General features: G+C 39.0%; 1 protein-coding gene across 1 annotated transcript; it reads left to right on the top strand.

Moving 5' to 3' along the window:
- The first annotated feature begins 29707 nt into the window (after positions 1–29707).
- On the top strand, positions 29708–70037 carry MROH9 (maestro heat like repeat family member 9). The gene is made up of 19 exons (XM_006097863.3): positions 29708–29838; positions 34551–34686; positions 35489–35575; positions 37746–37850; positions 41833–41968; positions 45372–45496; positions 46332–46481; positions 47211–47365; positions 48205–48370; positions 51576–51718; positions 52698–52835; positions 54326–54446; positions 57000–57137; positions 59427–59603; positions 63215–63367; positions 63454–63567; positions 64165–64267; positions 68568–68630; positions 69799–70037. Exons 1-19 carry the CDS (start codon positions 29708–29710, stop codon positions 70035–70037), a joined length of 2580 nt encoding a protein of 859 aa, XP_006097925.1.
- Positions 70038–72089: the final 2052 nt, after the last annotated feature.

Here is a 72089-nt window from a genome sequence, read left to right as displayed (position 1 = left end):
ACTTTAATCATTATAGAAATGTTTATTTCCCATCTTAGTCTCTCTTCACATGTAAATTCCTTCAGGGGAAAAGATCTCTTTTTGTGACTGTTTGAATAGTTCCAATTTGGATTAATCAGAACCTGCTGGCCTGTTTATGTTCCAATTGTGAATGCTGGCAGCTTCCTTGATGCAGGAAGCACACAGCCCACGAGGAGAGGAGACCTCGCAGGGCAGCACACCACACACCTACTGGGCAGAGCAAGTTGGCTTAACCTCCCGGGTCCCACGCTGGCTCCTGTGCTGTCTTCTAGGGTGGGAAGTGATGAAGCCATTTGATGGGTGGGGGACTAAGATTCCTAAGCCACGTCACTATGAAACCCATCTCCTCTAAGGAGCCAGACATTCTTTTGGACCGCAAGCTCCCATGTCACTCTCATAAAAGCTATAAAAAGGCTTGGTGACCTTGCAAAATGCAGTATCTGTGGTGGTGGCTTACAGCAATATCACACCACCTATGGAAGAGGTAGTTCTAAATTTCCTCTGTTCTTCAGGGAAATTTTCTATCCACAAGTTTTTTTTAAAAATGTGGTTTTTTGCAAATTTTTAGTTATTAAGTACCTTCACGCCTCCAAAATGTAAGTTCCTCCAGGGCAGAGATTTTTGGCTGATTTGTACACTGATACATCCCAAAGACCTAGAACAGTACCTGGTCCAAATAGACCCACAGTGAATATTTGTTGCACTTATTCATTCTTCTAGACATTGGGGATATGTTAACATAAGACAGAGTCTCTGCTCTTATGGTAGCTTGGAAATGAAAACAAAATGGTCAAAAGACAAGACGTACCGACCATAAGCATTATGAGGGTATAAAAACAAGTTTGTCTCTGTACCTAGACAATGTCTGATGCAAAGTACCCGGGTCAGAGTTGGTGTTTAATAAACATTTGATTAATTCAGCTCAGCAAGCAGATGTGTCTTGGCCACCACCTAAGAAAGCTACCATTTACTGAGCCTTTAATAAGTTCCATTCACACACATGAGCTTCTCTAATTCTTAAAACAAACAAACAAACACCCCGTGGAGTAAATTTTAAGTATCTCTCATGTGTAGATACCGAACTGGAGTGTATGTAAGGAAATAACTTACTGGGGATAATCAGTTAATGAACGCCAACACGGGATGAGGAATTCAGGTCTGTCTTTGTTGAAAGTTGATAGTCACACATGCTATCTCCTGTCTCTTCTGCACCATTCAAAGTGTCCTTCAGGGCTTGCCTCTGACACACCAACGCTCAGGGATTTCATGCTCTTGTATTTACAATCTGAAACCACATTGTCATCATCTGGGAAACAACAGTTTCATTCCCATTTCTCCCTTGAAGTTCCTGGTGTTACACCGACTGGGACTCCTATTACCAACACCATCCTTCAACTCTGGCTTCCTGAACTACAGTATCTGTATTGAATCTCACGGGTTCGGTCCAAAAAGCAGATATTCTCCTGTTTCCCAAGAATCATGAGGGTGAGTGATATATTTTTTCCCTTTGCAGTCGGACTGTTATTTTGTCAGGATGGATGGACTTGGCAGGCTTGAAATAAAGAAAACCACCCATCTATCCCATGTTCTCTTCCTCTGATGATTTAAATACAAGTGTAACAAAATCCCTTACACCTTCATAATCGAGTTCCACCCCCAACTTTCCAGAAGTCAGACAGGAATTCACTTGGGAATGTCAAGTGAGAGATGGTACAGGGTGTCGCAACAATGGAGAAACATGGAAGGAAATGATGGAAAGTTGGGAAAGAGAACCGAGACATGGTGATTATGCAGTGGCGAGCATCTTACAAATGAGTGGCTTCTGAAATTATGTGGTCAAGGAGGAAGCTGGTCTCCATGTCCTTGAGCCCGGCATTCAGGGACTATGACTCACATGCTGGGTCTGGAACAGACTAGTGAGTTATGAACAAACTACAGGCACTAATTCTGCATTACAGTGTCTATGATTTATTTGTCAACTGTTCATTTATTACTTCATAATATCAGTCACCACTTCTCAGTCTTCATGCACAATGTACTCAGTGCTATCTTAGCAGCAAGAGAGATGGATCTCTACCCAGAGAACATTCCATTTAAATTCATTAAACGCATAGATGCACAAATGTGAGATAAAGGTAAGAGCACCCTCAAGAAAATAGGAATGTCAGGGTGGGGAAAAGTCAGTATGTTAAAGTGAAAGACACTAATAACAATAACAACAGAAATAGTAAGACCATTTATTTCGTTCCTTCTATGTGCCAGGCACAGTGCAAGGAGCGCCATAGTGGTTTTATAAGGACCCTTGGCAATGAATGTTCTTATCCCTACTTTACAGATTAAAAAATTGAGGCTCAAAGAGATGAACATTTTTAAGTGCCAGAGCTAGTAAATGAAAGAAGCAAATTTAAATCCAGCTCTTTCTGCCTCCAAAACCTCTGATCTTTCTATATTAATGCAGAATATGCTAAGGATATTAGTAGAAAATGTGGTGCAGAGAACTCTGGTCGTTGAAGGAAGATTAAGAAAATAGAGAAGTGCCTGGCCGGTGTGGCTCAGTGTTTGAACATCGACCTATGAACCAGGAGGTCACGGTTCGATTCCCAGTCAGGGCATATGCCTAGGTTGTAGGCTCAATGCCCAGTGTGGGGTGTGCAGGAAGCAGCCAATCAATGATTCTCATCATTGATGTTTTCTATCTCTCCCTCCATCTCCCTTCCTCTCTGAAATCAATATATATATATTAAAACTTTCTACAAAAAGAAAATAGAGAAGTTAAAAACATAATATAGGATCCTGGAAATATTCCTGAGCTATAAATTAGATTTAAGTTCTATTTTTTGCTACTTCACTAACTACTTTATACCTTGGGTAAGTTACTATACCTCTCTGGGCTTAAGTTGTATCATCTCTTCTATCAAATTAAGGAGATGAATTTAATGCTATTAAGGATTTCAGTAGGGCGTTTTAGTGTCCAAATTCCACAATACCCCTAACTCAGAGTTCTCTGTTAAAAAAAGAGATATGAGTAAGGCTAAATAGCCAAATGGGAAACCATACACCAGTATTTCAGGCGGAGAGCTCCTTTGCTAAGTCAAACTAAAGCATCGTGGGCTCTGAGGCTAGACAGGGCCTTCCTTTCCCTACTTGCGTAAGCAGGGGATAGAGAAGAAGCAGAAGAAAATATTAATTTCTCTCCTCCACAAATGACCTCTAAGGTCATTCCTAGTATTCACAGACCATGATTGATGAAGCCACTGCCCATCAGCATCCAGGGCTAACATTTGATGACTATCATTCAAACTGAGGTGTGTAGTGAAATTGGGATTGCCTATGGAGACATGGCTATGAGATTAAAAGCAGACTTAAACAGAACAATAGATATCAGAAGGCAGTGACATAATATATTCAGTGCGAAGGGAAAATCATCATCAACCTGGAATTTTATACTCAGCTAAACTACTGCTTAAGAGGGAAAGGAAAACACATAGTTTATAATGCACAATTTCTCACTGAAAAAATTATCAGAGGATAATGTGCTTCATGACATTCTCACTACGAGAACCAGGAGTGCTCCTGAGCCTCACTCGACAGCTTTCTTCTCTCCCCTGTTTTTTAAGGTGCCTCTACCCATAAGGTAGAATATGCAGGGCTAAGGGGATGTACCTACCTGGAAACTGCCTCTCCTTCTAGACCCTGGCTCTGATACCCAGAACCCCAGAACTTGCCGCCCACACACCCCAGATCCTACTTACAGATCCTATATGGATCTCTTTCCCCAATCAGTTGTCCTAAGAGTGTGATGGTCATACCCCTAGACAGAAGAGGTGACCAGGAAGTAGCTATTTGCAAGGATTCTGAATATGGCTTGGATGTATGGGAGCGGGGCACTATAAACACGTATCCAAGGCCTTTAAATGTGTGACCTGAAGCCAGAGTGAGACAGGATGGTGCAAGCTGAAGAGTAAAGGCCAGGGGCTCACTCTTCCCAAGCCACGAGTTTCTGGCTTGGAAGTCCAAGAAATCTAAATGTGAACCTGGCCTTCTAGCTTTTTAGGAAAATATATTTGTCAAGAAGGAGGCTAGAACATCATTTATTTAATAATGTGTAGGCATTCTTTACAACTGTTCAATACTGAGGCATAGGTAAGTAGGCCTCCTTTTACTAGTATGTTCTTGCTCTAAGTCCTGCAAATATTAGAGGAAGCTGAGAAGAAAAGGGAGCCTATGGGAAAGGTATGGAATAGAAGAAACAATAGTAGATATGGAAATTAATAACCCATGCCAACAAGTCAATAAATCGGTGACCATAAGAAAACTAATGACTAATTTTTGTAGGTTAAAAGGCCAAAAAATAAATCAATAATTTTATATCAGCCCAGCTGGTGTGGCTCAGTAGTTGAGCATTGACCTATGATCCAGGAGGTCATGGTTCAATTCCCAGTCAGGGCATATGCCCAAGTTGCAAGCTCCATCCCCAGTAGGGATGTGCAGGAGGCAGCTGATCAATGATTCTCTCTCATCATTGATGTTTCTATCTTTCTCTCCCTCTCTCTTCCTCTCTAAAATCAATTTTAAAAATTTAAATAAAAAATAATTTTATATCATATGAACAAGGATTATTATTGCAACATAGCATATAATATTGAAATATTGGAACAACCTAAATGTCCATCAGCAGACTAACTGTTATATAAATTATGGGATATGTGTTTATGCAATGCATTCTTGAATACATGATGATGCAAAAAAAATATATATATATATATATTGACCATAGGGGGGAAAAAGAAGGTTAGCATCTTATAATTCAAGAGGAGACGCAAGTAATGATTAATTCTATATTCGACGCAAGTAATGATTAATTCTATATTCCATTAATAGTCTTGGAGCTAATTATACATGATAAAACAATAGAAAGTTTAGGGTAAGTACTAAAGGGATAGAACTACTACTTAGTTTCTGAACTTAAAGAAGAAAAGAAAAGGGAAACACATTAAACTCTATTAATCCAACAGAGAAAAAGATAAAGGAAAAATGGAACAAAGAATGAGAGATACAGAAAAACTCAAAATAAGACTGGAGGAATAAATCCATATCTTAATCCACATTTTAATAGTTAAAATAAATGTGAATGAAATGAAAGCAACTATTAAAAGACAGAAATTAGCAGTTTGGATAACATAAAGGAATAACATTCTACTACATGCTACTTACAAGACACCCAACTGAAATAAAATCACACAGGTTGAAAATGAAGTTATGAAAAAAAGATAGAGCATATAAGTTCTAACCAAAAGAAGGCTTATTTTGTAATGGTAATACCTGATAACAAAATTTAGAACAAGAGAATTAAGCACAGCCCAGCCATTATTGCTCAGGGGTTGAGCATTGACCCATGAACCAAGAGGTCACAGTTCAATTCCTGGTCAGGACACATGCCCAGGTTGTGGGCTTGATCCACAGTAGGAGGTGTGCAGGAGGGAGATGATGGATGCTTCTCTCTCATCGATGTTTCTATCTCTCTATCTTTCTCCCTTACTCTCTCTTTAAAATCAATAAAAACATATTTTTAAAAGTAAAAAAATAGAATTAATGTACATAAAATGTGATATAACATAACAATATAAGGAGAAATCAACCAGAGAAGTAATGCAAATAAAATGTGATGCAACAAAATATAAGGAGAAATCAACCAAAAAGAAATAGCAATCGCAAATGTGTATGCACCTAAAAAACATAATTTCTAATACATAAGTAAAAACCCAAATGATCATCTTCACCAAAGAAAACCAAAAAGAAGCAAGTATATAGGATATTTGGACCAAACATTATCAAGGTTAGTTCAATATCGATATTTCTATCTTTATACCTATAGAGATGATCCTTTTCCCTCTATTTAGAAAATGTACATTTTTTTCAAGAATATAAAATGTATCCAATCACATAGTAGTATAAATTAAAATATCAATAACAAAAAGATAACTAAAATATGCCAGGTATATAAAATGTTTTTAAAGTTTGAAAAAAACTATGGTTTACAGGAGAAATGATAAATAAAACAAATATGGTGATATATATATATATATATATATATATATATATATATATACACACACTAGATAATAATGAAAATACTAAATTTTGTATTTGTGAGATTTGGCTAATGTCATACTTATGTGGAAGTACAAGAAAAAATTAACTCTAAAATAGAACAGAAATTAATAAGACTTAGAAAACAAGACAACAGAAAGTATCAGACTGGAGGATAGATGAAATTAATTTTTTAAAGAAATTGAGATGATACTTTTTTTTGCTATTTTAAAGAAAATGCCCAACATTTTACTTGAAGAAGAAAAATAAATTGCTGAATGTGAGATGAAGATTTCTTATGTATCAGTGTTACTACTTTTTAAAAATCCCTCTAACTTTAAAAGAAATATATGAAGAAAATTATTTTGTGTCGTCATTAAAAAAACACCATATTTCTAATTTTAGTACAGTTTTTTCTCTTTGCCACCAACATTGAAGCAATTGGCACTGCTATACTTCCTTAGTCCTCCCACCTTCCTATTTGTGTTGCTTATATTATATTTACTTGTTTTAGGGTTATAACACATATTGTATTTTGCAATCATAATTCCTGCAACTGTTAAATGTTGCTCTATTTTTAAATGGATTCAACACTCACCAGTGCTTGTTTTTAATTTTACCACAACTTTGTAATCTGGTGGTTTCTAACTTCTTTTAAACTCGCTTAGTTGACTGGTTTTTATTATTGAATATTTTAGTCAAGATATCTTCACTGAGTCCTTTACTTTTTTTCCCCCCCACATATGAGGTGTCTGCCTTTTCTCCTATTTTTATGAATGGCAGTTTGGCTGGGTTAACTATTCCAGGGTTGACATTTGTTCCTATAGAACTTCGTAGACATTGCTTCCTTACCTCCTGGAAGTCCCCCCCATCCTTTGGTGACTCACTTTTTCTGCCTAAATATCTAAAGCAATTCCTTAAAACAGTGACGGCGAACCTTTTGAGCTCGGCGTGTCAGCATTTTGAAAAACCCTAACTTAACTCTGGTGCCGTGTCACATATAGAAATTTTTTGATATTTGCAACCATAGTAAAACAAAGACTTATATTTTTGATATTTATTTTATCTATTTAAATGCCATTTAACAAAGAAAAATCAACCAAAGAAATGAGTTCGCGTGTCACCTCTGACAAGCGTGTCATAGGTTCGCCATCACTGCCTTAAAAGTAATTTTTTTAATTCAGTCATTTAAGCAGGATTCTAGACAACACTAATTTTGTATCACTGTTTCTCATGTATGCAAAGTGCCATCAAGTTGTAAATCATTCTTCATTTCAGAATTTTTTTTTTTTTACTGTAGTGGATCTTTGGAGGAGGTCTTTATTTCAGGGATGCCAACTGCCTTCGATGCCAGATTATATTTGTCTGTCGTGACTATCAGCTCTGCTGTAATTGCTCAAATCTCTTGTCTGTGATTATTTCAATGTCTTCCCCCGCCCCCTGCCATGCCATTATCCAGTTTTTTTGCCATGCCTATTCCTTCCCTTGGCCTTTCTAATTTATTTATGAATTCTGCCATGCTGTTATTTTAGTTTACGATCTGTTTCATTATTTCTACCACTTCCCTTTCCATCTCCTCCTTTTGCCTCATCCCATCTTTGGGTTCATATTTTTACAAAGTTGTTTTCTATTATGAAGCACTATGCAGCATTATACCAGGTCAAGATGGTAGAAAGACGCAGACGTGCAGATCCCCAATGACACCTAAAACTGAACAAAAGTAATTTTTTTAAAAATGAAAACTCTACATAAAGCGTGTGGAGATGAATTGTTACATCACTGAGATGGTTTACCTGTGGTCCTAGAGGTGAAGGAAAGGCTTAAAAATTTTTAATGTCCATTCTAAGCAGGAGTACTTAAAAATAAATTTAGACAAAGCATTGTATTATCTGAATTTTATAGTTGCATGTATGTGTCTATATATCAAATTATCTGTTTCTAGAGGGGGAATTAGGCAATCCAATATAACTCCTTTTAATCCAGTTTATTTGGGTTATAGCAATTTAGTTCAGGTCAGATCAGCTCAGTTCAATTTAACTGAATAGTACCACTTGCTCTAATCTTGGTCCATTTTCATATTAGTATGCAAAAGTGAAGTCCAGGCCCAGATAACAGGTAATAGTTCTGTTGCCAATACTGGCTCCAGGCATCCCCCTCTCCCACTTCCCCACTTACTCACTTGACCAGCTTTGTCCAGCCCTCATCTCCTGAATCTTTGATCTTTTGGCTTGGTGGTCCAGCTCCTATTACCTACCTCCTTTAGATTCCTTTTTGTTTTTGACAAATTATTTGGACCAATTTCTGTGTCCTTCCAATTTCAGTCTATTTCACTAATCTGTTGACTTCTTATAATCCATTCAATTTTGATGACTGCAACTCAAAATGAGAAACACTTTGGCTAAAGACTAGTTCTAAAAAAGTCACCAGCCTAGAAGACTATACCTTGACCTCCCTACCAGTGTAGATGTGCACTATGTTGCAGTGAGGCATAAAATGGCAGAGAAAGACCATGTATACTGTCGACTGAAAAATGCCTCCTTGTGAGGCCTCTTTGTCCTTCATTGCTTACACCCTAATTGGATAGAGCCAGAAAGGCTGGCCCAACCTAGAACTCCTTTTATGTGTGCTAATGCAATTCCTACAGAATGCATCGGGAGAGGCAAGCACATAACTGAGCATCAGCATCAGTCCAAAGTTCTCAGAATAAATTACTTTCCAAATAGTTCAAAGAGAATTAAAAAAAAAAGGCAGACAGACTCTGTATGGCTGGCAAAAGTTGGCATCAAAGGCAGATGATGGATTTGAATAGCAGTTTGCTGTATTTTTATGCTGTGAGTGACAGCATAAGTGTCTTCCTGTTATTCTTGGCAACGCAAAAAACTCAAAATTTGCCTTTGGGTTTTTTTTTCTTTGTTATTTTTTAAAACTCTAGTAATGCAGTGTTTTCCAAAACTGAGAAAAAGCATGAAGTCACCTTCTCTATTGCTTTGTCCAAAGAAGTATTCCCTATGATGAGTATTCTAGGACTTCTATGAACGGAGTTAACCTTTAATTACAGTAATGCTCTTACTACTCTCTCTGAGACACGTCTCCCAAATCTAGTGATTCTTATTATCAGATATTTCTTTCTGTTCCGATTTTCCTTTCTGAATTTCTAAAATTTTTACCCATATTTCTCTGAACTACATATGTCTATATCACGCTATCATCCTGATGTGGGGTTGTGCCCCTCTTATGAAGAAAGGCATTTAAGCATTTCCCTCAGTTAATGGACTAGGAGTGGGGATAATTGTATAGAAGAGTGTAGGATGTTATAGAGTGTGAGAGAGGACTTCCTAACCCCCAAGGTGTAACATCTGATTAAAGTAACATTAGATGGCACCTTGAAAGGAAAATAAAGCGTCAAAAGGCACCATGGTGGACGAGTATATGAGGACAGTTCCAACTGTTCCTTGTGGTCAGGAGAGCAGGTCACCAACTAATTAGCTTAGCATTTATTGGGTCTTTATTTGATTCTCATTCTGTTCTAGAGGCCTTTCCATTGCTTTTTGTCAAATCTTATATGTTTTCCGCCCTGTGTGAGTTATGGGAGTTATTTAGCTCATAGCTTCTCAGTAGTTGTTCTTCCCCCACTAGCTGCCCTGTGCCCAACCTTATAGAATCTTGCCCTTAGCATGTGCTGCTTATGATTTGGCCAAAACTTCAATACAGATTTCTGGAGCTGACAAGGAAAGATATCCACTTTACCACTCATCTTAACATTTTACTGAAGATCCCGCCCAGTTGAATAAGGCAAGAAAAATAAATAAAGACAAACATATTCAACAGGAAGATATAAGACAGTGTTTTTTCACAGATGACATAATCACATGCATAGAAAATTTTGAGAAATCGTCAATCTATTATAACATACGTAAATTTAGTAAGGTCACAGAATATAAGAATAATTATAATTTAACTTTAATTCTAGATAGTAACAATTAAATTTGAAAAATAAAATTAAGAAAACAGTAACATTTACAATAGCTTTCCAAGCATTGGAAACTATTGACCTATACATCTAAAACTATAAACATTGCTAAATCTGAAGCGCTAAATAAATGGGGACATATGCCATATTCATAGGTATACAAATTTAATATTGTTATGATGTCAATCCTCTTGAAATTAATCTATGAATTCAAAGCAATATCAATAAAAATCGCCAAGCTTTTTAAATAAGATTGACAAGATGTTTATAAAATCATTTCAGAACCTCAAGTTGGCAGCTCTAACTTGAACAGCCAGTGAACTTACACAGTTCACTGTGTAAGCCCAATGTTGTCTAATTCCTTCTCCTTTCCTTGCACAGAATGCTGAAAAGACATATTAATCTATGAGATTGAATCATTTATATTTTTCACTCTTTCCTACAAAATCTCAATAAAAATCAAGTAACATTTCATCAGGGGAAACCATCAAAAAACAAAAGACAACCTACTGAATGGGAGAAGATTTTTACCAATGATACATCTGGTAAGGGGTTAATATCCAAAATATGTAAGGAAATCATACAACGTGTCTCTCTCTCTCTCTCTCTCTCTCTCTCTCTCTCTCTCTCTCTCACACACACACACACACACACACAAACAACAACAACAACCCAAATAAAAAATGAGCAGAGGACCTGAATAGACATTTCTTAAAGATAGCTAACAAACAAATGAAAAGATGCTGAACATTACTAATCATCAGGGAAATGCAAATTTTAAAAAACATAATGAGAACTTGAAGCTAATATAATCTTAATAACCAATGTCACCCCCAATAAATTTAATAACATTTTTAAAAATGTTGGTGAGGATGTGGGGAAAAGGGAACCCTTGTGCACTATTGGTTGGATTGCAAATTGGCGGAGCCACTATGGAAAACAGTATGTAGGTTCCTCAAAGCATTAAAAATAGAACTACCATATGACCCAGCAATTCAAAAACACTATTTTTAAAAGGCATATGCAGCCTGGCCAGTGTGGTTCAATTGGTTGAACATCATCCCATGCACCAGGAGGTTGCCAGTTTGATTCCCATTCAGAGTACATACCCTGGTTGCGGTCTTGATCCCCAGTAAGGGAATGCAGGAGGCAGCCAATCACAATGTGTCTCATTGATGCTTCTATCGTTCTTGCACTCTCCCTTCCTCTCTCTAAAATCAATAAAAAGCATTTTAAAAACAATTTTAAAAATGTATTTCACCCCGATGTTCATTGCAGAATTATTTACAATAGCTAAGATATGGACATAACCTAAGTGTGCATTGATAGATGAATGGATAAAGAAAAAGTAGTACATATTACAGTGGAATATTACCCAGTTATAAAAATAAATGAAATCTTGTCATTTTTGACAACATGGATGGACCAAGAGGGTATTATGCTAAGTGAAATAAGTCATGCAGAGAAAGACAAATGCCATATGATTTCACTTATGTGTGGAATCTACAAAACAAAATAAACTAATAGATACAGAAAGAAAAATTATGGTTGCCAGATGGGAGGGGAGTTGGGAAGATGAGTGAAAAAGGTGAAGGGATTAGGAAGTACAAATTGCCAGTAATAAAAACAGTCACACAGTTGTCACAGCATAGGGAACATAATCAATAATATTATAATAACTTATTAACTATTATAACCAAATGTGGCACAGCAAAAGATAACTGAGCTTAGGTATCAAGGGTAGGGAAAGTGGAAGTGTGTGGAGATGTTTATCAACTTTCTTTTATGAAGCCCAAGAACCAATGATGAGACAGTTTTCATAAAATCACAAAACTTTGGAACTAGAATAACCTGCCTTTACTCCTTTCTTTCACTGAAGAGAGAAAACTTGGGCAGTCACACAGGTAGCAATCAAACAGTCCCTAGAATCTAGATATAAAGATTCCAATAAGACAATCTGTGTGTTTCTTATGTCTCAGAGTTGTATATATGTGGAAAGTTCATTCATCCATGAAACCAAATATGACTAGGTATCTTATTTTGAGATTTTCCAAAAAATTGGGAAGCAAAGAAAAGAATCGGCGCAGTGGGGCTGAGGAGTCTAGAGCAGACTACCAGAACATCACTCCCTGGCTAGCAGGAAACTGAATCATTCCCCACCACTCATCTCTTTGTTTTGCAGGGTCAAGTTTCCAACCTTAGGCAGTAGAACCTATACTCCTTCTGGTCTCTGTTCTCCTTCCTTATTTGAAACTTCATGGCTAAGGAGATCATCCCAAGATGATGAATGGTCATCCCAAGAACTCAATAATGACAGTGCTATGGGTCTCTTTGGAGGCCTCTGAAAATATCATTTATTTGCCTTAAAATCAAGAAAGAAAACATTTGTGTTATTTGAGAATGTCCTAACTGTTCATGGAGAACACCCAAAGTAAACACTTTCTTTCCCAGTTTTCAAGAAGGGTGTATATTACTCGCACTGCCAAGAACAAAGCTTTCATCTGTGACGCACTTGAGAGCTAAAGTGGATTTCAAATACATATTCAGCTTACCTCTTAATATAGGTCAGTTATTCTTGGAAAATTTCAGTGGCCAAATTGAAGAAGTATTCACAAGGAAATTAAAAATTGAAGTCGTTATTTAAAATATTGTCTTTAAAATGTACTGTTAATCAAAACGAGCCTTTACAAAAGTCAATCAACCCTTTTTATGTCTCCTCGCCATGTAAATTGTTGCTAGGAAAGAAAACCATGAAGCAGTTACTACTCTTAGAGACCGTTTGCATACAGGGAAGCATTTTGTAAACTAAGCAGTAATTTCAACAAAGTAGCTTAGTGTCTTAAAAACATGTCTCAATAGCAAGCATGCTTGCAAAAGAACCACTGTTCTAGCAATTATTGAACTACCTGTAGTCCCCTTGACATCATGTCTTTCCATATGCCTTTTCACATATTCGTGGTTATTCTTTGCAACTATACCAACATTTTATAAAAGGTAATGTGTTAAAGGCCAGTTGCACTGTGGAATCTAAAATCATAGCAACAAACTTGTCATACTCAATTACATTGGGATGCATTTGTCTGTCTTGAACTTTGAGGATATCTTTTACTCATGCCTGGCTTTTTGGAACATCACACATCGGGAATTTGGAACATACTGCTTGACTGAATTATGCAGGTCTTCCAAATGTTGACACAAGATCACATTTATTAATATCACTGACAATTTCATCACAAAAGTCTTTAAGTAGTGGGAAGCTGTTAAACTCATGGTGGTGGATAACATTTTCCAAGATTCTAATTTTCTCTTCAAAACTTTAATTTTATCATTGGCAACTGATACTTATTTTCCCTGAAGTGACAAACTTCATTTGTTTTTTGAGAAAATGTCTGCCAAACACCCAAGTCTGAATAACCATAGCGTGTCATTCTTTCTTGGAAGTAAAAAAATATATATCTCATAACTAAAGTGGTGAGTTTCTAACTAATATACACAACCAAATGCATAGATAGAGAAAATGTGGTATGCATATATAATACACACACAATGAAATATTACGCAGCAATAAAAAAGAATGAAATCTTGCCATTTGTGACAACATGGATGGACGTAGAGGGTATTTTGCCAAGGGAGATAGGTCAGACAGAGAAAGACAAATACTATATGCCACATCCTCTTTGTGTGTGTGTGTGTGTGTGTGTGTGTGTGTGTGTACTATCTGGGATAGGCGGAACTCATTCTCCCAGTAAATGAAATCATGTTTTAAAGGCCCACTGGCAATAGTTCTTGAAAAGCATTGTGATGAGTTAAGTGTAAATGAATCAGAAGTAGAAGGATTGGGTTTCCCTGGAAATACACATGGGCTGAGAAATGAAGGGAGGGGAAAATTTCCACCCAAGGTCCTTAAGAAAGAAGTGGAATGTGTTGCCAAGAAATGAAACCTGTTTTTCCAACACTCATTTGAATTCCCTGCCTTTCCTTTCACCTGACAAAAAAAAAATATTTGATACTCAGATGCTTTCTTCCACCCTGAAGTGTGACTTCATTTCAATGAACTAAGGTCCAGACTTTCTTCCCATTACACACACTGAGGGGGCAACGACAGACCTGCAAGAATAGCTCGTGGAGCAGGGGGAGGCAGGCAACACTCATGAAGTACTGAGACTCTAAGGAGCCTTTGATCACCAGCTTCTCACAGGGCCAGAAATGGATTATGTTACACTCCGAGTTAACAGGCAGAAGTTTCCATCCACAATAAAATCTGCTTTTCTGCAGGTAAAGGTGTAAATGATGGGGGCGTGGTGTATAAGGTGTACCCTTTGTCTGCTGGTTCACTTGTACCATTCTTCATTGAAAGTCGAATCCTTCCTATCTCAAATATTATAATAATGGAAAGAAGAACAGTGGCTTCCTGGGTTTCAGTAACTAAGTGTATTGATTAGCTTTGTGATGTAACAAATCACAGCATAATTAGTAGCTTAAAACAATAATGATTTATTATTTCTCAGTATCGTTGGGTTCCTTGTGTCTGGCCAGACTCAGCTGGGGTGTGATGGTTCAGAATGGCCTCACAACTCTGGGTTGCGTCTATTGTCTTATCCTTCCATTTCTACTTGTTCCAAATTATGTATATAATCACTCATTACATTTTTTGCATATGGCAAGCAATGTTTTGTCTCTTTTTCTTTAATGTTTACGTACTTAGATTCACAATGTATGTCGTTTTGCACTCTGATTTGGTTTAGTAAAAATTACACTGTTAGAGCTTCTCCACTTAAAATAATTCCCCCAAACATAATTTTAGTAGATACATAATATTATTTAATTTGGGGCATACCGCATAATTGAGGCCATCAGTTTTCTTTTGTTGATATTTGCATGATTCCTATGTTTCACAGTATAAATAATACCATGAGGAAAGTCTTTGTAAACAAAATTTTGAATGAATCTCTTTCTCTTTTAGATCTCTTGAAGTGTGATTGCTGTGTTGCAGGGCAAGAACTCTCCCGAGGCTTTTGATATTTCAGAATTATGGGGCGGGAAGGTCCAGACACATGTTCCCAGCAGCAGTGAGTGCAGCCCCACACGGCACCCTCCTGCGGAACCCCTGGGATCTCGCATTTTGATAAAGAAGTGGAGAAAGAGAAGTGTTCTGAGATGGAGAAGCAGCAGCTCTGAAATGTTGGAGGGGAAGAAATCAGCCCCAGTAAGAACAAGATGGGAATGAGAGTGACGTCTTGTGGACAGGACCTCCCTAACTTCACCTCTTCCTCCAGAACCTCATACAGTGTCACATATATAAGGTGATAAAAATTAGTTTGCACGAGTAAAGGCTACTTTTTCCCAATCTTGGCTTTATTTATTAGCCACTGCTTTCCTACAATTAAATCTCATTTAGTTCTGTGTTTCTATCCCTTTGGATTTTGTATGTCTGCATGTGATAAAAACTTGAGGCAGTAGATGACAAGTTTATTTATCTTTGTTTATGCGTAAAGCCCAGAGGTAATTGTACAAGGTTGCCAGGTCAGTTCCATGATCACAGAGCACCTCGGGGTAGGACTTTCACCCCATGGTCCAGTCTGCAATGATCATGTCCTTGCTGCAGCCAACAGGGGGAAAGGACGGGAAGACAAAGCAAGCCTCTCCATTTAAGGATGCTTCCAAGAATATGCACGTGGACCCTAATGAGGAATCCTGGGAAATGTAGTCCTTTTTCCTAGCGACCATGTACTCAGCTAAAAATTGGTAATTATATTATTATAGAAGGAGAATATGCTACAGTATTTAATAGCTTTTTGAGGTATATAAAAGAAAATTTTAAGAGTACATTAAAGAAAATAAAAATATATATATGAAAAACTTGAGGAAGAACAGCCAGCCAGAAGAAAATGCTAAGCTTGCATCTTGGGATATGCCATCAAATACTTGTCACAAGCACTTCTGGATATGTCAAAAGAATTATTCCAAGAAAGAAACGACTGCCTTCCTTGTCTCTTTTTCTTTTCCACCTTCTCTAACTCTCATTAGGGAGTCGGGGAAGAGTTGAGGAAGAAAAAGGGAAGAAACATTCTTTACCTCCTTCTGGAGGCTGCCAGTTCTAGCTTGGGGAAGAAGAAGCTGAGATTTGGAATGAAATAAGTTGTGTTATTACATGAAATTGGACCATTTTAGTTACTAAACTGTGATAGTTCTGCTACTTAAAGTGATTATAGAACCTTTTAGGAGCAACAAGAGATCATAAATGTCACAGATGTATCTGAGGGTTTATTTGGGGACCAGGGAAGAGCTTTCCTACTGAGCAGTGGACAATGAGAAATAAAAGTAAAGACCACTTGTGATTCCATGAGTAGTGCTTACACAAAGCAATGGATGCAATACCTCACAGGGTTGGGTGTGTTTTCTTTTGGTGAAGATTATATTAAAAATGAACGTAAGCAGAGGATGAAACACGAGGGCCACATGTGCATAAGTGGGATGACCAGCCCTGGCTGGTTTGGCTCAGTGCATAGAGCATCGGCCTGCGGACTGAAGGGTCCCAGGTTCGATTCCGGTCAAGGGCATGTACCTTGGTTGCGGGCACATCCCCAGTAGGGGGTGTGCAGGAGGCGGCTGATTGATGTTTCTCTCTCATCGATGTTTCTAACTCTCTGTCCCTCTCCCTTCCTCTCTGTAAAAAATCAATAAAATACATTTTTTTAAAAGAGGGATGACCATGTGAAGAGACAGCAAGAGGTTTGGCCATTTGCAAGCCAACGACAGAGGTTTCAGAAGAATCCAGCCCTGCTGGCACTTTTTGTCTTGAACCTTGAACCTCCAGAACTGTGAGAAAACTAAGTTCTGTTGTCTAAGCCACCAGTCTGTGGTACTTTGTTATAACAGTGCTAGCAAGCTATTACATCCACCTATAAAAGAAGTGCTTTCAGTATCCATACTCAGAGGTATGAGACCTCACTGGATATCTTTAGGCAAGATTACACCAGATTTTATCTATGAATTTCATAACAGGGTGACAGAATTACATTCTTTAAAATTATATAAATTAATGCAATACTTTAAGAATTTAAATTTTAAAAATACATAAATTTAAAAAAATGAATGTAAGCAGTAGAGAACAAAGCATAAAGAGACATTAAATTAATGTTGGTTTCCACCAGGCCAGTGTAGCTAATGGTTGAGCATCAAACTATGGGCCAGGAGGTCACAGTTTGATTACCAGTCAGGGCACATGCTTGGGTTGCAGGCTTGATCCCCAGTGGGAGACATGCAGGAGGCACCTGATCAATGATTCTCTCATCATTGGTGTTTCTATCTCTCTCTCTCCTTCTCTCTTCCTCTCTGAAATCAATAAAAATATTTTAAAAATTAGTCTTGGTTTCCTTCCCTTGATTCTTACTATTCATTCAACCAATATGGGTTGAATTCACACTATTTGCCAGTTTTTGGCTTTCAGAATAAAGACACAGAAGGCGGGGGGGGGGGGGGGGAATCACAGCCAACAGGAGGGATGGATTTTTAAAAAATCTTATCTTGAGTTTCCTTGGCTAAAGATAATTCAATTTACCTTACTTACTCCTACCTGGGGCCACTGTTAAAATTTTAGACATGATTTCCAGGAGAGACTCCATCACATGAGACTTGGAATCTCAACTGCATTTCATTAGCATATGTCTTGAGTTTTCTGAGCTCATTTACTTATTTTTCTGTTAAAAACTGATGCCAACTCAAACAGGTCCACACACAGATATGACAGACAGGATCTGAAACCATTTCCTGGGGGTAATGGGTAGAAACTTCCGTTTTCTCCATTAACACGGAGAATTTCCCTTACTGCTTTCCTAGTTATACTCTCTAATGCAGTGGTTCTCAACCTTCCTCATACCGCGACCCTTTAATACAGTTCCTCATGTTGTGGTGACCCCCAACCATAAAATTATTTTCGTTGCTACTTCATAACTGTAATTTTGCTACTGTTATGAATCTGATATTCAGAATGTATTTAGGCGACCCCTGTGAAAGGGGCGTTCGACCCTCAAAGGGGTCGCGACCCACAGGTTGAGAACCACTGCGAGTCTAATGCCTACAAATTTTATCTTTAGTGACACCTAGTGGCTCCATGTTGTAATGAGTATGTGGTTAGGCTTTGAAGTTTTCTCTGGCTGAGTATTAGGCCAAAAGAGGCTGGGTTTGGATTTGCTTTCCATCTTTATCCTTGTCCAATTGTCATGTGAGAAAAAAATGACTTTGTATTCTTATGGCAATCCAGATTGTCCCACTCCTAGTTGTAAAAGAGAATTTAATATCTGTGCTCCCACATCATTGATGGGATGTCAAAAATCTCTGGAAGAGAGGAGCTATGTGGTAATAATTGTAAAGCAGCTCCCTTCCCCTCCTTTGGAAGCCAGGGAGGTGTTACAAAAAACACTGGGTGGGAAAAGGGGGAAACAATGTCAAAAGTTTCCTTTCTTTGGCTGGAGCAGAGTCATGCTACCAAGACTTTTAGGGAGGAAGACGCCAATGATTCACATTTTTCTGTCTGGTTTGACCTTGTGATTATTTAAAAGCAAAATGAAAACCAGAATTTGACATTCCAGATTTGAAAGCCATTTCAAGATCATTTTATAACAGACCTAATTGTGGTTCAGCACTTATTTATCTCACTCCGTCTCTTGTTCTCTCTCTACCCATAGATTATAAAAAATTGGACAGAGTCAGTAATTCCCAGAGAATAGAGTAATTCAGTTCAATATGACATTCTTCTTTCTGAGTTCTAAATAGAGAAAAGCACAAAAATAATATTCAGGCTTTATGCATATTATTCATATTTTTAATTATTTTAAAAGTTAGTTTTTTCCTTCTTCATTCCAATCCCATCCCCCCCCCACCACTATCATCCATTTATCCTCCTAGCCCAAGTTTTGTAAAAATAATTTGCTGTTTACATATGCACTCATCAAATATATTCTGTGTGTTTTAATTATATAAATATTGTACTTCAGGTAGCATTCTATAATTTCTTTTTATGGCTATTCATGTGTAGCTATATAATCTTAATCTATTATTTTAACTGCTGGGTTCCATTGTATAGAGAGCACAATTTTTGTCCATTCTCTTACTATATGAATTTTTTCCCATTAAAACAATGCTATGCAAGTACTTTTGTAATGGTCAAGTAAGAACCTTAAAATATTTGTTCCTCCAAAAAAGCAATAAGAACATTGGGAAATTTGTCAAAAATCAATTTTTTCAGAACTTGGAGAATCAATCAAAGATTTACAATCACCTAACAAACATTTACTAGTAAAAATGGCTGTAAACCAGCAATAGCTATGAAAATCAGCAGTATAGCTACTATTAAAGAGGGTGGAATAGAATTATAGCTCCCCCCAAATCCTCCATGGAACCATCATTATTTGACTTATTTGTTATATCCCTGAAAATGTACCATTCGCAGGACTTGTTTTTATCTCACCTGACGCAAAGCTCTTCCAGAGCAAGCAGGCCTGTTCCAGGAGCATTTGTCAAAACCAACCAGTGGCAATTGTTTAACACGGCAGCTGCCTGAGGTAGCAAGACCAGTCTGGGCAAATAAAAAGCTGACCAAATCACTTAAAAGGAAAAATTGGGGAATAAGATGCCCACAGCAGGCTTTGAAAACTCTGACATAGCCTGGAAACCTAGAAGTCATACACATGTGCCGGGCTCTGCACATGGCAAGAAAAGACCTGAGAAGATTGTATTCTCTTCCCCTCTGGGCGACCTTGAGGTACTTTGCAATTAGGAAGCAAAGGCCAAGGCAGTATGATAAATTGCTGGAAGTGTGGAAAGCATTCCACAACACACACAGCCCCTTGACAAAGGTTGGCAGACATAGTGGTTCTAAAGCCTTTACGAAAATCTGCCATAGTAGTAGCTAACTGCAAAGAGAATTCAGTGGACATATGTGACAAAGGATATAAACTTTACAAAACAAGTCAAAAAAGATCACTACATTCACAAAATAAATCCAACGACAACAATAACCATAACAATGAACTCTGAAGAGGGGGGTAATATGATTTCCAAAGCTGCTCTATTATATTGTTTTACATATCCAGATTTTAATGAAAATAATCACACATGCAAAGAGAAATAAAAGTATTGTCCATATACAAGAAGAAAAAGCAATCAATAGAAAATGTCCCAGAAGAAACTAGACACTGTACTTACTAGACAATGACTTTAATATACTATTATAAATATAGTGAAAAAACTAAAGGGAAACATATCTTTATTTTTTTATTTATTGTTTAAAGTTTTACATATGTCCCCTTTTTCCCTGATTGACCCCTCCCCCAGCCATTCCCATCCCAGGCAAGGCCCCACTGCCCCAATGTCTGTGTCCATTGGTTATGCTAATACGCACACATACAAGTCCTTTGGTTGCTCTCCAACCGCCCCCCCCTCCCCTGCCATTTGTCTCTGGATCTAATTTTGTTCATCAAATTATGTTGATCATTATATTCCACATATGAGTGAGATCATGTGATATTTATCTTTCTCTGACCGGCTTATTTCGCTTAGCAAAATGCTCTCCAGTTCCATCCATGCTGTTGCAAATGGTAAAAGTTCCTTCTTTTTTATAGCAGCGTAGTATTCCATTGTGTAGATGTACCACAGTTTTTTAATCCACTCATCTGCTGATGGGCACTTAGGTTGTTTCCAAATCTTAGCGATTGTAAATTGTGCTGCTATGAACATAGGGGTGCATATATCCTTTCTGATTGGTGTTTCTGGTTTCTTGGGATATAGTCCTAGAAGTGGGATTACTGGGTCAAATGGCAGTTCCATTTTTAAATTTTTGAGGAAACTCCATACTGTCTTCCACAGTGGCTGCACCAGTCTGCATTCCCACCAGCAGTGCAAGAGGGTTCCTTTTTCTCCACATAGTTGTTGTTGATTTGTTGATGATAGCCATTCTGACAGGTGTGAGATGGTACCTCTTTGTTGTTTTGATTTACATCTCTTAGATGATTAGTGACTTTGAATATGTTTTCATATGTCTCTTGGCCTTCTGTATGACCTCTTTTGAAAAGTATCTATTTAGGTCCTTTGCCCATTTTTTGATTGGATTGTTTATCTTCCTTTTGTTAAGTTGTATGAGTTCTCTGTAAATTGTGGAGATTAAAGCATTATCTGAAATAGCATTAGCAAATATATTCTCCCATGCAGTGGGCTTTCTTGTTGTTTTGTTGATGGTTTCTTTTGCTGTGCATAAGCTTTTTATTTTGATGTAATCCCATTTGTTTATTTTCTCCTTAGTCTCCATTGCCCTAGGAGCTGTGTCGGTAAAGATATTGCTATGAAATATGTCTGCTATTTTGCTGCCTATGGAGTCTTGTAGGATTTTTATGGTTTCCCATCTTACATTTAAGTCCTTTAGCCATTTTGAGTTTGTTTTTGTGTATGGTGTAAGTTGGTGATCTAGTTTCATTTTTTTGTATGTATCTGACCAAATTTTTCAGCACCATTTATTGAAGAGACTGTCTTGACTCCATTGTATGGATCTTGCCTCCTTTGTCAAATATTAATTGAGCATAATGGCATGGGTCAATTTCTGGGTTCTCTGTTCTGTTCCATTGGTTTATATGTCTGTTCTTGTGCCAGTACCAGGCAGTTTTGAGAACTGTGGCTTGACAATATGGCTTGATATCTGGTATTGTGATCCCTCCAACTTTGTTCTTCTTTCTCAGGATTGCTGTGGCTATTTGGGGTCTTTTTTTTATTCCAGATGAATTTTTGGAGAGTTTGTTCTAGACTTTTGAAATATGCCGTTGGTATTTTAATGGAGATTGCATTGAATCTGTAGATTGCTTTGGGTAGTATGGACATTTTAATGATGTTGATTCTACCAATCCATGAACACGGTATGTTCTTCCATTTGTTTATGTCTTCCTCTATCTCTTTTTTCAATGTCCTGTAGTTTTCTGAGTACAGATCTTGGGAAACATATCTTTAAAGAACTAAGGAAAAGTATACTAATAATGTCTTTCTCACCAAATACTGAATATCAAGAAAGAAATAGAAATCATATGACCTAACCAAACAGAAATACTGGAGTGAAAAGTGTAACTGAAATAAAACACTGACTAGAGGATCTCAAGAGCAGATTTAAGTAGCAGAAGAAAAAATCAGCAATCTTGACAATAGGTTAATTGATGTTATCTAATCTAAAGAAGAGAAATAAAAAATAATTAAAAAAATAAACAGAGCCACAGGAACTTGTGGGACATCATCAAGCATACGAAAATATGCCTAATATGAGTCATAGGAGAGGAAAGGAAGGAGCAGAAATAATATTAATTTTAAAAAGGCCAAAAAGCTCACCAAATTTTATTTTAAAACCCTAACCTACACAAACAAGAAACTCAGAGAACATCAAGTAGCACGTCTAAAGACAAAAAGAAATATTTAAAAACAAATTAAAAACAACTCAAATCATATAAAGTACTGTCATAAGATCAACAGCTGATTTGTCATCAGAAAGTATGGAGGCCAGAAAGTATTGGGATGACATATACTAAGGGATGAGAGGGGAAAAATATGTCAACCATGATTTCTATATCTGACAAAAGTATGCCTCAAAAATTATAAATGAAATAAGCACTCTAATAAAAAAGAGATAAGTAGAATGGATAAGAAAATGATCCAAATATTTACTGTTTGTCAGGGATATAATTTAGACTCAAAGATACAAATGAAAGTGAAAGGATGGGGAAAAGTATTCCATCCAAATAGTAATCAAAACAAGCATGATGTGGCTCTAATATTATCAGACAAAATAAACTTTAAAACAAAAATTATTACTAGAGATAAGAAGGTCATGTAATGATAAAAGAGTTGATTTATCAGGAAAACATAACTGTAAATGTTTATGCAATTAACCAAAGAGCCCCAAATACACTGAGCTAAAAATGACAAAATAGGAGGGAGAAATAGAAAATTCAATAATAATAGTTGGAGACTTTCATACCCCACTTTTAATAATGGATAGGACAATCAGGAAATCAACACGAAAATAGAGGACTTGAATATCATGAACCAAATATATCCGAGACATCTATTGAACACCCTACTAACAACAGCAGAAAACACATTCTTCTTAAGTGCACATGGAACATTCTCTGAGACAGACCACATGAAGCCATAAAACAAGCTAGAATGCATTTAACAGAGTTGAAACAATCCAAAGTATATTGTGCATAATACAAAATATTCTGTCCACTGAATGGGAGAAAATGTTTGCAAATCTTACATCTGATAAATGGCTAGTGTCCAGAATATATGAAAAATCACTTGCAACTCAACAAGAAAAGACATAACCCAATTTAAAAATAGACATTTCTCTCCCTGACCGGTCAGTGGTTAGAGCCCATGGACTGAAGGGTGGTGGGTTCGATTCTGGTCAAGGGCATGTACCTCTGTTGCAGACTTGATCCCCAGCCCCAGTCAGGGTGTGTGCAGGAGTCAACCAATGGATCTGTCTTGCTGACATTGATGTTTGTTTCTCTCTCTCCCTTCTATTCTCTCTAAAAAAATCAATGGATCAAGTGTCAGTACTTTCTAGGCAGGAACCACATCCATTCCAGAATGGAATCTTTGAAATATGTGGTTGCCATGACAAGGGACAACATCTCAAAGGATTCTTTCGGTTGACTGAGCATTTTATCTTTGGCTAAGAGGTAAAGTTTCTCTTCACTACCCTGTCTTGCCAACAATTACAGAAAAATTACACACATGTAAGTGACTTTTCTCCTATTAATTCTTCAGTCAGTCAAATGCCCGTCTTCTTTCTAGCCTTGGCTACTTAGTTTTTGTTCTGTTTAAAGAAAGAAGTATGGAAATATTAGAATTAACCTCACCATGGGCCCTCCTCTAAAGTTCTTACAAGATTTACTACTTGGAAGAGTTTATCTTTGCTAATTAATCTCCTAACTTCATATCTATTTTCTCTTCTACCACCTGACTACATCCCTCCTATTTTAAAGACATCTTGAGCACCTATGTTAAGTAAGTCACCCATTAGTTGACACCCACCAATGTTTGGTCTTCCCCAAAGCACTCCAGCTCTGAAATTGAACTCTGTCCAGAAAACATTTCATTTTACTCAATGAAATAGAAAAAAATCCATGAGGTGATGAAAAGCCCGTAAGACTAAAAATCAATTTAAAATGTCGGTCACAATTTATTTATTAAAATCAAATCATACACATGTAAAAACATAGAATAAGAAAAATTGTATTATGGGGAAACTCTAGATCTGTCCTATAATTTCTTCATATATGTATTTAATCCTGTGAGATTTTTAGCTGAATTCTGCCAACAACCTAAATGACCTTGGGAGAGGATGTAGAGTGTCAAATGAGAGAGCAATCCATGAAAACCACTTGACTCCAGCCATATGAATAAATACTTCATCCTATTTATTTAAAATTCTAAACAGAGCCTGACTTTCTACAGAAACTGTCAAATGATTAATGGGTAGTTTTTTAAAAAAAAAAAAAGTTTGTGGTAATTTGTTACATAGCAACAGAAAATTAATACAATCTAAAATGAATACCACATAACACAGTAGCATCAAATTGATAAAGCACAACAAAACTATAGGAAACTTATTGGTTTATGTACTAATACAAAGTACTCTTTTGCAGCATTAGTAGTAGAGGACTAATTCACCTCTGTCATCATGATAGCAAAGATTCAGAAATTAAGTAGGAGTCCAAGACGGAGTAAGGAGAAAGGTAAGTGTGTGTGTATGTGTGTGAGAAACCCATATATCATACTCTATCCATGAAACAAAAAATGTATCTGCTTTTCTAATGCTCACAAAAAGGTATATTCATAAAGGATAACTATATATGTTAGGCTAGAATTTCTGTATAAATCCCAAAATGTAGAAATATTCTCTGATCACTATGCAAAAAAAAAAAAGAAAATAAGGAACTTATGAAACAAACAAACATATAAACAACCTACTATTTGCCCTCTAAACTATTTTATTTTAAATAATTCTAGGAACAAAGAGAAAATTAATACAGAAATTATAGAATATTGACAATATTTAATATTAGAACCTATAGCATACAGCCAAAATGGGATAAAGAGAAAAATTCATAACCTTAAGTATTCAGAATAATAAATCAGAAAGAATGACAATGAATAAGTCAAATATCCAAAACAAGAAGTGAGAAAAAGAACAGCAAAATAAATCCAAGAAAGCCACAAGGAAAGAAAGCTTACCTACATTAAAGATGAGGCTGTATTCTTGAATTTGAGAAGAGAAAAACAGTAGGACCAAAGAATGAAATCAGCCCAGGCAGCATAGCTCAGTGGTTGAGAATCGACCTATGAACCAGGAGGTCACGGTTTGATTCTCGGTCAGGGCACATCCCTGGGTTGCTGGCCCGATCCCCAGAGGGGTATGCAGGAGGCAGCTGATCAATGATTCTCATCATTGTTTCTATTTCTCTCTCCTCCTCCCTTCCTCTCTGTAATCAATAAAAATATATTTTTAAAAAGAACTGCAATCAACAAAATAGATTTAAAACTTGACTAGAATTTCAATAAAAATTCTCAATAAAATTCTCAATATCAAAAATTCTCAATAAAAATTATCATGTGAATTTTCTCTCTTTTTTAAAAGCAATTAATGTTGAGAATTGTATAATAGGTTTTCTTTTATTGAGCTATCCTTGTATGTTTGGAATAAATACCACTTGGTTATAGTTCACTATTCTTGTAATGTGTTTCTGTGTCCTGTTTGATAATCTTTTTGTTAAGTGCTGTTCAGCAATACTCATGATGAATTTGTCTGAAGTTTTAGTGTACGTGTGGGTATGTGTTGGGCTTGGCTATCAAGGTCATACTAGCTTCAGATTTCGGGATATGCCCCACTCAGTGATAAGAAATTAAATGTACTTCCTTTTAACTGGTCTCCTTCTCCTCCCTGACTAGTAACTAATCTCCAGATTTTGCAGTCCGTTGTGAAATGGCAACACCTGGTAAGTTATAATCTATAAGGATATTAATGGAACTAAAATCTCTTGGGGGAGGAGGGAATTACTTGTTCATTCTCTCCATCATAAGGCTGTCATAATGTTTAAAATAGTGTCTGTGGATGAAAGTGGAAAAATGGCAGTTTGGTTCAACAGTCTTTGGCTTTTTCTCCCTACAAAGTCATGTTCTTTTGCTCACCCTTGCATGCCCTTGGAAATGACGTTCAACATTAATTTAAAAGGATGAAAGTTTGACCCATCTCACTGTTGGCCCACTCACCCCTCTCCTGACAGGTCTGCTGCAATATCTCATATCCTTCCATCATCACAGTGAAAATCCTTCCCACCAAACTGTTCAAAGTCATGACCAACAGGGAGAGGACAAGAATTCATGCTGTGGGCATACAAAAAAAAAAAATACACACACACACACACACACACACACACATTTTCCCCAGTTCACAGTCACAACCCCAGAAAAATAAAGATGAGTAGAGCTGTGAGAGAGAAAACCCCTTCCCCACTCCAATAATAGCAATTATAGCATGGCATTTATATAGCATGTTAGGCATGCTCGGAATGCTTTAAATAAATAACTCATTTAATCCTCACAACAAACAGCCCTACGGGATAAGGACTACCATTATCCTGACTGGACAAATGAGAAAACTGAGTTTCCTGTGGTCACATAACTACCAAGTATCAGAGACAGGATACAAATTCATGGAGTCTGGTTCCAGAGTCACTGGTATAAGCACCAAGCTAACCTATGTCAACCCTGAAACCAAGAATCTCACCTGCACTGGGAGTGGAGGATGAGCTGTACATAAATGATGAGGTTGAAGATTTTAAATAAACAGGATTTGGTATTAATAATAATGGTGAAGCTATTTTAATAACTCAAAGAGTTGGAAAATTCATAGAATCAGAAGTCAGTAAGACAGACAGTTACTTAGAAGGGATTCCAGGGTAGGAGGAAGGGAAGGAAGGGATTCCAGGGTAGGAGGTTGGCAGAGCATAGGGGCAACTATTACAGAAAAAATAGAACCATTTTCTAGTCTTCTCAGCCAAAAGAATGTCATTAACATTCCTATCTATATATATAAAAGCCTAAGCAACCGTTACGACCAAATGACCAGAACAACCAGTTGACCAGTCACTAAGACACACACTGACCACCAGGGGACAGACGCTCAATGCAGGAGACGCTCAGTGCACTCCCACAGCCAACCTTCCATAGCCAGCCAACCTCCTGTGGCTCCTAATCCTCCCCCGCCTCCAGCCAGCCAGCCCTGATTGGCCCTGATTGGGACTGGGCGAGATGCCTAGATCAGCCCCCATCGCCATCCAGGCCAAGGGATCCCGCCCATGCACGAATTTGTGCACCAGGCCACTAGTATGAAACCAGCCACAATTGTACACTCTAGGATGGAAATATGGGTCTGGGAGATGGCAGAGGTGGGAAGTCTTAGAGACTTTGTCCACTGTTTACACATCTGTACATGTGTGTGCATTGCTTTTTAAAATGTCTATGTAAGAGTTTGTTGAAAGAGACATTTCTATAGACAATCTACATTCCATCAAAATACGCATTTGTATGTAAATTTGCAATATTAAGGATCAGTGAAAACCAGAAGAACCATAATACTGAGAGTGCATAGTGTAATGACACTGGTTCTGGGGACTTCTACAATAGTGGGGAAAATTTTAATTAGCTCTCGGAGTGGTGGGTGAATTTATTCTGAGTGTAGTCTTCAGCTCTCTTGGTATCTGGCCTTGGCAAGGGTAGTGGGGACATGACACCACCAGCAACAGCATCACTATGTTCAGTAAAACCCCAGCACAGACAGCAAGCCTAGTAGATAAGGGCTTGAAATATTCATGCCCTCACCTCAGATATCCCATCTCTCCGCACTTTTTTTTTTTGTCAATCCTCAACAAAGGATATTTTTTTTCCAATGATTTTTAGAGTGGAAGGAAGGGAGGGAGAGCGACAGAAAGAGAAACGTTAATGTGAGAGAGACATCAATTGATTGCCTCCAACACATGCCCCAACCTGGGATGAGGACTGAATCTGCAACCCAGGTATGAGCCCTTGACTGGAATCGAACCTGCGACCCTTCTATGCATGGGCCAATGCTCTAACCACCAGCCAGTGCTCTCTGCAAATTTTTGATATTTTGCTGTTGTCCAGATTCTAGTGATCTAGAAATGAAAGAAAAAGGTGAAGATTCACATAATACTTCCGAGCAGGGGTGGGGAACGTCTAGCCCATGGGTTGTATAAGGCCAAGGCATTAGGGTTGAGCTAATTAAATATTTGACCAAATATAGCAAGTTAATTTTTAAGTTGGTAATTTTGTATGGCCCAAGAATAATGTTGTAAGTATCCAAATGGCCCTTCGCAGAAAAAAGGTTCCCCACCCCTGCTCTAGAGGACCAAGTCTGTGACTCCCTTCGAGTATTCCTGGAATCATTTGGGAATCATTACAGGGGGGTTCAAATTCCCTCAGAATAATGACTATTATGATAATCCTATTTTTCCCCCAGACTAAGGTGGCATCAGAAACACACATTACATGCCTGTGCTTTGAAACATCTGACATTTAAGGAACTAGTGAAATTGGCATGACTCCAATTTTTTCTGGCCAAGAATGACAACAGATATGGAACAAAAATGTCAATGATATAACATATATATGAAAAGCAGATGGTCATTTTAGAGAAGAAAGCCAAAATAATACATTTGAAAGCTTAAGGCCCACCAGACTGGCCCTAGAACCTAGTGTTATGAAATATATTACAAAGTATAGGTTTATCATTTACTGTGGGTTTCCAATGAGGATCCATAGTGATTAGGAAGTAATTGAAAATGAGTTAAAGGAGAACTTATCCATAGAATAGAAGTTAAAGCCAGAATGGTAACCATACCTCCCCAGAGAAGGCACTGAAGAGTCTCTGGGAATACTGGTGAGCATGGTATATATTCCAACCAGTAACAAAATACCTAATTGGGAAAAGCAGGTGAAATTTCTGGCGAATTCTTATAACTTCCTAGAATGACACCCCTGGGGAAGCCGTTTATATAAGCTTGCAAACCCTTGTTGCTCACCAGTGTGTGCACTGGCTTTTGCATTCTATAAACATTAGTGATAATACAGCACACGTGAAAGCATGCCAACACGGAAGGGACATGCTGTAAGTCAGTGACTCAACAAAAGATGTGATGTCAAAGTAAAAGGGGAGGACAATGACCTGGTGATAGAGTTATAGTAACACATTGGCTCCATAAAATAAAAATAAAAAAGGAGAAGCTAGCTAACATCTGGAAAGCAGAGTTCCATGTTATTATAGGACAACTGAATGACAACAGTTACAGTGCTGCATGGAAAAGCACCTGGTCAAGAGCATTCCTCCCAACACTGTGCTGGGAAATGCTAATTAAAGAAGCAAGGTAGTTGGCTATCAAAGGCCAGCCATTAGTATCGTGAGTTTAAATTACAGTTTGCTTATCTCAACACATCAAAGAACTTTGGGGCTTATATTCCAGTTGAATGTGGTCCCATTAGTCCAGTCCCATGTGGTCCCATGACGCCATGCGTCTCACAGGCCTGTTATCATGGATTCTTCTCTTTTTCCTGATACAGGAGTACACAGCTACCTCTCTATGGGATACATTAGCAACCATCTTCAATCATCAAGCCCTAATCCTGGCCGTAAACTCCAGGTATAATAAACTGTAAATCTCTCTTGTTTCACTGATCGACTACCTTTAAAATGTTAGAGAAGCCCGGCTGGCATGGCTCAGTGGTTGAGTGTTAACCTGTGAACCAGGAGTTTATTGTTCGATTCCCTGACGAGGCCCATGCCCAGGTTGTGGGCTCAATCCCCAGTGTGGGGGGTGAGCAGGAGGCAGCTGATGGATGATTCTCTCTCATCATTGATGTTTCTATCTCTTTCTCCCTCTCCCTTCCTCTCTGAAAAAAAAATATATATATATAGATATGTAAAATGTTATAGAGAAGGATCACAATGGTGAAAAATAAAACATTTTTCCAAATTCCTCCATCCTAACTCAGCAAGTATTTCTTTCTTTCTCATATTCTTTCCCAATCTTTCTATATCGCATGGATAGGCAGATAAATTTAATGACTGCAGAATCATAAGCAGATTGCACACACAATGTTCTGTAATACTTTTGATTTTGGCATTTTTGTCTTAAGTTTTTATTCTTCTTTATAATCATATCTTCATTAGCACTTCCTTAGCACTTGTGGTCCAAGGCTCTTCCTACCCTAATCCTCCTGCCTTCCTTTCTCTCTTAGAAACTTTGTGCACCTCTAAATCTTGTTTTGGCCTCTGCTGCCCCTGAACCCCAACTAATGCAGATGGGATGAAACTTCTTAGAGCTTTTAATGAAGACTGTCAATCTGTTGTCTGGAAGAACTGCACTAATAATAAATGCTTGTTCAAAGCCTAATCACCTAAATTTATATACATACCTACTTTTTTCTATTTTGCTGATGTAATAGGTTCAAATTTTTGCCTCGTTTTAATTTATATTACTTTCAATATAAGCAAGACTCAATATTTTCTGTTATGCATTTATGAATTGTCTCATGTTCATTGCCAGTTTATTGTGATTTTAGTGGCGATATATATTAAATAAGCTTCTTGTGCTGTTTTTATGGATTTTAAATTTGCTCCTCTTTTATCTTGCTACAATTTATTTTATGGTCATAGCTATATTTTTTCTTTTACTTTTTTGTGTACCTGATAAAAATTAATGCTACGTTGCTCTTTAATATTATGTTCAATATCCCCTAGCTTTTTGTTGCTTGATTTTTGTTAATGTCTAGTCTCTAAGTTATTTTTATTTATGAACTAATTTAAGTTAGGCTTCACAATTCCATTATTCAGAACAGAAGTGGACCAATCATGCCCCAGGTGCTAAATCCTGTTGTTTTTGCAGCTTCATATTTTTGTACATTCTGAGAGATAAGAATATTTTTTTACATTTTTAAATAGTTGGGATAAAAATCAAAAGAAGAATATTTCATGACATGTAAATATTATATGAAAGTCAAATTTCAGGGTCCATAAACAAAGTATTATTGGAAAACAGCCACGCCCATTCCTTCATGTATTGTCTGTGGCTGCTCCTGTGGATCATCACAGAATATGTTTGCCAGCCCCTGATACAGATAATACTTATTTAAAATGCTTCATTTCCATACAGATAATACTTATTTAAAATGCTTCATTTCCAAAGGCATATTTAACCCTTTGAGTGTTTTTTGTTTTTTTTTTGTCTGTCTAATGAAATAGTTGTAGGTTTAAAGGGTTCTGAGCTGTTTAGTATCTTGATAGGAATGGTGAATATACGAGTCTCCATGTGTGATAAAATCGTATAGAACTAAATACACACACACACACACAGTAAAATGGGAAATCTGAACAAGCTCAGTGGACTGGGTCAATGTCAATGTTCTGGTATTATACTATAGTTTCTGGAGAATGTTACCATTGGGGGAAACTGGGTGACGTGTATAAGAGGTCTTTCTGTATTATTTCTTACAACCGCATGTGAATCTACAAATACCTCAAGATAATTTTCAAGTTAAAAAAAAGGGTGGAGGGTTGATAAGATTGCAATGTGACCCAACATGAAATACTGTCACAATAAATTAGTACTACATTTGGCCTGGAAAGGGAGATATAATATTTATCCACATGTTTGCTATTCCTACATCAGGGCATTTTTTTTCTTTTCTTGTTTTTATTAATTTCAGAGAGGACGGAAGAGGAAGAGAGAGATAGAAACATCAATGATGAGAATCATTGATCGGCTGCCTCCTGCATGCCCCACACTGGGGATGGAGCCCACAACCCAGGCATGTGCCCTGACCAGGAATCAAATCGTGACCTCTTGTTTCATAGATCAACACTCAACCACTGAGCCACGCCGGCTGGGCCATCAGGACATTTTCTATTCTATTCCACTATTCAGACTCTCATTTGGTGCCACCACTACACTGTTTTGATTTAATGCTATTTTGTAATAGATTCTATTATCTGATTGAGTTGGATCTTCCTCATTTTCTTGATCTTTTTCAGCAAAGTGGTCTATGATAGCCCTCCCAGTTTATTTTTCCAAATGAAATATAAATATATTTTATTAACTCCTGATGAAAAGTTTCTAAAATTGTAATTGCCATTTCAGAATTTGTAAATATAATTTGAGAATTGATATTTATAAGCAATCCTCTTATTTATAAATATATTTTTATTTATTCAAATTTATATCTCCCTTTAAAATTTGAAGGATTTTTAATATAGATCTTCCACATTCCTAAATTAATTTATTAGATACACTGTATTTTGTGTTCTGTTTCATTTTATTGTTTGGAAAACAATTACTGATATACTGAGATGTAAGTGGAGTTTAAGGTGGGGTTATATTTATTCAATATTTGATTGAGCTTAACAAACTTGTTTTTATTAGATCATGTCTTATTAGAAATACAAGAAACTCCAACACAATATTTTAAAATATTAAATTAAATCCTTATGCGGTTCCTGTTTTTAATAAAAATGCACTACTTTTTGTTCTTGGTTTAAATAAAACCTTTCAAGAAATTATTTGCTTTTTTCTTAGAAAATGATGTTGAGATTAAATAATTTTTCAGGTTTGGTTAAAGTACTATTTTATTATTTAATCTATTAATAGATATGTATCAATTAATAGTTTTTAGAATATTGGGCTATTCTTAAATTTCAATGATAAATCATGATTGGTGGTGTTATATTACTTTTATTATTTTTATAAACCACTGTTGTAAAAGTTTAAACTTTATACTCTTTTTAAAATTTATTTATTTTAATCCCCACCCAAGGATATTTTTTATTGATTATAATACTCTTCAATTTAAATTAAACATTGTGTTCTATTAATATGGCCCTCCTGATTTCTTTCTGATCACAACTAATAGAATTTCCTCATACTACTTTTATTAGGAGGCATCTACTTTCTTTTATTCAATAGTGATTCTAGAAATTATACTTGCAAATATATATATATTGCCTTTTGTCTATTGATCTCATCTAAGACTTATTGCTTCATTAAAAAAATTCCCAATTTTTTCTAGTATATTTAGTCTACTACTCACTTCAATCTTTGAAATAAATATTTAGCTCAAAACTTTAACAAAAGCAAACTCATACAGTAATTTAGTAAGAAATACTCATTCTTTCTTGTCAAGTGCCTTTCTATACCACCTGGTCATGCATCCTGGAATATAAGAAAGCATTTACGCTAAGATGTCACTTGTGGTAACACACATCAGTAACTTAATACCTGCTCTTTTGGAAACAAATTACAAGCAGACCAAAAAAACAAAACATACAATTGCTCATGTTTACCCATAGAAATGCATGTGACTTTCTTCTTCAGTATGTCAGCCTTCCTCACATTTAACATCTGAAGATCATTTGTCCATTATGGCATCAGGGTATCATGCTTTCATAATCCTCGCTCATGACTTGGATCATTTTAGAATTTTTTTTAGGACTGGTGATATGATTTCAAAGTACATTGAAAGACACGGTTTTCTAGTTCATCAAAATCTTAATTTCTTAAACCAGATCATATATCCCTAGACGTTAAATACCTCCCACTGAAAATTCAACTGGAAACTTTTGACAGATAACTGTTCAGAGTCTCGTAATCCATTAGAGCCCATGAATGTCAAATCAATCTTCCAGGATTTGAAAATTACCTAATATATTCCAAGAGATTCCATTTCAAACAGTGAATCTCAGGTAAAGTATCTTGTCCAGTGGAGAAAAGAGATTCTGAGTCCAACACAAGATTTCATACCTTACCATCTAATATCACCATCGTTTTAGAAAAATAATTATTTTCACCTCAAAAAGAAAAAATCAAGGACTATTATCCAGATCACATACACCAAAGGAATAACAACCGTTTCACAAGTTATTTTTATAGCTGCTGCTGGGTGGGTTTCTTTTGCCATCAATTAGAAGATGCATTCCCATATCAGAAATACTGAAATGTGAGAAACACAGGATCATGGGTTAGAGAAAATGTGGCTGTAATATGTTTCAACTGCCTAAAGCTCGGCATGGCTTTGCGGGCTTGGCTGAGATTATAACCACTTTATCTCATTATGTCTATGGAGAAAAATAGTCTGGTTTCCAAATAACTTGTTACATATGACATTTGCAAAAAATTCATCCCTCTATATTTAACGCACCATTGTCAGTTTTATGAGACTATTTAAAACCCACGTGTCATATAAAGCCAAAGGCTGAGTGTCATTTTCTAGTCCACTCTCTCTTATCACTCAGAAAAAGTCACTAAAGTTAAGTTATACTTGTTTTCTCCTTAACTTAATAATTACACCTTCTTCTTGCCAGCTTCGTGGATCCCTTACTGCAATTTGAGACTCAGTTGAGCATCATAGAATCATCCTTTAAAGTAGTATTTGCGATGCCAACTCTGAAAGAAGTGAGAGACATTGGGAACAACGAATCTGAGGAGCTGGACCTGGAGGTGAGAGTTTGCTTCCTTTGATCGAGATGAGACGTCTTCACGCACACAGTCCTGCACAGTGTCTCTCTACAGAGCATGACTTTTGTGGTTTTCTCCTTCACTCTCTTTTTAAAATATATTTTTATTGATATCAGAGAGGAAGGGAGAGGGAGAGAGAGATAGAAACATCAATGATGAGAGAGAATCATGGATCGGCTGCCTCCTGCACGCCCACACTGGGGATCGAACCCACAATGTGGGTATGTGCCCTGACTGGGAATCGAATTGTGACTTCCTGGTTCACAAGTCAATGCTCAACCACTGTGCCATGCCAGCCGGGCTCTCCTTCACTCTTTTAAAATACAATAGATACATAGCACTTCCCAGCCTCTGGCCTACACCTCTGGCCTCATGAAGTCTACAATCCAATGGGATTTAATGGGTAGTATGGGTTTATAGGAACAAATGGGTAAATGGATTTTTGGTTAATTGGTTGACCAAGGACAGGGAGTTTACTGGCAAGTTCTGCAAAGAAGGAAATGTGAGCAGAGAAAGATGGAGGCGGGAAGAGTCCCATAGTAAGATCAGCAATATGTGTGGTCTCTGTTTCCTCAGCAAAGCTGCACAGTGCACTGGCTATGTGGGGTGCAGAAGAAACACATGGCATATGGCATTGGGTGAGCTCTCATCACCATAGCTACCACTGTCCTTTCTTACCTTCAGTTTATGGAAAGAACTCAGGACATCAGGATGCAAAACAATGGGGTCAAATTTTATGTAAGGCTGGCGGGCTGGCTGGTTGTATAACTATTTTGTTTTTCAGGAATTATACCAAACTATTTTAAACATATTCGAGGACACTCTGCTGATCTTAGTGTCTAAAGACCTCTACAAACTGCAAATCTTAAAGGTAAAGGGAAAATGAGCAATTTTGGTTTTGTGTCATACATCCAAGTATACTCTACTTCACTTATTATTTTCCATTTGCCATACTTAGCATCTCCGTCAAATATCTGGCGGCTGAAAAAAAATAATTTTCCTCCAAAGGTGTGCGAGTATCCCCCAAATGAAATCACTTCCGTTTATTTGAATTACAGAGACGCCTTTTTAAGAATTTAATTTTGGGAGGATGGTATGAACTGACACTTGAGAAGCAAGTGCTATGAGGCAATGTAAGAGGGAACACAGGGGGCGGCAGAGAATAGGATGACTGACCTAAACTGTGATCATGAAATGGTGAAACCTGCCTTGACAGGGCCTATGTGCATGCTCTCCCCTAACAACTCCGCGGCTAGGGAGTTCATGAGCATCCTATCATCTTGGATACCAGGGTATCAGAGGAAACCCTAACAATCATCCAAAACCCACTTTCACATCCGGAACCTCCCTGTGTCTTTAAAGTCCCAGCCAGGGATGTAAGTCTTCTCTGGACACCTTAGGGTCTTTATTTTTCATTCCTTCCATGATGGCATCAGGGGGTAGCTGTTTGGAAATACTATAAAACCAGATTAACTTACTCTATGAGGGTTGTCCAAATCATAAAATACATTCAAGTAAAGAAGCAGAATTGGTATCTATGAGGACAAGAAGGACTATGAAGGGAATATATTAAGCTAATTGGCTAATTGGTGCCTAATTTGAGCCAAATGTTTTCTGCGCCTTTTTTGTTGTTGTTAATCCTCACCGGATGATATTTTTCCATTGATTTTTAGAGAGAGTGGGAGGGAGTGGGAGAGACAGAGAGGGAGAAACATTGATGTGAGAGAGACACATTGACTGGCTGCCTCCCGCATGCACCCCAACCAGGGCTGGGGATCAAGCCTGCAACTGAGGTATGTGCCCTTGACTGGAATCATACCTGGGACCCTTCAGTCTACAGGCTGATGTTCTATCCACTGAGCCAAACAGACTAGGGCTTCTGCATATTTTCAAATTTTTAATTTCACAACTTTTTAAAGTATTGTTCTTGCTCCATGATTACAACCCTCTCCTCATGTGTGCTCTCTCTCTCACCCACACACACCCACAATCCCCATGCTGCATGGTGAGCAGTTACTCTAGGCACTAAGCTGAATACTTACTACATGGGTTATCTCATTTGATACTTAACCCTGTGAGGAAGTTACTCTTATTTCTCCCACTTTACAGATAAGGAGATGAAAGCAGAGAGAGGAGCAATAGTTGATGAGTGACAGAGCTAACTGGGGAGCCTGTTACTTAACCATCTTAGTCTCATTCCTTCCATGTCTAGAAACTCTCCTGATTCTCAAAAATCTCTGAACCTCACTCCCTGGAAAAGACAGAGACTGATCCCCTGGAATTTAGAGATGTTTCTGCCCTAGGAAATTGACTTCAGAACAGATTTATACAGTGGGAGCAAGGGTTGGGAAGAGACCTGGCCAACCAATGGCTTTAAACCCATGGATTCATCAGACTGCCTTATGAAGTCTGTAAACAGTGTATGGCCTGTGAAGTGTATGCAGGTGTCCTTCCCTTCGTAGGGTTCCCTGAGGATTTAGGACAAACAGACAGAAGTTACAGCAAGACAGATGGAATCAAGATTTGCAAGAACTTTTTAACTGAGCCCCCTCTGGGAATGTACTCCACAACCGGAGCCAGGAAATATCTGGGTGATGAATTCAGAAAGAAAATTCTGGGATAATATGACATATCAGGATCAGATAATATTTCAATTTTTTAAAACTGAAAATCAGATCCTGTGATTTTTAAAGAGAGAGAGAGAGAGAGAGAATGAATATGTATTTTAAAACAAAAAGTGGAGAAGCCGCTGATGATCCCCTCATCACCTCATGTTCAATTTTTCAGGACAGCTTCCAACATGACTGTTAGAGTGGATATCAGGAAATACTTGTTGGGTAGAATTAAATAACACCCATTATAGTGGCAGTTACTATAGTAGATGAAGGAATGTACTAGTAGAGATTAGTATATTTTTTAAAATAAATATAGGTTAGGTGTGGAATAATCAGAGACCGTGTTGACCCTTGATGTGGTGATGCTTCCACTGATGTGGAAATGGAAACACCATGGCTCTACAATGACTCTTGTGTTTTCCACAGGAAATGGCCGTGTGGATGAATGAAGATAACTCATACTTGCAGCATAGAGTCTTGGTGATCATCTGCAGGGTGCTAAACTTTGCATCCAGGAAAGCCAAGGGATATGTAAGTGACAGCGTGCTATCTGGCTCCCTGCTTCTGAAGCCTGCATTTCTGTCGTGTTCTTTTCCAAGACTTAAGTCTTGAGAGCATGTGATGCCTGCTGGGTCTGACTGTGCTGGTAAACTGGGATATTGGGAAGGAGTCAATATCCTGCATGACTCTGTCAATCAGCAGGATTTCTCAAGGAACTGATGCAGATGCCTCCTGCTTTACACCAACAGTAGGAGTGACTCAAAACCAGGCTTTTGCTCAGTCTCAATTTTCCCCTGTGAACTACAATCAGTGCTATTTACAGAGGCTTCCATCCTTCCTTTTCTTCTTATTTCACCTTTTCTACCATCTTTTTAAACCATTACTTATGTTAAATTTATACAAGTGACTCTTGAGTACTTCCATTTAAACCTGCTAGAGATATAGCTGAAGTCTTCCTTTACTACCTTCTCCACCCCAATTCCTTCTTAGCCGTGTCCGGTGATGTGCGTCCTGCCCAACAGCTTTCAGGAAGACCCACACATGCACACATGGGGTATACTGCTTTGTTCCCTCGTGTTTCTTTACTAAAGTGACCTCCTACTTACCTATGGTTCTGCAGTATTCATTTTGCACAAACAATACAGTGGGGCCTTGACTTACGAGTGTCCCGACTAACGAGTTTTTTGAGATACCAGCTGTCTCTCGGCCGATTTTTTGCATGGAGTTGATAGAGTAATTTGAGTTAACGAGCTCCTTAACGAGCTCGGTCTCAGAAGGAATTAAACTCGTAAGTCAAGGCCCCACTGTATGTCGTGCAGATATTTTCATAGATTTGCTTCATTCTTTAACCACAGTACACATTCCATAACTTTCACATATTGTAACTATTCTTTAGCTGATAGACTTTTCAACTGAATAGTTTGGTATGTTTTGGTGTGTGTGTTTTTCCTACTTCAAACAATACAAAAACGGTCATTTTTGTGCAGGCACATGAGTACTTATAAATGCTTACACAGATAATAAATCAAAGTAGATTAAAGTTAAGTGATGCACAAGTGTCCTCCGGTTAGCATTCCCTGAAAATCAGAGTGCCCCTTTCCTCGCACCTTCACAATGGAGAAGAAATGGGTATCTCCTTGTCAGCATTTACTGGGGTTTTCTATATTTTGAGTGTCCCTGCCTACCTTTTACACTATCTATGAACATGTCTCACTCTTGTGGATACTCAGGCACTCTCGGTTACAGCTGTAAAGGCCGTTGCCCCTCGCACACAGCCCACCCCTCAACTGTGAAAGAATAAATGCGTAAATTCACACGTGCCGCGGAAGGCTCCCGTGCATTGCTGAAGGTTCCGAGCTGTGACTGAGATTTGTTTGAGAGCCAGGTGGGGATAACCTATGACTCTGTTCTGCAATGTTTGCTAAATACCACCAGGTGGAAGCAGACCAGCGTTTTCCAGGACATGGAAACAGCTCACAGTCCTGGAAGCATCAAACTTGACAAAGTTAACTTTCTCTTTAGACAATGTTTTCTGAGGATGGCTAAGTCAGTGAAATTAATGGGGGTGGGTAAGAGACAGTATAAATAAATTAAGTGTTTAAAATATTTTAATAAATCAATAAGTTCTCCACAGGCTTGATCTTTGTATGTCTATGACACAAAATCAATGAAGATTTGTTCTGCCCGTCTCTAACTAAATGTAACTGCCAATTCTATTCTCGGGAGTACGCACCTAACCCCTAATCATTCCATTTACTGAATAAAGACTTTTTTCTTCATAAATTACCCTAGCCTGTGTCTTCCAGAGTCCGAGGCTCCCATCCTATTGAACAATCCTGGCCATCATTCACACTCAGAAATATTTTTAAGTGTTATTCCTCTTAATGATCCATGTGCCCATCAGGATAAGAAAAAAAACTGCTATAATCAAAGAACACTTGTCCCTTATTAAAATATTAAGGAGATGTGAGCTAAACATGTCATCTTACAGCATTAACAGAGATTTTTTTTCCTCAGTTTGTTCCTTTGGCACATGAGCATTTTAAAAATGGAAGAAAGATCTCTAGTCAAAGCTAACTAATAGACACGTTTTTATCTCATACCCTATCTCCAGAGTTCTCACAAAATGACAGCAATGAAATTAGTTGAAGGTATAAATCCACAGCAACACAGAGAATGAGTGAAGGGTTTCCGATGGGCTAGCGATGTCAACAAACTTCTGGATGAGATAGTAGAACGAAGAGGGTAGCTGATAAAGCCTGTCAGGGAAGGCTGAGAGGCCGGAGCACAGGAACTTAGGGTGGGGCTAAAAGGGAAGGCAGTATGCCCTGTGGAACCACGGAGAAACTGGAGCTGTGGAAGCCCAAGTAATGATGGTGGGTAGGAGGCAAAGGAAGGCTGAAAACATAAGCAGTAACTAAAGGGATTCATTGAAAGTTTGTGTAGAAGAATCTACATTGCCTCTCCTTCCTGACGCACACACTCTATTCTACGGGGACAAGAGGCCACTGGCAGGCAAAATCAGAGAATTTTTTTTCTCAAAACAGCTGTTAATTCCCTGACAAAATTATCTTGGTTCTGTTGTTTAGATCTACATGACCCCAGGCTCACCTCCTCATCATTCTAAAGTGAAGCCCACCGGTTGACAAGCCTCGTTCACCTAGGAAACCCCACCAAGGAACATCACATTTTTAAATATGACCAGACAACCAAGACCCATGAGAAAACCCTTCAAATACAAAAGACCAACCACCATAAATAAAGGGGGGGGGGGAGATGATAAGAAATAGGTAATCAAGATACAGATGAGAATTTAGTCTCAAAAAGAGTAGCTAAGACATTTATAGGACTCCTAAAATAGGCAGATTACAAAGGCATCCACAGAAGCAAGAGTCTCTCTTCCCTTCCTTTGCTGAGATCATATTCCAAAGGCATCCACAGAAGCAAGAGTTTCTCTTCCTTTCCTTTGCTGAGATCATCATTCTCAGCATCCTAATTCAGTTATGCTCTGGGTTCATGGCCCAGGTCACTTGACATTCTTCTTCAGAATTACTGTGTATGTGTATGTGTGAGAGAAAGAGAGAGAGAAGTGTGGGTGGGTCAAGCAACATGAGAGCGTGAGAGACAAGGATAAGGGAGCATGAGAGAAGTAGAAGGAGAAACAGGCTCGGGATCCCCCTAGTGGGCTGACTTGAACTCTGCTTTTACCGCCAACAGTTGCTCGAATCATCGACGATGATTTTTACCTAGGACACAGGAAGATTCTGCAGGCCCACTAGCTTATCAAACATTGATACTTATATTTTCACAAAAACAAAATGTTTCTTCCACCTCTCCTCTCTTCTGTCTCTACTGCCATTTTTTTGCATTTGGCCAAGCCAAACAAATTTGTTGAGATAAAAATCTAAATATTTAAGCATCCTGTGTCAGAGAAGTTGTGGGGGGAAATACATAAATGTTGTGGTTGTAGGTCTGACATCAGAAGTAAATGCTCTGAATTTTTAAAAATTAATTTCCCTGGGAAGAATCAGAGCCATTCCAGAAGGAAGTCATATTTCTCCAGTGGCCAAAGGAGTCATCTGAAGGTTTTCATACATGAAGAAGGGAAGCATGATCTACATGCTTCAATCAATCCCTGTACCTCCCCTCAAGTATCCTGGGAATTGGCTATCTGAAAATTGCTACCTGATTTATGAAATACAAACTAATGGTGCCTCAATGAGTGAGTCACTGTTATCTCTGAGCACTTTGCTACAAACTTTCTTTTCTGTCATCCATGCTACCCTCCCCCCCTTAATCTCCATAATAACGGCTATGAGGTAGAATTTGTTACCTGCATTTCACAGATGAGGAAACCGAGGCTCAGTAACAGAGCCGAGATGGGAACACAGATTCTGTGAACTCGGAAGCTCATCCTCTCGTTCTAGTCTGACATACACATTAGAGATTAAGGTACAGACATTTAATGTTGACACTGCACAGCAATACATTTTTCTTCTTTGTTTTCCCATAGGGAAGTGTGGATGCTCCCTGTCTGGGGGACCTGGCAGCAGAGCTGTCTCTTCTATGTTCCCACACTGATGGGTCCATCACAGAGCAAGCATCCTTTGGAATATATCACCTCCTCTGCATTGCAAACTGTGAGAATGGTAAGAAAGAGTCACCACCTTTCCTAAGGGCCACTAAGAACAGAACAAACCCAATAAAAATTGAAAGCAGAAAAACAAATAAGAGAACAGCAATGAAGCCAAAAGCAGATTCTTTGAGAACATGGGGAGGGGGGGCGGGATTAAAAGACAGAAATTACCAATATCAGTAATGAAAGAGGTAATGTCACTAGAAATTTTATGGGTATTAAAAGAATAATAAGGGATACCATGAACAACTTTATGCCAGTAAATTTGACAACTTAGACACAGTCATTGAAAACAGAAATTACCAAAGCTCACTCAAGAAGACATTAATAACGTGAAAACTCTATATCAAAGAAAATGAATTTATATTTAAAAGTCTTCTTACAAAGAAAACTCCCGCAAACATTCAAAGAAGATATACCAATTCTATACAAATGCATGCAGAAATGTGAGGATGAGAGAATACAGCCTCATTCTATCAAGACCACATAAAAACATTACAAGAAAAATAAAAACAAAAAAACCTACAGATCAATGTCTCTCTAGAACATAGATGCAATTTTTTTACAAGTTTAGCAAATCAAATACTACAATACATAAAAAGAATAATATAGCATGGCCATATAAAATTTACCCCAGAAATGAAATATAAATTTAACATTTGAAAATCAATCAATGTAACATACTATATTAACAAATGAAAAAAGATAACTATATGGTTATCTCAGTAGATACAGAAGAAGCATTTGGCAAAATTCAACATCTACTTCTGAATTTGAAAAATAGTAATAATAAACTCTCAGAAAACTAGAAATAAAAAGAGAGCTCCTCTACCAGCTAAAGTACACCTATGAAAAACCTATAGCTAACATCATACTTAGTAGCAAAATACCAAGTGATTTTCCTAAAAGATCAAGAAAAAGACAAAAATGTGTACTGTCATTACTTCTATCTAGCATTGCACTAAGTAGATCCAGAAATAGACTCACATATACGTGGTCAAATAAATTTTGACCAAGCTTCAAAGGCAATTCAGTGGCTAAAGGATACATTTCAATAAATGGTGTCTTAAAAATTGGTTATTGCCCTAACCAGTTTGGCTCAGTGGATAGAGTGTCGGCCTGTGGACTGAAGGGTCCCAGGTTCGATTCCGGTCAAGGGCATGTACCTTGGTTGCGGTCACATCCCCGGGGGGAGTATGCAGGAAACAGCTGATCGATGTTTCTCTCTCATCGATGTTCCTGGCTCTCTATCCCTCTCCCTTCCTCTCTGTGGGAAATCAATTAAATATATTATTTAAAAAATTGGTTATTTCATATGGTGATGAAGGGAGACTAGACTTGAGGTGGGCTAAACACACAATGCAATATACAGGTGATGTATTATAGAACTGTATACTTGAAATACATAATGTTATTAACCAATGTCACCTTATTAACTTTAAAAATTGGTTATTTGTAGGCAAAAAAAGAACTTTGATATATATCTCATACATGTTCAAAAGCTAATTCATAATGGATCATAGGACTAAATGTAAAACTATGAAACTAGAAGAAACCTTTGTACCTTGGATTAGGCAAAGATTTCCCAAATACAGCACCAAAAGCATGACTTGTAAATGAAAATAAAATAATTTGTATTTCTGCCTTTGAAAGACACTGTTAAGCCCTATCAGGTTTGGCTCAGTGGATAGAGCATTGGCCTGCAGACTGAAGGGTCCTGGGTTCGATTCTGGTCAAGGGCAAGTACCTCAGTTGCAGGCTCCTCTCCAGAGTGGGTTCTGGTCCGGGCTTGTGCAGGAGGCAACCAATCGATGTGTTTCTTTCACATTGATATTTCTCTCTGTCTTTCCCTGTCTCTTTCACTCTCCCAAAAAATCAATGGAAAAATATCCTCAGGTGAGGGTTAAAAATATTAATAATTATAAAAAAACAAAAGACACTGTTAATAGGTAAGCCACAGACTGGGAGAAAATATTTTCAAAGTACACATGATAAAAAACTTGTACCAATAATTTTAAAAGAATACTCAAAACCCAATAAGAAAACAGACAGCCAAATTTTAAAAAATAGTAGTTGATTTGAATAGTCATTTCACAGATAGCACAGATAGCAAGGAAGCACATAAAACCATGTTCAATAGAGGAAATGTGAAATGATACAACTTTGGGAAATCATTTGGCAGTATCCCAAAATGTTAAACACATATCTACTGTATGATCCAGTCATTCCACAATTTACCTAAGAGAAATGAAAACAAATCCTATATAATAAAAGGCTAACATGCAAATTGTCCCCTCGACCAGGAGTTCAACCAGGGAGTGGGGCCAGCCTGCCAACTGCCACAGCCCCTCACCCTGGGAGCCCCGGCCCTGATTGGCCCCCCCTATCCCTATGGAGGGTGGGGGCAGTTCCAATGTCACCTTATTAACAAGTGCCCCTATTGGGGCAGACCAGCTGGACCCCACCCATGCACGAATTCATGCACAGGGCCTCTAGTATGCATATAAAGACTTCCACGTGAATGTGGACAGCACCTTTATTTGTAATAGCCAAAAGCTAAACACAACCCAAATGTCCATCAATCAGCAGGTGAGCAGATAAACAGATGATAGTATTTATATACAATGGAATAGCATTCAGTGAAGAGGAATGAACTATTGATACATGCAACAGCATGGATGAATCACAAATAACTGTGCCGAATGAAAGATGCCAAACAATAAAAGAGTACATGCTAGATGAGTCCACTTACATAAAATTAGAATAGGAAGTAGATCAGCAGTTGCCTTTGGATCAGGGGATGGGTCCAGGAAGCAGGTGTGAGGGATTACAAAAGGGCACGAGGGAACTTTTGGAGGCAATGACTATGACCTGTTTTGCTTCACTGTGGTAATGTTTTCATGAATATACACAAAAACTTACCAAATTGTAGACTTTAAATATTTTGTATGTCAATTATATCTCTATAACTCTGTTGACAAATGAAATCATTTAAAAACTCGCCTGCAATGGAACTAAAGACACCTGAGGCTTTGGTTGAGCCCTCTGACTTTCCTGCAACACAGTCCCCCAGCCCTGGCAGAATGCGTCCAAGTCTGCTCTTCCACCAACAGATTCACCAGTAGCTTTTCAAGTGCCCCAAACAATGCATCTGATGTCTAAATGTATGGACATCTGGTCAACCTATTAACATGATCTATGCTCTTCATTCACATTTTACAGAAGCCTCTCTTAAATACTTTATGAATTCTGGGTCTGTGCAGCCATAATAGTTTATGTGACTAGGGTAGTCAATAGTCAGAAAACCAGGGCTCCAGAATTAGGCAGAAAGAGGAAATTGGAAAGTGCAAGGTTGTAGAAGGAACCAGTGGTCAAATAAAAATTTTTAAAAAGCTTAAGCTCTTTCTTTAACACAGTGAATATTGCAGAAGGCAAACTTACAAAGTGTGATAAGACTGGAAGTTACAATTGGCTGCCTTCGCTCTTGGATACAGAATACCTCCCTGACATCTTGCGAGGAGACAAAACTAAAATTGCGCAGGTAACTTAGCTCCTGCTTCATCGTATGGCTTTTGTTTTATGTGGGGGTTTTTTTGTGACAACATATTTTGCAAAAGTTATATTTTAATATTTTTTTCCACTTTATATATATGGAATATACACAATAAATATATATACACACACACACAACGCACAAAAGGAGAAAATGTGGTTTATCTTTCTTAACTGAGAAATGTATAATCATGTAATTGTGTTCACATTTCATGGTCCATGGATATTCCTGTAACTTTAAAAGGGGATTGTTTGCATTGTGTTTTTTGTACCTCAGTTACAGACATAGGGGCTTTTTTTTCTCTTCTTGCTCCTTGATCCTTCTCTGGGGAAGAGAAAAGTCTACACCCTTTCCTACCCCACACTCTTCTGAATCTCCTACTAATTATGCTTGCTTCTGATCTGAGCAAAATCATTTCCAAAGCTGAAGAGCTTCACAATGATTTCGAATATGTGAGTAGCTCAGTTGGGGTAAAAATCAGTATTTTACATTTCCTTTTCATTGGAATGCCATGGTTCTCCACTTCTCCCTGGCCTGCCCTCAGAGCTAACTTACCCAGATGAAAATGTTTTAATTGCTTTAAAAATCAAGGGGGAAAAACAAATATAATTTAGCTTGGATTACAGTCATCTTAATACCAACACCGTTGTAAATTATAATTTTTAACGTTTTGTAATGGAGGAAGAGGCCCACAACAGCAAAAGTGCCTAGAGCTCACAAGAGTCATGTGGCCCTCCCTAGCCCTGGCACTTCCCCGTGATGTCTGAGGTTACATTGATGTAGGTAAGGCCTGAGGTCATGGCTCTCTCTTTTTTTATTTCAGAGTATAGGACACACCTTAGAGCCATCCTTGCTGACTGACTTTGTGTGGAATCTCTTTATGAGACTCAATTCGCCTAATCCTGTAATGGTAAAGGAGGCAGCCAACATGCTAAAACTGACTCTGGAATTCCACGCCAACAAGGTCACCATGGTAAGATCCTTGACAACGAGCAGGGGAGCCCAGCGCTTACCCTCTAAAATGCTCCTGCTGCCTTTGTTATATAGCTACCTCTTTGCATATATAGTCCTTGCCATTGCATCATTATGTCACTAATTAAACGAGGCTCTTTTTCTGAAATATCTCAAGTGTACAGAAAGCTTAGAAAATAATTAACATTTCACCCACCAATCACACCAAACATAATATTTTCCTGAATTTGCTTCAAATTTTAAAAAAAGCACATTAATAACAATAAAATAGTACAACTATAATTCAAATCACCATTAAGGAAAGTTTCCAAGGTCCCTCATTCTGCTGTAGGGCTGGCTACCTAATTTGTAGAGCCCGGTATGTAGATTTTTCTACTTTGTCAAAATAAATTTGAAGTATATGGTTCCATTGTTATTCTGTTCCACATTTTGACTTTCTTCTTAAAATATTTGAATTATATGTTTTCTATATTGAGCTTATATGTCTTATGTAATAAAGTCATCTATACTCCCCAAATAAACTTTTTAAAAAAATATTTTCCCACTATCGATAAATGCACAGGTATGTTTATTCCTCATCCAAATACATATTTTGCATTGTGTGGTCATGCACATAAACAGTACTTATTTGTGTGATAATTGCTGCCTTGGTTATTCTGAGAAGGAGCGAATTCTTCAGTCCAAGAAATGCCCAGGAGAGTCCTCTTGACCTGTGAAATGACTTTTCCAGGTGTCTAAGATTGTGAATACTATTTATGAGCAACTGTCTGGGAATTCTACTCACATTATGAAGCAAACTATGTTGAAGGTCATCACCTTATTGACGCGTACTTCGCCGAAGAAGGTCATCTTTCAGCTTATGGACTACCCAGTCCCAGCAGACAAGTAAGGCTCCTTCACCCCTTCCACAGGGTTTGCTCAAAGTGTCCAGAGTCAGATCTCTCTGGACACGTTCCAGGGGACCATGCCCTCATATAGGAACTTCAATGCAAAGAGACTGCGCAATAGCAGTCAAAACCCAGCATGGACTGACAAGATACCAAGAATTCCCCAGCACAGAGGTACGCAGAAGTTTTTAAAATGAGCAATGCAATAATCATTTTGAAGAGTGGCCAGGTATGTAGGGAAAGGAGCTAGGGGCCTGGAGGTTGAGAAGCTTGGGTTCTAGTCACATCCATTTCACTAGTTAAATATGTGGCATTTGGCAAAAACGGCACTTATATTTAATATTCTAATCTTTTCATTTGTATAGTTTTTTATTTAGCTTTAACCTAGTTTGTTTTTTTCAATTGGTGTATTTATTTACATATTAATTTGTATTTCCATCCCAGTTTTTAAATATTCCATTATCCCTGGACAAACTAGTCACAAGGTGGGACGAACAGTATTGGGGGCAGAAAGCTGATCCGTGCTTCACATTGAGCTTAACAGATATTTAAACAGGAAATGAACTTGCAGGCTTTGCATACTGTATTTTATTTATTTTATGTAGACGGTATTTTTATTACTGAAATTCTTCCTCTGTTTCCAAAGACAAGTGACTCCAGAGGATCATTTGAAAATGGGAATTTTAGCTTGTTCTGGATTGGTCTACAGTGTCTTTTTTGCTAAAAAAAACAAAAACAAAAAAGTAAAACCAAGACCATTCTCCTGATTTATGTCCCAGCATTAAGTAGGAAATGAACCACTTACGATTCTCATTATACAGTGGGTTGTGTTGGCAGCACTTTGATACTGATGTGGCATGCAGCTGGGAACGAGTCCAGCGTGGCCCCCTACGTGCTGAAGACAATCTTGTTGATACTGAAAGGAAAGCCTGGGGAAATTCAGGACAGCTTCTTGGAAAGAAGACGTTCCTCTCTGGATGCTACTAATATGATGCCCGTGGCGGTAAATAAGACGAGTGTTTCTTATTCCTGGTGAAAATTCCCGTCTACCCTCAGGTTCAGTCATACCTCCTTTCACAGTCCTGCTCTCATTCACTCATTCAACACATATTTATTGAGTGCCTACTATGTGCTACTCTCTGTTCATGAAGCTTTATGCTCAGGTGAGACGCACAAATAATGAACCAAAAAAATGTGTCATGAGTCAGATGATAGGAAGCTTAGAAGAGATACAAAGTGCTGTGGTGAAAGGGGAGGGACAGGGAGGGTTTACATAAGTTGTCCAGGGCAGGCTTCTCTGCTGAGGTGACATCTAATCAGAGACCTGAATGAGGTGAGGGAGTGATCTTTGTGGTATGTGGGCAACAGAGATGTAGACAGAGAAAAGGGGAAAAGTTCTATAGTGATGGGAGCTCACCTGGTATATCACTGAAGGCAAGGAGGACAAACAGAATTGAGCAAGGGTGACAGTGTGGAAGATGGTTTCAAAGAGGTAGCCACCTGCTGATCATACACACTTCTATAAGTATCTTAAGGAAGACCTAATCTCATTTGTGCCCATCATAATACATCTCCCAAGGACCAAAACCACCATTCCTGGGAATAAATTTGAGTCTTACAGAGATATCCTATGTAATCCTAATATATAAAAACCCAAGGTCTGTAACATCCAAAACGACCAAAGGCTCGACCGACCAGAAGTCAGTGCTGGGTTGCCGTGGCGATCCAGCACTGACTGCCACAGCTGCGGGTGCTCTGACCCAGCACTGACTGCCAAGGGGCTGCGGATCAGGCCTGAAGAGAGGCCTAGAGAGAGAAGCAGGGTCTGATCCATAGCCTCCGTGGCAGCTATTGATCAGCACTTGCCTCTCTCTTTTGCACCAGGCCTGGCCAGCAGCCGTGCCTCTCTTTCTCTCAGGCCTCTGCTGGGGCTGCTGATCAGCCCCACCTCTCTGATCAGGCCCATTGATATGCCCAGAGATGCTGACTGGCATAGAAACCGACCAATCAGAACCAAATCTGGGTGAAAAGTATGAGGAGCCAATGGCTGCCTAGGAGGCGGAGCTTTTGATGCTGACTGGCATAGAAACCGACCAATCAGAACCTAATCTGGGTGAACTGCGAAGGCAGAACCTAAGGTGGGGCTGAGGAGGGGTTTTAAGGGCAACAGCTATTTGGTGTAAGGTGTAAGAAAACAGTTCAATTTTTTAATGACTGGTTTGGAAGTATAGTGCATATGGCTATCAGTCCAGATATAGGGATTATGTATTTTTGTCTGCCAAGAGCATCTCTTCCTGCTGAAAAAGGCTCCCCTCCCCCCCCCTTTAAGCAATTCTATCCTATATAATCTATCTATACTACTAAAAGGGTAATATGCTAATTAGACCGGGTTGACCGGCCATCTTCTGGACATCCGACTTCCTTCCAGACAAAGCCATGGTGGTGGGGGCTGAGGCAGAGGCCATTAGGGGCAATCAGGCCGGCAGGGGAGGGCTGTTGGGAGCGAGATCAGGCCTGCAGGGGAGGGCAGTTAGGGGCGATCAGGCAGGCAGAGGCAGTTAGGGGTGATCGGGTCAGCAGGGGAGAGGAGTTGGGGGTGAGCTCAGGCTGGCAGGGGAAGGCCATTGCTGGTGAGAGCAGGCCGGTAGGGGAGGGCAGTTGGAGGCAACCAGGCCAGCAGGGGAGGGAAGTTAGGGTTAAGATCAGGCCGGCAAGGGAGGGCAGTTAGGTGTGATCAGGCAGGCAGAGGCAGTTGGGGGCAAGATCAGGCCAGCAGGGGAGAGCAGCTGGGGGCAAGATCAGTCCGGCAGGGGAGGGTAGTTAGGGGCGATCAGGCAGGCAGGCAGAGGGGTTAGGGGGAATCAGGCCAGCAGGCAGAGGCAGTTAGGGGCGATCAGGCAGGCAGGCAGGTGAGCAGTTAGGAGCCAGCAGTCCCAGATTGCGAGAGGAATGTCTGACAACTGGTTTGGGCCCAATCCCTGTGGCGGCTGGATATCCCCCAAGGGGTCCCCACTTGGAGAAGGTGCAGGTTGCACTGAGGGAACCCTCCCCACCCTGTGCACGAATTTCATGCACCGGGCCACTAGTAAAAGCCTAATATGCTAAGTGTCCAGTCATCTAATCTTCCATTCAACCAATCAAAGCATAATATGCTAATGATATGCTAAGGCTGCTCAACCACTATCTATGACATGCACTGACTACCAGGGGGCAGAGCTCCGAATGTAGGTTAGCTTGCTGCTGGGGTCTGGCCAATCAGGACTGAGCGAGACAGGCCGGACATGCCCTGAAGCCCTCCTGCAGTCCCTCTCTGGCTGGCCAACCTCCCACGTCCCTCCTCGATCCCGATCGTGCACCAGGGGGGGTCCCTCGGCATGGCCTGCACCCTGTCGCAATCTGGGACCCCTCAGGGGATATCAGAGAGCTGGTTTCGGCCCGATCCTGCTCAACTCAGGAGCTGTCCCCTGATGGTCAGTGTGCTCCCACAGGGTAAGGGCAGCTCAGCCAGAAGCTGGGCTCATGGCTGGCGAGTGCAGCGGCAGTGGCAGGAGCCTCTCCTGCCTCCACAGCAGCGCTAAGGATATCTGACTGCCAGCTTAGGCCCACTCCCCATGGGAGCGGTTCTAAGCTTTCAATCAGATATTCCCCAAGGACTCCTGGACTGCAAGAGGGCGCAGGCCGGGCTGCCCCCTCCCCCTACCCACCAAGTGCACGAATTTCGTGCACTGGGCCTCTAGTAGAGAATAATGGAGAGTGCTCTACAAACGTGAGGTTGTGAGATGTGTTTCTCTGATGTGGTCGGTCAGTGGGCCAAAAATGTGTTAGTGACCTGGCCCACCTCCCTTACTATCTCATTACCCTGGATTGTTTAAGCACAGGGCGGACAGGTTATTGGTAGGACTAGTCTTCATGGCCACAGAGGAAGGAACCCTTGGGATGTATGCCCTCCTTGGGGACCAGCTTGCTTCCTGCTGATCTTGTGGCAAGGTAGGGATTGCCCATAGTGCTTTGGGAGCTCACTGCCATGGAATGGTTGGCACAAAATGGATTCAGCAGCTGCTATTGGATGAAGGAACACATGCATGCTTCAGGCTTGCTTCAAGGAGGTGGGGATGGGGTTTGCCAAGTCCCTCCCCCTGTCCTCACTAAGGCTGACTGGGTTCAGAGGGAGATGGTGACATCCTTGACTCTGTCTCCTTCCCTTGCAGGCGTCCCAGGCCTTGTGCACATTGTTGCCCGTTAGCTCTTACAAGAAAGCGGTGGCCCAATTCTTCCCTCAGCTCTTGATGGCCCTCATGTTTCAACTCTGCTACAGCAGCAACACGCAAATGGGTTCAGAGGACAACTTAATGTGAGCTGGCAGTGGTTACTTCAGATTGAATGAGAGCTTGCTTCCTGCTCTCAGTGTTTCTACCCCCTCGGGTTCAAGTGGAGTCTTTATAATCCTGTGGGCAGTGTACTCATTTATTATGTTTTCTCTCCTCTAAAGGGTAAAATGCCTTCAGCAAAGTAACTCCCCTGAGTACCTAGAAGTTAGCCAGGACCTTTGCTGAGTGTGGGTGCAGTGTATAAAGAACCACTTCCACAGAACTTGGCTTATTCCTGCCATGATGGGAGGCCACCACGCAGAGAGCACAGGGAGCAGTCTGTTCCCACTCTGCCCTGTACTCTCTGATAGGGCTCTCTCAGGGCCATCATACGTGTTAGATAATGTGCATAAGTGTCCTCTGTGGTGTGTGGGCTTGTGATGGCTGCCACTCATGTCCATAGTGGGTGAGGTTCAGCTCTTCCCTTTTACCCAAGAGAGTACAGTTAGCTCTGCTGCTCTCTGGGAAAATCTGGACGGACCCAACTGTCTGCTATTTGCCCTTATCTGGTATGGACTATAGTCCAGGTGGAACTCTAAAATCACGGTCAGTCAGTCCCATTCATATATTTAATTTACTCTGTCTTTCAAGCATACATATCAGGTACATGAGAATAGGTGCTACTTATGTAAAGCATCCAAGGAATAAAATCAACAGACACCTTGAGCAAGGTATCACATCATTGAACATCTTTTGCTAATAAGCTGTTAAAAAGTGAATAAACAAATAAGCTACTCCAGGGTCAATCCCAGGTTGTACATGCTACAACTTCAGCAGAAACCCATACCCCATGTACAGTTAATCAGGAGAGAGTAATAGCATTTAGCAGTCTCCTTCCTTTCAAATACTCCCTTTCCCCAAACCAGGATCCTGCCCAGGATGCAATGAAAAGGCAGGTCCCATGTACTTGGTTATGGAAAGGCCACGGTCAGGTGATGATTTTGCTCTCCTCTGGGGCCCTAGCTATGCCCGGGACGCCCTGAGAGTGCTACTGAATTGCTCCGGACTGCAGCAGGTGGACCTTTCTCTGAAGAGAAAGAATTTCTGGAAACAGGCCTCCCAGGTTCTATTTCACCTCCACGGGACCTACCTCGTTGCCAAGTAAGAACAGGCTCTATTGGTGCAGGGCTCTGGGTCTCTGTCCCACCTTCTCCGTCCTTCTTCAGTGAAGCCACGTGGGAACATAATCAATACCCACTCCAACTTCCAAATCTCTCCTAATGAGCTGAATTGCCATGTGATTCCTACTTCTTCACTATCTGGAGGGGTTTATACTTTGGAATTGTTTTCCCTTTCCTGCCCTTGTACCTGGTGATACAGATTCCTAACTTCCCTCTCTCTGCAGGACAGGTTTCTCCTTCTGATATGGACAACTAGAGCTGAATCTGATTTTTCTTTCAATTATTCGGTGTTTCCTGCTCTGTAGGCATCAGTCAGTAACTGCTGTGCTCCCTCTTGAAAGGGGTTTGATCAAACCCGTGCTCAATGAGACAAATAAATTTGGGAAAGCATAATGAAAGAGGACTTCTGTTTTTCTTGTCCTAGAAAGATTCCTCTTTTTTTCTAGTTAGTCTATTAGTAAATAGAAAGATTCTGATTATAGGGGTCAGATTTGCTGATCAAGAATCAGGATACATAGTCTTGATAACATAATAGACCACGTGAAGTTGTGACTGGCCCAGAAAGTACGTTCCAAATGGTCTCTGGGTTCCTGGTGCTCTTATTTGCACATGGGTTTCAGGAACACATCTAGTTTTATAAAAGTGTAGTTCATCTACACCCTGCAAATGGCCCCCAGTTATTAAGAGTCACTCTGTCCTGAGTAATTTGGGATCTTCAAAGTGTGGCCCACAGACCAGCAGCCACAGCAACACCTGTGACTTACAAATACAGACTCCCACAGCAGGCCTACTGAATCAGATTCTGCATTTTAGCAAGATTCCCCGGATGATCTGTGTGCACATTAATGTCCAGAAGCACTGGATTAGAGCCCCCACCTGGAGCCTTCAAATGGAATCTGTGCCACCTCATCCTTCCCAATCCTGCCATGACCTGTCTAATCCCCACCAGGATGTCAGGGCAGCTGTGAGCCTAGCCAGTGCCCAAGTGTGTCATGGAGAACGGCTTAGTGAGTTAGGGCTCACCACCTCTTCTCCAGAGTAACCCAGGATAGCACCAACTCTCTCCTTTCTTGCATCATTTAAAGGAAGGACTTAGTCTATAACCAAAAGGTGACCTGCATGGCCATCTGGAATTGCCAAGGTATTTATTTTCTCTCCCTTTGGTCTGGCACTGATGGGAGGTTGCCGTAATTTAGGGCATTCTGTTCTGAGGCACAGGATGAGAGACGGGAAAGAGCAGTGATGTTAAGAGATGTTGTCAGTGACCCAGGTATATATCCTTCCCCCTGGTCTGTGTAGAATTCATACTGGGGCTGCTGTTTACCATGGATTAGGGTGTTTCAGAGAATATCTTGTTATCTGGGTGGCACAAAATATAAAGATACTAATTCTCTCTTTACCATCATTAGCATTTATTGATGCAGAAAGTGTTCTTATCTTCTTTACTAATACAGTGCCTCCTCTTTACAGAACTCTCGCTGAACATAACTTTCCGCAATTTCCAGAGACCCTACATTATCTCTACAAGCTCTCAGTGGAAGGTCCTAGAAGAACAGAGGAGGGTGTGATCACAGTAATTTTCCTTACTGAAGTGAGTTTTATTAGGAGACTGTGAACAACCGAGTTCTTACTTCCTTTTCTTACCCAAACGTACCCAACACGCTGACCTTTTATCTCCTTCTCTGAATATTTATTTTACACAAGTTAAGACAATGACAGATATCTGAGGTTGAGGGGGTAAGGTGGAGACAGATCTGGAATATGGGAGAGTTGAACCCTCAGCCTGCTCCAGGAGTTGGCTGTTGTCATTTCCTGGAGATTTGCACAAACATTAATTATTTTTGGAATACTATTCATATATCTTTGCATGCCTGTTAAAGTATATTGAGGGATAATTTAGTTTACTAAAGTTAGTAGGTAACATCTGGGATCTAAATAATACTTTAGGCTTTCTAGGGCGGGGGTGAGAATGGGCCAAACAACTGGGTGAAATGGAGAGGTAGAACTCTATAACTTTGTATATGAATATTACACCATAAGTTGTAATGCCATCCTAGAGTCAAACAAGTTGAGGAAATCCTTTTGGATCTAACTTTAGGTTTCCTAAATAATGAACTATCTAAGCAAGCATTATTTAATTAATATGCATTAAATTCACTACTCACTGGTGATACTACCTTAACTTTATTATTTCATACACACGCACACACAAGCACACATTCTAGTGTCTGTCTCAAGTGACTCTCCTGGGTTCCATTTATTTTCATACTTGTGGAAGCATCACGCTGTTGAATTATGGCCATTTGCATAAATGTTAATATCTAGCAAACCAGATTCTCCTCAACTCTTCTTTTCAAAACTTTTTTCCTTCCTATATATTTGTTCTTCTAGTTAAATTTTTAAAATAACTTTGCTAGGTTTGAGGAAAAATAAACTGTTGCTGAAAATACTGTAATTACATTAATGCTATGAGCTTCTTATGAAAAGTTGATATTTTTATAATATTTTCTTTTTTCTTCAACATTTTGTCATTTTCATATAAACTCTACACATTAATTTTGGGATTAAGTTAGCTTATATTATTTTAAATTGCTAGTGTGAATGTGGCTTTTTAATTTCGATTCTCAAGCTCATTGTTGCTGAATGTTCAGGACAATTAAACTATTTTCTTGAATTCAGCTACTTTCCTGTGCTCTTACAGTAATTCTAATAGTATTTTACATGATCCTAATATACCATAGCTTTAAAATTATGATATCAACATACAATATTAATTTACATGATCCCAATCCATGAAAAATGAGGATAGTATTATTACCTCTGTTTAAATCATTACTTTTTTTTTCTTGAATGATGTGTTTCCACCTTGGTCTTTAAAGATCCATTTTATGAATAATCTCATTTCTTCTTTGTCTGCTTACCTATTATGAACTTAGTGTTTTCTCAATAAACTGTATGATTCTCTCTCTCTCTCTCTTTCTCTCTCTCTCTCTCTCTCTCTCTCTCTCTCTCTCTCTCTCTCTCCCCCCCCCCTCTCACACACAAATTTGTGAAGGAAATCAAATAACTTAAGAACATAGTGCTTTAACTATACATCCTTATTGAGATATATTTTAAGGACAAAAATATTTTTTAAATTTACTCAGGAGGTAAATTAATATTGTATGTTAATATCATAATTTTAAAGCTATGGTATGCATTATAAAGCAAAAGGCAAATAAGTACACATATTAGTATTATGAAGCACCAAGGTTTTCCAAGTAAAAGAAAGACGAGGCAAACATAAAACTGTAAAAAGTTAACAGAAACTGTGTTATATTTTAATTTAATATATCAGCATTGTCAAAATGAAATTACAACTAAAAAAAATGTATTTCCTAGTTCAAGTAAAGAAAGACCCAGAAGACATAATATGCCAATAACAATTAGTGCACTCTAGTACCCGCTTCTAATGGTGTCTCAATACCATTACTCACTGCATAGAACCCTGTCTCCTTAAAAAAATGGATAATTTCAGGGGGCAAGGAAAATAAGATGAACCTGGGACATCTAATTTTTCCACAAGCAAAGAAGTGCTCAAAGGCAGATGGATTTTGTCAAAAAAAAAACATAAGAGTCAATGTGTTAGGGGCCCTACTGCCCAAATTTGAGTATCAAAAGAAATAATAACTGCAAATAACTGTAATATATTGAAAACATTTTAATGCATAAGTCCTTGGTAATACTCAAAACTGGAAAGCTAGGGGTGGGGGGAGAAAGGGGGGCAGTAAATATAGAAAAAATGCTAAACATAAAAAAAATCACTATTTGCAAGTCTCAATGTAATAAATGAATGAATGAAGAAAAAATCATTAACAATTTTAAAACCATTAAGTGAAAGGTTACTGGAGAACACAGTTTTCACATGATACCAAATTATCACTCCACCGATTAGTTACTAATTATAAAAGGAAAGTATGCCTTTTCCAGTTGCTGCGGGGGGATGTCACCATGGGAATATATGTGGGAATAGGTATAAGTATTCGGAGTTTGAGTGTGATTTGTGTTCCAGTTTTACTGACAATGTCTTGATTTTTATGCCTGAAACAGAAATTGCGCGTTGGCCTTTCCTCTTCTTAGGAACGTATTAGGTGTTTTCTTTCAGCTTCTCAACAAATTCTTCAGGGACCCATTCCCAGAAGAATTTCTGGTTCTCTTCAGGAACTGGGTCAAAGACTCCAATCCTGCAGTTAGCAAACTGAGCCTGCAGAAAATCGCCACCATGGCGCCAGTGATCAACCAGGTATGCGTGTGTGTGATTTGTGTCTGCCAGCACCATCCAGGTCACGGTCTGAGACTTGATATTGCTCAATATCCTTACTGATGTTTTATCACTAAGGGATCTGGGTTGACTGGAAGGAATGTGTTAAGTCAATTGAGTGGCTTTATCACCTAATTCATATTTTTCCCAGAAGATAATTCATAGCACTCAGAATTTATCAGCATCGCTCTACATGAACACCCTTGTTACAGTCTAAACTAAACCACACACAATAATTTCCCTTCCAACATATACATGTGCATGCATGTTAATCACCATCTCCCAGCACTCCCTCAAGCTTTTCCTTCCACTGATAATAACACTTTTCTCCTTCACCCATACATAGTCACATTTTTCTTTTTCAATGGTCAGTTCTAGTCAAATTCCACTGACTGTTCTGGTCTTTAGCAGCCTCATCTCTCTCAGAGCCACATCAGCTATGTGCACTTATTTATACAATACTAGAGGTCCGATGCACGAAAATTCGTGCTTTCCTTCCCCCCAGTTGCCGGCACCGGCTTCCCTCCGGGACCCGGGACCCAGCTGACTTCCCTCCGGCCCTGGCTTCGTCAGGAAGGACATCCGGAATGACGTCCGGTCTAATTAGCATATTACCCTTTTATTATTATAGATTTTACATCTGTGCTTATATAATTCTGAACCAGCAGCATCAGCATGTCCTAGAAACTTAAAAGAAATGCAACGTGGGGGGTTGGAGTGGCTGGGAAGGAGTCGATGGGGGGGAAAAGGAGACATATGTAATATCTTAAATAATAATTTTAAAAAATGAAATGCAACGTGCCAGGCCCGGGGTCAGGCCTATGGAATCAGAAATACTGGGGTTGGGGCCCACGCATCTGAGTTTCCAAAAGTTCTCCAGGCGATTCTGACATTGCCCTATATTATTCCTGCTGAGTCATGTCACTATATCTGACCTTCCGGGAAGTTTGAACCTAAGTGTACCCCTATGTTTTGTAATTCCCTTGTAAACGTCAGTGTCCTTTGCGCAGTGCTGAGAGCGTAGCTGTTCTATAAACCACTGTTGGTTTAATAATATATTTAATGACAAATCCTTGTTTGTCTATTAAACATAATCTCTGAAAACTTAAGCCAGTCAGAGGGCAACCATTTTGCATTTGGAGGGAAATGAGCCAAGGTCTATTTGCTTTAAATAAATCATACAAGTCGATGTACATTCTTTTAATGAACAGAAAGTTAGTTATTGCCTTGTCTAGCACTCTTCCCAGAGTTATGAACACCTGAAGGGAAATTCGGTGTCAAGGTTATTTAGGAGATTGAGATTTCATACGCTATCTCAGTGATGGCGAACCTATGACACGCGTGTCTGAGGTGACACGCGAACTCATTTTTTTGGTTGATTTTTCTTTGTTAAATGGCATTTAAATACATAAAATAAATATCAAAAATATAAGTCTTTGCTATATTTGCAACAATGGTTGCAAATATCAAAAAATGTCTATATGTGACACGGCACCAGAGTTAAGTTAGGGTTTTCCAAAATGCTGACACGCCGAGCTCAAAAGGTTCGCCATCACTGCACTATCTATTGGTAAAGACTCAATTTTCCTGCCAGACACAGCGGCCTTTGGCTATTATTTTGGCAAATAGTATTTATTTCTTTTACTTTTCTTTCCAAAACCTTTCTTTTTCTCCTTTGGTGTCTCCTGTTCATGTTTTACCTTGCCTTACATTCTGATTGTCTCTGATCTTCAGCTGACTTCCATGACCTGGCACAGGACCTCAGTGGCTCTCATGTCCAAACAGTGGCTCTCAGGTCACTGTCACCTAGTTTAGAGGGCATGCTGCCAGTAGTAAGTTGGTAAATGTTTAACCATCAGCTCAATGGAAATGAGACCAATTTCCCTGGTTTAAATACTCCCAGCATGACTGACTTCAAGCTATCAAAGGGACATCATTAAACATAGAGTTGGGAAGAGGTGCACCATAGCACTTCATACAGATATAATACAGGTAAATAACCTCAAGGGCATATAAGAGTAAAATATAGTAAAATAAATAGGAAGTGATGTTTTGAGTATTTATTGCCATTGTTTTTGTTTCTAAATTTATGACATTTAACTTTTAGTAGTGATTTCTAATGATCAGCTCACAAAATTTTTGGCCATTGGCTCTTGTGAGCCAGCTCCAGCACCCCACTGCATGCTGCCCAAATGCAGAAGTGTGCATACCAAATGCTAACTCAAGTCTCCTGCTTCCCAAACCCCACCATTTTCCTCCTTTCATATGTAGATAGAAAGTGGCTGCAGCTTAGTGTTATCCATCCTGGATGCCTTCTATTCCAAAGACAAGACTGTTGTAATTCGGGCCTTGTTTACCCTTCGAAGACTTTTAAACAAACTGGACAAGGTGACCTACTCATCTCTGTGTACCAGAATTGCTACCAGCTACTTCCCTCTGATGGATCATGTGAGTTACACAGTGAGATGTGTGAGATCATTAGGTTTTATAGTTCAGCTGAAGTACTAGCTGAGGCAATGTTATTATATCCCAGAATAAGACAACAGAAGACAGAGCCACCATTTCTTTTTGAGATAACAATATTAGTCAGGTAAGTACTGTCTTTTTTTTTTAATGAAAACCTGGAAAAGTCTACCCATAAGAAAGGAGAATTAAAGAATAGCCTTTGTCCTTGGATGGAAAAGAAATTGTAGCTAAGTGGTTATATATTGGTTAACCCTGGATCTGGATTTCCTGGGTTCCAATCCTGCTCTGTCTCTTACTAGCTATGAAATCTGGAGCAGGTGATTTAGTCTCTTAGTGTTCCAGTGTCCCAACTATAAAAGAGAGGGTGTAGCAGGTGTCTTGAAATGATATATAATGCCCCAAATGGGTTTCTTATCATCATATAAAACTTTTAGTTAAAAATACCTCATCAAAATGTTGTATATTTTGAAAATCCTCATTTTGTATGTTAAATGTGTTCCAGACAAGTTGGATGACAGTAATTTATTTTAATAAGCAAGAACATTTGGTATGCCATGAGGAAATCTATTTTTTAATTTATCTTTATTATTGAATGGAATCTATTTTTAAAGGTTGTTGGAATGAGTTGTGAACCAGAGAATTATTTCATAGTAAATTATCTTACCAAAATTTATATTCTTAATTACTCAGATTTCACAGAAGAACACATATTAACACGTTAAGCGCCCTGTCAGTCACCGGTGATTGACACTAAACTTTCTGTCTGGAAGACAAAACAGGCTTGGCGCTTAATGTGTTAAACTATAGAAAGAAGGAATTTAGTGGCAAAAAATCCTATATAATAAAAGGCTAATATGCAAATCAACTGAACTGCAGAACAACCGGTCGCTGTGACATGCACTGACCACCAGAGGGCAGACGCTCAACACAGGAGCTGCTCCCTGGTGGTCAGTACGCTCCCACAGGGGGAGCGCAGCTCAGCCAGAAGCTCTGAGCTGGGCTCATGGCTGGCAAGTGCAGCAGCAGTGGCGGGAGCCTCTCCCGCCTCTGCAGCAGCACTAAGGACCCCTTGGGGGATGTCAGACTGCTGGTTTAGGGGAGCAGGCCTAAGCCGTCGGTGGACATCCCCCAAGGGCTCCTGATTGTGAGAGGGCACAGGCCGAGCTGAAGGACAACCCCAACCCCCACCCCTGAGTGCACAAATGTCATGCACCGGGCTTCTAGTTATTTTTATAAAGGACATAATGATAGTAATAGTAATAATAATTGTGGTTAAAATTTATTGAGCATTTACTATGGACCAGGTATTATTATAATGGATTTACATCCATTATCTCATATAATTCTCTAAACAACTCTATTACTATTATCTAGGTTACATATACGAAAACAGGCAAAGAAAAGTGAATAGGTAGAATATGCATGTAAAAAGTTTTTTCAAAATGAAATTATGCCCAGCCAGTGTTGCTCAGTGGTTGAACGTCAACCTATGAACCAAGAGGTCACAGTTCAATTCCCGGTCAGGGCACATGCCCAGGTTGCAGGCTCAATCCCCAGTACAGGGAGTGCAGGAGGCAGCTGATCAATGATTCTCTCTCATTGTTGATGTTTCTATCTCTCTCTCCTTCTCTACCAAGTATCAATTTACCCTATCATTCCTTGAAGTTAGAATATTGGGAAAGTATTAGGATATTAATGAGCCTATGTTACCATGTTTCTCCATATTAAAAGTAAAAAAAAAATGATCACACTTATTCAATCTATGGGAGACAAAACTGGGATTTCAACAGGTACCAGGGCATGTCAAAGCTCTTTCCACCTGCCTATATATACAGGCTGTTTCCCAAAAAAGTAAACACATACTTTGAATAATTATAAAGGCAGTGTTTATTAAAATACATTCCATTTTCAAAATTGAGCTTTATCGGATGTTAAAGTGTGTATACATCTTGGGGGGACACGCTGAATAGCCTTTCTGTGGTTAGCATGTCTTCCTGTAGTCCAAGGAGTCAAACAGGTAGCCCATAGATGGTTGCAACTTGCAGGTGTGTTAAGTTTAGCCCTCAAACAGAGTAAGTTTGATTTATTAAAATGTATTTTTATTGATTTCAGAGAGGGAGAGAGAGATAGAAACATCAGTGATGAGAGAGAATCATCTGCCTCCTGCACACCCCACACTGGGGATCAAGCCCGCAACCCAGGCATGTGCCCCAACTGGGAATTTAACCATGACCTCCTGGTTCATAGGTTGATGTTCAACCACTGAGCCACGCCAGGTGAGCATAAGTTGATATTTTTAAACTGGGAGATTGCTCATAAAAATCTGAATTGTGAATGAAATGTCAGAAGGTCTTGGAATACTGGACCCCACAAACCCACTAGGCCACAGTCTGCGGGAACAGGGTGTCTTTGAGAGAGAGGCCAGAACTCTCTTCTGTCCCCCATTCCATCATCTCCCTGCTTTCCTTAATGCCTCCCAGTTGGTTCATTTAGATCAGCGGTTCTCAACCTGTGGGTCGCGACCCCTTTGGGGGTCAAATGACCCTTTCACAGGGGTCGCCTAAGACCACTGGAAAACACATATATAATTACATATTGTTTTTGTAATTAATCACTATGCTTTAATTATGTTCAATTTGTAACAATGAAAATACATCCTGCATATCAGATATTTACATTACGATTCATAACAGTAGCAAAATTACAGTTATGAAGTAGCAACGAAAATAATTTTATGGTTGGGGGTCACCACAACATGAGGAACTGTATTAAAGGGTCGTGGCATTAGGAAGGTTGAGAACCACTGATTTACATAATTGTCCAGCCCCTGTGACATGATTTAATAGCCATTGCTTTTGGTTTAGAGTAGACTTTGATACCCATTAATGTAAACCCCTGGGAAGGAACATATTAGCCATTGGGTTTTTTGTTGGGAATATTTCTGATATATTCCTGAGGACAGAAAGGAATAGATTTTTTAAAAAAATATGAAATCATAAACTTTTCTGAAAAACTGGGAGGTAATATTATATTTTCAAAATCTGACCTCTTCTCACTTGCAATTTTTCTCTTCTAGAACCTTTATAATCCAATCACCTTCCCATTTGGCATAAGCAAGCCCTGGGAAACCTGGTTCTGTCAGCATGCCAAGCGCTCCCATTGCTATTCACTGGCCACGCTGCAAAGGGCTCTGGCATTTGAATGCAGCATGGTTACTCTACGTATCTTTAGAAAAATTATCTCCAAGTTCAACAGGTTATTGAAATGTCTATGTTTATGACATTATGCAATACTGTCTTCCTAAATTTAAGAAACTTACTGTTCACATTTGAAAGGCAAGCTGAACTCTGGTAAGTAAATCTTATTTAAAAGAAAACCACTAGCTGACTCTACAAACCCAAAGTGAAGCTTTTCTAAAAATAGCTTATAATTATTTCATATACGTGTATGTGTGTATAGACATGTAAAATACATACTTATGCAGTATACATGCACATACAGGTATAAATAGATATAAATGTTATGTCACACCGTTTAAAGAAAGAAGACCTAGAAATACCCTCAAATGCGACTTTTCTGTGCACAAATCACAGACTGACGCAGGCATTCAGAGCATGGCCATCCGGCACTTTGGCGAACTGCTCAGGGACATGAACCAGTACACCTGGATGTTGAACACCGTGGTTCTTGAATCCCTGGTGCCTCTGATCCTGTTTCTAGAGGATATAGAGACAAGAGTCGTGATGGTAAGTCCTGCCACCTCGTTTTCCTTAGCTCTGCAGAGACGCGCCTTGAACAAAGAGATGCTCACCGACCGCTTTCTGCTTCACAGGCGTGTAAACACACACTGGCGATCTGCGCCTTGGAATTAAAATGGCCAGCATTTCCACAGTTCATGGAGCATTACAGTTTTGAGATGGTGGTGCTCAACATCTGCAACAATATTGTAAGTGGCCCTTTGGTGTTTCCTACCGCGCATTTTAGAAAGAACAGGAAAGGATCTCCAAAACGGTGGAAAGGTGTTGGGGACAAGGGTGAATCTTGGAGAAGGAAGGCGAAGAAAAATGGGTGATAACGGCTAGGGCTTGCGGCCAGAGAAAATTCACATTTCCCCCTTCCTCTTCCTCAACACTGATCCTCTCTAGCCCTTGTTCCTCCAACCCAGCTGCATGGATCTTTGGGTGGGTATAAAGGTAGGAACATCTTTTCAGATCACCAGAAGAAAAAGTGGAAATATCTGGTCACTGCCTAATGAGCTGGTTCTCTGACACCGGCATGAACGGCAGTGACAGCTGGAAGCATGTTAACTGCTAACCAAAGGCTGGAAACACAGGGGCGGGGGCGGGGCGGGGGGGAGGTTGGAATCATATAATTAACTGAATGATACCTGCAAACAGAAAAGTTCATACATAGAAATCTCAAGTTTTAAACTGGACCTTATTTGATATAAGGAATTAGGTTCTTTTCTCTGGAAGCTTCTCTGAAAGGGAGCAAATGTACTTTTTCAACAACTGAGAGTGTTTTCCCGCCTATTTATTCTCAGTTTATTTCTCACGGGAGCTACATTACAGATTTGCTATCTGATAGCTTAGGATTCCTGAGGAGTTCCCGAGTATACCTGAGGAGAGCAGCCCTTATTTTAATAGGTAAATAAAATCCAATTCTCATTTCCTCATTTGTCTTAAAAGGTATAGCGAGAAGTCTTCCTTGAAAAAAATTAGAAATTTTTTTGCTTATGATGGACAGGACCCATCATGGTGGTGTCTATGATGAATAGAGGTCAATATGTGTGAATAGCATAAAGTTATATTTTATACTACACAGTGAGTATAGCTGTGTGGTTAAATTATTATGCAAAGTATATTCAAGAAGGGTGATTTAAAAATTTAACAGGATGGCATGCCACTGCTCATTAATCCCCTTCACTGCTGAAAAATCACCACCCAAGGAATAAGATTAATATCTAAAAATACAAGCACAATCTTTAACAAAACTTGGGCATCAGTAACCGTAACTCTAACAGATGAGAAAGAGCTATCAAAGTAGAAAAACAAAAGGTAGGGTTGGGGGCATTACAGGAAGATTCTAAGAGAAGATAACTAAAGTTTTCAATCTTGGACAAATCACACACACACACACACACACACACACACACACACACAATCCGGTGTCACAAGAATTAAATTTCAAACCAGAAAAAATTCCTTCTACTCTGAATTCTACCCTGGTACTTTCCACAAACTATACTCTGTATATAACTATTGCAAGATCAAAAAATAAGTAATTTTTAGAAAAAGAAATGGCATTATTTTTCTACAGAGGTATTTCTAGGTGGGGAGGAGAGGGAAGAAGAAAGAACGATGAGAAACAAATTTTATAAAACCTTTCTACAGAGCAGATGAACATCATGATAAAAATCTACATGCCCGGCTGGTGTGGCTCAGTGATTGATCATCGACCTATGAACCAGGAAGTCACGGTTCAATTCCAGGACATGGCACACGCCCAAGTTGCGAGCTCAATCCCTAGTAGGGAGTGTTCAGGAGGCAGCTGATCAATGATTCTCTCTCATCATTGATGTTTCTATCTCTCCCTCTCCCTTCCTCTCTGAAATCAATAAAAATATGCACTTTTAAGAGAAGATAACTAAAGTTTTCAATCTTGGACAAATCTGACCAAAGAGGTTTTTTTCCCACTAGATTAAAAATCTCCAAAAATCTTAAAAACTTTATTTAAAATAAAGATCTAAAATATAGATACAAGCACACAGTCAATATATGATGGGGTAGTGGGAGCACATGAAAAACATGCTTCCAAAGCATAGGAGACGCGTGTAAGAAAAAAATATATAACCATCACAAAAGAAAACTGCATTGCAACCAGCAGAAGAGAAAATATATATTGTTGAAACCCCAGTAAGGGACAAGGAGTACAGGGTTGAGAAATACTAGCAAATGAAATGAAAACCAGCAAGAAACAGTTTGAAAAATTAAGGAGCAGTGATTAGATATGGAAGATTTATAAAAGAGATGCAAAAAGGCACAAATAAATAAATAAAAGAAATAAACAATGCGAACAGAAAAAAGCAATCAAAGATATAATTTAAGGAATAAAATAGACTTGGTTCAATATACCGAGATGGTAAATAATTTTTTAATAAATATTTTATACAGAATGCAACATTAAAACATTTCTGGGTAAAGTTATGGAAGTTAAAGAATTCTTTGAGAAGTTAAGCAATAAAAAGTCACTTATAAGTTTAAAAAAAAATCTGGCATTTGATTTCTCTATTTCAGTTTTAACCTCTAAAATAGAGGATGCCTACAAAATCCTAAGTGGAAAAAAACTGTGACTGAAAAATTATACCCAACTATGAAGATAACAGGAAAACATTTTCAAAAAACACAAGAACTCAGGATAAAGCGTTGCCATGAATCCTTGAAGAAATCATTGAAGGATGGAATTCAGTCAACTCAAGAATGAATGGCTAAACTATTGCAAAAAGAAATGCAGTATTTACTTAACTGTGGGGTCTACACCAATTCTTGCTTTTCTCTGGGCCTCTGCAGGCTCTATGGTCTAAACCCCCCAGCTCCCTTGCCAGTTTGCTTCCAAGTGGGTACAGCATTTAGTGCCCATGAATTCATTTAAAGGGCAAGGATATGCTTAATATTCAGTAATAATTCTGACAATGTTACTCAAAAACTGTCCCATCAAGAATCCCCACTGCACATCTGTTGAGAAATACCAACCAACAAGTTCTATGTAACTGAAAATAAAAATGCCAACCGATAATTTCATAGATCTTGCCAAGTCTATTCTAAAAGTATGCAGAAGAGTGAAAGGCCAAGATACTTCTGAAGAAAAAATGAGGGCTACTACTCCCACCAGATATAAAGATTTATTATAAAGCTACAGAATTGTAGACAATTTGTTACTCAAGCAAAGATGGACAGAACAGTGAAACAGAATGGAAAGCCTAGAAATAGACCCATACATATACAGTGACCCTGCAAAGCAGTAGAAGCAGAAAAGGACAGTTTTGTTTCTTGTAATGGTGCTGGGTCAATTGTACAGGTACATAAAAAAATCTTGGCTTGTACTGTATGACATATAATTCCAGTTGGATCTACAATCCAAAAGTGTGAAAGATAAAACCATAAAGCTTCTAGAAGTAAATACAGGAGAATATCATTATATAATATTCCTGAGGCAGGCAAAAATTTCCTTTCAGACCCAAAAAATTCACTAACCATAAATAGAAAAAACATTAAATTGGACTATGTTAAAATTAAAGATCCATGTTCATTAAAAAAACACACAATATAAATGTGAAAGTTTAGCCACAGGGTAAGAGAAGATATTTCTAAGGCGTGTAACAATGAAAAAAATTAGTATCCAGAATTTTTTTAAATGCCTACAAATAAGAACAATATAGGCTACTATATATAAAAACAGGAAAGAGGCTTACTTGAATGCACATGTCACACAAAAAATATCCGAATTACCAATAATTATACAAAACTTATGAATTATCACAGAAAAGTGAATTAAAATCACAATGTGATACTACCACCAAACCCATTAGAATAACTAAAAAGGAAAAAAATTAACAAATGATAACAAATGTTAAGAGTGTGGAGCAATGGAAATGTTCATATACTGATGTGGGGAGTAAAAATTGGTACAACTGCTTTGCACTGTCTGGCAGTAACAACTGAAGGTGAACATAGCATATCCATGGGTCAGTAAATTCACTCCCAGCTGGATACCAAACATCAGTGCATACAAATGCATACCAAAATCCATATATAAGAATGTCCATAATAATAACATTATTTAAAATAGACCAAAATTGGAAACACACATTGACCATCATCAGCAGAATGGATTAAAAAATGCTGAATTCATAAAGATAAAATATCACTAGTACATATTTCAGGCTTGGAGTACCATATGATCTATGTCAGTGATTTTCAACCACTGTGCTGCGAGAACTTTTAAAACATGAAATACCTAACTATTTAATGGAGGGCACTAACCTCTTTTCCCTTAGTGGTTCTCAACCTTCTGGCCCTTTAAATACAGTTCCTCATGTTGTGATCCAACCATAAAATTATTTCCGTTGCTACTTCATAACTGTAATGTTGCTACTGTTATGAATCATAATGTAAATATCTGATATGCAGGATGGTCTTAGGCGACCCCTGTGAAAGGGTCGTTTGACTGCCAAAGGGGTCGCGACCCACAGGTTGAGAACCACTGCAAATAAATGACAACAGCCAACACAACAATAGCCATCTGGTGTGAATGAATCAAAATTATTTTTTTTTATCAGAGCGACAAAAAATATATATTTTTTGGTATGCTGCAGAATTTCAGTAACTAGTTTATGTGTGCTATGAGATAAAAAAAAAAAAAAAGTTGAAAATGGCTGGTCTATGTCACAAGTCTACTGGTGTGAGTGAAAGCAACCAGAGATGATACGTACACTATGAGCCGATGAGCATGGCTATGTTTCAAGAAAACTTCAATGGCCACTCCTGCCATGTAGCAATGAAAATAAATGAACTATTGCCCCATTAGAGAACATGGATGAATCCCAGATAATGTTGAGCAAGAGAAGGCAGACCCAAAAGAATGTATTCTGAGGGATAGAGGAGCAGATTGGGAAAGAGCATAAGGAAGACTTCTAGGATGCTAGGCATGTTTCATTTAGGTGGTAGCTACAAGTCTTAACCTGTGCAATTAGTTTGTGTGCATGTTTACACACATACATATTTTTCAATAAAGAGTTTTATTAAATTAATAAGTATGTGAGAGCACTAAAAGAGGACCCAAGGATAATCTAGAGATGCTTTGCTTTGAAGAAGGCAATGATAATAGCTAGATAACATCAGAGAATGTATTTTCATAATGTGTTCTGGGGTTTTATTTTGTGTATAGGGTACTTGGCAGTATCGGGTAGACATTTACTGCTCAGAGATGATATTGAAGTCATGCTTGAGGGTAAGTATTGAAGGTATAATGAAATCTTCATACACAGGTCTAAATAAATTCACTATTTGGATTCTAGTCACATGAGTTCTCTAAAGGTGCCAGGGATGGGAGGAGGGTGATGGCTAGGGGGGAATCAAAGGAAGAACTAGGTTAAGAGGCATCCCTTTTCCCATTCTCTCTCTCTCTCTCTTTCCCCCTATTTCTTTTTTTTAATAATTTAAAATATATTTTTATTGATTTCAGAGAGGAAGGGAGAAGAGAGATATGAGAGAGAATCATTAATCGGCTGCTTCCTATATGCCCCCTACTGGAGATCGAACCTGCAACCTGGGCATATGCTCTGACCAGGAAGTGAACCATGACCTCCTGGTTCATAGGTCAACACTCAACCACAGAATCACGCAGGCTGGGCTCCCCTATTTCTTTTTAAGGAAGAAAGAAAGAATTTCCCACAAACCCAGGACCTGCAAATAATGATATTAGCATGTCATCTATAATAATAAAAGCATGATATGCTAATTAGACCGGATGTCCTTCCGGACGTCCTTCCAGACAAAGCCGGGGCTGCGAGGGAAGCCCAGGTCCCTGGAGCTGGAGGGAGGCCAGTGCCGGCAGCTGGGGGAAAGAAGGCCTATTCTTGCACGAATTTCATGCATCGGACCTCTAGTTATATATATAATCCCAGACATTTTTAAAGAATGTAAGTTATTACATGGTTATTTTCAAAACAACTCTAACTGTTTTATAACTTTTTTCACTTATTCATACATAACAGTGCCAGGGATGGGAGGAGATTGGTGGTTAGGAGGAGAATCAAAGGAAGAACTGGGCTCATGATATCCCAATTTTAAAGTAGTTCCCTATTAAAGAACATTTAGACTGAGTCCAACTTTTTTCATTATTATGAGCTATATTGAACCTCTTCATGAATATATGTTTATGCTATCTAGAAAAATGCTCAGCACATAATAGACACTCCATAAATGTTTAGTGAATATTTCCATTTTTCTTTTCATGATGTCTAGATAAAACTTCCTGGATGCTATCAAATTAATAAAAATTGGGGGTGGGGGAGGAAAAGATAGAGGAGGACTCTGAAAGGTGGGGCTGTTCAGAGTTAGAGCTTCTCAGACTCTGAGACAGATGCCTTGAACTAAGGGCCCTCCTGCCATTACAGCTATCGAACGAGTGCTTCAGGATGAAGACCCTCTGGTTGAGGAGTTGGCAAAAATAACCTACGGACTTTTTAAGAAAATAGCCCATAAAATGACCTCCTCGGTTATTAAACAAAGCTTCCGAAGACTGTTTAACTTTATCTACATCAAAAAAGTGAAGCTTCTTTATAATTATCACTCGCCCGGAAGTTCCGTGGAGATTAAAGAAACTGATAATTATGAAGAAGATGTAGAAGAATGAGACATTTGCCAGTGCCTTGGAGTACAACTCAGAAGAGGAGCGGTTTTCCCTTTCCCTCTTGATAACCTGAGTCTATATGTAGATGCTTTTCTGAAGGAAAAAGGATATAGGAGCCATTTTACTGTTCCTTCTTAATTGTCTTCAAATATAGAAATATGTTGCCTCTCTAGGTCTGACAGTGATCAGAAGCCTAAATTCATCAAACTCACTAATAAATTTGAAAAATCACACAAGCAAAATGTTTGATGAGAAGCTCTTGGAACTCAATTTAACCAATAAGCATCTATGAAAAACCTTCTGAGGGCCAGACACTGTGCTGGGCAGTGGGGACCCCAGAAGGGTCCCATCTTCAGGAAGGTCGCAGTCTAGTGATATTCAATCTGGATTATTTCCATCCTACTGGGATGAATGTTGCCATAATTAATATTCACAAAGGAGAAAATGGAACTTACAAAGGAAGAGGGACGGGGCAGGGAAATGTATGTCAAGTAGAGATACTGAAGCAAGAATAGTTGTGGGGGCAGCTGGAGAGTTTGTTGTTGATACAAGTGGGTAAGATGGGTATTAAATTTATCAGGCTGATCACTTCGTAAGTTATACAAATGTCTAATCACTGGGTGGTGCACCTGAAACTACTATATTATATATACATCAACTGTAATTTAAAAAGGAAAAAATTGTTTAAAACAAAAAAGAATGGGGAGAGCTGAGACCCACAGAGAACATTATGCTGTGCTAATGGCTTTAAACTTTTTGAAATGAAAACTAGATTGTCAACCATCGTTGTTTCCTATTGCCACCAGGATGCAGTGTAATATGTTGACCTACTTTGTACGAAAGCTGGTAGATAAATGCTGATCTTCTTGACTAAAGTGACCTTGCTTGACTAAAAGGCCCAGGCTCATTCTACACTCCTCCACTCCTGTATTCCCACCCAGAATAAACCACTCCAGCCACAGGAAACTGCTCTGTGCGGTGAACGCCCCCTTTCCTCTGTCAATTCGGGTGTTGTGGCTTTGGAATGTGTCAACTTGGAGTTCATGCACATTCTCATTTCTCTGAGGGCTCCCTCGCTGGTGTGGGGCAACAGAGCTCCACCCTCCTGCAGGACCTCCATCAACTTCTTTCTCTGACTTTTGGGCCAGGTGGGTTTAGCTCTGCTGACAAAGGACACCAGCATCTTCTATTTAACACCCATATGATCAACATCATCGATGTTGGAAGCAGAGATAGACTGACATAGTCCCAAGCGTGTGGTTCCACCTTGCTCTTGCTCTCCCACTTAACACCACCCTCTCTTCCTGTCCTGTCCCAACTACCTGCCCTGTGGGCTTCATGCTCCAGCACCAGATATGAAGACGGCAGCTTTGTGGAGACCACACTGAAGGGGCACCCACAATTGCTTATGGCCAAATCCCTGGTTCTGCTTCTCTAATTTAATTCCGACAGACAGATCTGAGATGCATTTTCCAGGCCACCTTGATCAAGTAGGTGGGTGTGGCTGTTTGCTTCTTTCCCTTTAACACACTTGTAACCATGTTCCAGACTAATTATATGATTTACAGTTTGCTCCCTGAATAAGCCCGTCTCCATGTCTATATTTATCATTATCTTCCTGCTTAAGATCCAAGCATCTTTCAAACCTATCTTAAATCTAAACTCTTTCCTCCTGCATCAGACTTTGCACTTGTTCCCCTGGAGCAGGCTGAGGTCTGTCTGGTTATGAATCTAATGGCCACAAAGGGTAGGTTGGGGTAGATCGTGGGAACAGCCATCCTTTTGCAAAGCAAGAGCCCCAGGTGAGGTTATTAAAGAATCTTTAGCATCCCTCAGTCATGGGCAGCGGGTTGCCTTCACTGTAAGAGGGCCTGAGAGTGGCTCAAGGATTCAAGAGTCTCATCTTCATTGAAAGGCTTGATGGAGCTGGGGATGCAGTCGACGTTATGGTTCTAAAATCTGCAAAAGTAAAATTTGTTCTGATTTTCAGCAAGGTTAGCTCTGAAGCTACAAGAAATAAGAGCTTCTTTTAGGTCCATAACAGGAGCTCTCGGC

Source organism: Myotis lucifugus, unplaced genomic scaffold, assembly GCF_000147115.1.
Source record: "Myotis lucifugus unplaced genomic scaffold, Myoluc2.0 scaffold_211, whole genome shotgun sequence".
NCBI lineage: Eukaryota > Metazoa > Chordata > Mammalia > Chiroptera > Vespertilionidae > Myotis > Myotis lucifugus.
The sequence above is the reverse complement of the archived record's forward strand: the minus strand, read 5'-3'. Positions and strand labels throughout refer to the sequence as shown.

Coding starts and splice junctions, on each gene's coding strand:
- MROH9 (XM_006097863.3), top strand. CDS start 29,708: ATGCGTCTCACAGGCCTGTTATCATGGATTCTTCTCTTTTTCCTGATA. Junction 34,687..35,488: donor CTGAGGAGCTGGACCTGGAG/GTGAGAGTTTGC, acceptor TTTGTTTTTCAG/GAATTATACCAAACTATTTT. Junction 41,969..45,371: donor CATTGCAAACTGTGAGAATG/GTAAGAAAGAGT, acceptor TCTTTAACACAG/TGAATATTGCAGAAGGCAAA.